General features: G+C 39.1%; 1 non-coding gene and 1 pseudogene across 1 annotated transcript; both read left to right on the plus strand.

Moving 5' to 3' along the window:
• Window positions 1-32,205: 32,205 nt before the first annotated feature.
• On the plus strand, window positions 32,206-32,341 carry LOC127683910 (small nucleolar RNA SNORA17). The gene has a single exon (XR_007977691.1). It is a non-coding gene; the product is annotated as a small nucleolar RNA SNORA17 (small nucleolar RNA).
• Window positions 32,342-32,636: 295 nt separating this feature from the next.
• LOC127683559 (60S ribosomal protein L24-like) lies at window positions 32,637-36,104 on the plus strand (annotated as a pseudogene).
• Window positions 36,105-72,089: the final 35,985 nt, after the last annotated feature.

Below are 72,089 nucleotides of genomic sequence, written 5' to 3' on the forward strand. Positions count from 1 at the left end.
CCTGCCCATGACAAGTTTGTCTGAGTTTTTGTTCTTCTGATGATTTTCCCCTTCAATACTTGATTGTTGAAGCATACGTTGCTAGATATTGAATCCTAGGTTCTTACTCTTAGTTCTCTCTAGGTTTCGTCAGATTATATTTGAGTTTGTGTAATAAATTGAGTTTGAGTTTTCTTTTTTTTTCATCGCTATGACAAAATACTTGACAGGAACAACTTCGGAAGGTAGAGGCTTGTTTTGGCTCACAGCTGGAGGGCACGGACCTTCATGACAGGGACAGCATGGTGGTTGGTGCTCGAGCCAGCTGGTCACACTGCATCCACACCCAGGAAGCAGAAAAGGTGAACACTTTTCCTCTTTCCTTTCTCCCCTTCCTTTCTCCCCTTTACTTATCCCTGCATCCCCTGCTCATGTATTGTTACCTTTACATTGATTGGTCCCACCTGAGTCAATCTAATTTATCTGTTAACACACACACATACCCAGTGACTAACATCAGGCAGGCCCATGCTTGTCTCTTAGGTGATCCTAGATCCGGTGGAGTATGCAGGCAACACAACCATCTCAGTTTGCACCATTTTTTTGGAAGTCTGTGGTCACTTTGTTTGTTCTCTCCTACAGTGTGTCTTCTTTCTTTATCTGCTATAAACACTTGCTTTACCATCACATTTCAGCTATGTAATTGAGAAGCACTTTGTTGAGACTCTTCAGATATTTATCCTGCTAAGTGAGCTTCTCAGTCCTGTAGTTTCATATTTATTATTAAATTTGAAAGATTTGTGTTTCTATTTCTCAAAATTTTCTGACTCTTTCCTTTTGGGACTAAAAGTACCTATGATAGCATAGTTGTGCAATCCCATGTGTTTTGAATGCTTTGTTTTTGAGAATCAAGCTTCTGCCTGCTTGCCTGTCTATCTACATGCACTCTTTCTCTGCCTCTCTCTCTGTCTCTCTCTCCTTCCTCTCTATTTCTCTATTCTGATTATGCATTTAAACTCCTTGACATGTTCTTGTGTATTTAATTTTCTCATAACATCCTTCAATGATATGTATATATATATGTATATATATGTATATTAGGCAGATATATATGAAGTAGAATATATTGTCTTTTCATTATTAGTTTATTTTAGTATATTTTATTTTTTGTAAATCCTAGAGCATGTTTAGAATAGATATTCAACACCACATATTGGTTTCCTGTGGTCTGTCTCCTCCTCCTCCTTCTTCCTCCTCCTCTTCCTCCTCCTTCACTTCTTCCTCCTCCTTCTTTGTCTTTATCTTATTTTTAACATAAGAAAATATTTGTTCTTTGTTTATGGAAAACAGATTGTTTTTCATACAATATATTTTGATCATACCTTCCTCTACCCCAACTCCTCCTAGATCCTTCCTACCTATCCACCCACCACACTTTCTTTCTCTTTTCCATTAGAAAGCAAACAGGCCAATACAGAGCAAAACTCATCGTATTTTTTCAGTTTCTTTTCCTTTCCTTTCCTTTCCTTTCCTTTCCTTTCCTTTCCTTTCTTTTCCTTTCCTTTCCTTTCCTCTCATTTTGTGTGTGTGTGTGTGTCTGTGTGTGTGTGTGTGTATGTGTGTGTGATTGTAAGAGACAATGCTTTATCTGGGCATTTCTTCAACTTTATTTTTGCTTTTTTGCTCATATATTTTGATTTCCAAGTTTGTGTTTTTATGGAATTGGGATTTCTGTGTAAACAAATGTGTCTCTGTATCTGTTTGTGTTTCTTGTGTTACATCTTTAGCTCTTTTGCTGGTGTTGCAGGTTGCGACGACAAGTTTTCTTTCTATAATCGCTCTGGCTATCTTAGAATTTGGTTTGTAGAGCAGGCTAGCCTTGAACTCACAGAGATCCACCTGCCTCTGTCATGTGAATGCCGGCCTTTCTTGCATTCCTTCTTCCTGGTACCATAGCCTGATTCTTCATATTGCCCAATATCAGACAACAATTGTTTCCTATATTTTATTTTGTTTTCTAATGGTTCATAGCAAGGAAACATGGGAAATAAGTCTATAAGAATGGAAATGAAGATTCCAATAGTACCATCAAAAAAGGATGGTTGGTGTTTAAATTCAAATTTTACCATTGAAACTGAGATAAACCACACTCTAAGACTTCATGTTCCTTCTAACACTTTAGTGCAGCTATCACTTTTTCTTTAATTAATGAAATTAATTTGGGAGAGAAATTGTACCTTTACAGAAAAATTGTCTTTCTATGTATGACTGTTAACCCTTTTGAGCTGGTGTTTTTGAAAGGTACATGTTTGGTATCTGTCTTCATATTTTACATGAGAATGATCAATATTCTAGCAGTATTTGTTGGAGGTATTCTCCGTTTTCAATTGGATTGGCATGTTCAAACATCTATTGAATATGGGTCTCCAATTGTTCTACTCCTTCAATATTGTGCTAACAATTCTGGACCCTTTATCATTCCATATACATTTTAGATCATTTTGTCAAGAGAAGAGGTAAATAAAAAAGGGAAGGGAATACATATAGTAGTAAAGTTGAAGGTGGGGCAGACTGGGAGAAAATGGAGCCATGTGTACAAGGGGCGAAAACAGAGGAGGAAATGGCTAAGAGACAGGAAGAACAATAATGAAATGTAACATCAGATGAGAATGACAATACCATGCTGACACCCACCACCTCTCATGCTAACTTAAAGAATAGCGAAGAAAAAGTGATAAAATAATTTATCAGTGCTTTGATGTGTTGAGTGTATAGAACATGTTGGAAAAATTGGTAAGTTTTCCTATCAGTGAGCACAGACTACAATGAGCACAGACTACAGTGAGCATAGACTGCAGTGGGCAGACTGCAGTGAGCACAGACTACAGTGAGCACAGACTGCAGTGAGCACAGACTACAGTGGGCAGACTGCAGTGAGCACAGACTACAGTGAGCACAGACTGCAGTGAGCACAGACTACAGTGAGCACAGACTGCAGTGAGCACAGACTACAGTGAGCACAGACTGCAGTGAGCACAGACTACAGTGAGCACAGACTGCAGTGAGCACAGACTACAGTGAGGACAGACTACAGTGAGCACAGACTGCAGTGAGCACAGACTACAGTGAGCACAGACTGACTACAGTGAGCACAGACACAGTGGTCATCGACTACAGTCAGCATAATCTGCATTATGCACAAACTACCTCTGAGTTTACTCAGGTGGAGATTCACTTTGTTTTGTCATCATCCAAATTTTGAACCACATACTTTGGCAAACAATTGTTTCACTGATTTTTTTTACATTGGTGATGAAATAAAAAACATTGCATTTTTGTTTCAGACTTCTCCTGTCTGTTGTAGGAGCATGAATAAACATTTCTTTTCAAGTTAGTTGTTTAGGATTTGCTATGTAGACAGTTGTTTTATGTGTGTGTAAAGACTGTTTAAGTTCCTTAAATTTATAGATGTTTTACTAGCTTCTCTTATACTACTGCATCAAGTAAGATATTGAAAAGAGTATTTGTGTGTAATTCCTGGTATTGCATGAAAGAATCCATGGCTTTGTCACCAAGTATAAGATTAATTGTGGATTTTGATAGACATTCTTTATTAAGTTAAGGAAGCTTCTCTAGTTTCAGCTTTTTTAACTGTGAAAAGCTGTTATATTTTTCAAACACCACTTTCCCCTCTCTGACACGATCATACAGTCTTTCCTTTCCAGCCCAGTTATGTGATAGATCTTACTAATTGCTTTCACACATGAAGTCTTGACTTTTCTCAAGTTGCATAAAAATTAATCCTTGGCTTATTGTCAACTATCTTTCGTAACTTAAATTTTAAATTGCTTCTCATGTGAAAGATATTCATTTACTGTTTGTTTTCTGGTGATGATGATGTATGCTATAGTTTATTTGCAGATAGTCTCTTATAGTTGGGATTTTAGTGTCAGCATTTGTTGGTTGTAAATTTTGAAATAATGCATCTCTATTTAGCCTAGCCTGGCTTAGAATGAATGCTTGAATTTCCTGGGTGAGTTTCATGAGTGCTGAAATGCAGACATTTGTTACTATCTCCAGTTTGGAATTTTTAGTTATGTTTTGTTATTTGCTAAAATCATTGATCCTGAACTGAACATCTTAAATATTTGTCATGTTCATCACATTTTTGTAGAATTGACTTATAATTTTAGACCAAAAGAAGGGAATTATTTTCAGAACTAAAATGTCAGAAATTGTATTCTGGAGTTGATGAGTGAACTTGAATCATGTGGGTCCATACCTTTTATAAGCAATTAGCTATTACTTATAAAAGTAATAAAATATAGTGTAATATAATAATATAATATTATAATAAAAGGTATTAAAGTAATAAAAATAAGGTAATTAATTATTCTAATTTTTCATTTTAATGAACCTAGACTGAATATATTTTAGATGTTTGAATGTATATTATACTGTGAACATGGTGGGGAAATTAAATCTGAATAAGATACAATGCTTATGTCTCAGTGACTTACCTTTCTTTGGTGCATGTGAGGTAATGTGTTTGTTCATTAGCTAGCCTTAGCAATTCTATTATATATATAGTCAACATCATGGTATATGCAATAAGCATCTAAAATTTTATCAATTTATAAAAGTGCTGAAAAGAAGAAGTTTGTTAATTACTTGAAGGAAATGGCACCCTTTTACAGAGAGGAAAGGGCCTCCAGTGTAGCTATGCAATGTTTTCCAGGTCTTCCGGGACCGACGACTCTTAAAGGAGATGCAGGAGGAGGCTCATAATGGCTGTCTGTGCCTGGTGCAGGGCAGTCAGGTCCACACTCAGTGAATACGCAGTGGGTCGGTTATATGGCAACAACGGAAAGGACAATACCACCTCCATGTTTCAAAACAGAACTTGCTGTCACCTGAGTCCCAGGAGTTAGGAAAGGGTAAAGTCATGGCAATCGTGGTAATATGAGGAACGTAAATTACAAACTGTATTATGGAATTATGAGTTAATATAAAGAACGCCGAAAAATAGAAGCAGTTCCTTGTAAATGACTCTGGCAGCACGGTTTATCAGCTTGTAGTGATAACCAGCTTTACCTGTAAACTGAAATTGCATTGCGGGAATCTCCGACCCATTGAGTTAAATGTACTTCATTTATAACTGCTCAGCGAGGCATGAAAGACCCAGGGGCATTTAGGAGTCAGAAAAGCTGCCTTTCTTCTAGAATGTTGTAATTGTAACCACACTACAAAGAATAAATGATAAATGAACCCATGATAGATGAGCACGGTATGAATTATATTTAGAAACTCAAATATAAACACATCAGATTATTTTGTGCAGGGATTTTTTTCCCACCCCTAGCTCAAGGAAGGGGGTCTATTTTTATAAGGCAAATTGGAGAAGAAAAATGGGAGACACTCACAAATGAATAAAAATGCATGTGGAATTCCAATATGCAAATGATAACGCTTTCTTTTGTACACACTGCAGATGAAGAGCAGAGAGTACATGATCACAGCTGAATTCTCCCTGGGAGCTTAGACAATGTAATACTAGCAGCCACCCTCAGATCAGGCACACCCCAGCTGCTCACTTCACAGAGCCTGCCTCCTCCTTCCCTCCGCGAACCCTTCACAACGGCCTCCTTCATTTTTGTTTCAAAAAAAAAAAAAGGCAGAAATGAAGCCAAAATCTTTTGTGTAAAGAAAAAAAAAATCATTATAAAGAAGAAGGCGAATCATACGCAGTTATTTTTGAAAAAGATTTTGCTTTAAAATTAGAAACTCCCTCCTAACCAGGAACACTTCAAAACACTTACTCTACATCTCAAAGGCCTGGCTGTGGCTGCTGTGTATGGGAGCACTGATGGGACCCTGATGTTTTAGAGGATGAATAACAGGATAATTTTTTGCATTGTTTAATCTCTTTCTCTTGTGCTTGATTTTTGCATTTTGTTCGAATAAATGTCTACCTAATTATACTGTCACGAAGAGCATCAGACTTCAAAAAAATATCCTGAAGAAACTAGTACAGAAAATTCTCCCTGTTCCTCTCAGGTGATTGATATGAATTTATGAGATAAATTTAATTTCTTTCTTGTCCAGTGATATCCAGTACTCTCCAAATGATACATCCACATCCTATGCCTGAGATCCCTGAATACTGTCTTTTAGGGAACATGATGGGATTCAGTTAACTTCCTGGGGAAAAAGACTGGATTGTCTGGATGAATATTAAAAGCCTTCATATATGTCATAGCAGGGAAGATGCAGAGGGATTTAGGAGAGACAGTATGGCCATGTAGACAGAGATTGGAGAAATGAGGCTATAAGCTAAGAAACTCCCGAGGTCAGAATAAGCAAAACCACTTTTCTCTACATCTGAACCAGGAAATGTGACTATGTTGATTGAGTTCTGTGCTCCAGAGTCATGAAAGAACAAATTCCTCTTGTGTATCATCATGACTAGTGGACATTTGTTATAGCAGACTTAAGAGGCTTATATATATTTTTTCTTACAAATAAGTGAAAATGGCTACTTTTTTCTATACTTTACCTTTTTAACATTTATTTTAGTGTTAAAGATTTATTTATTTTATTTATGCATGTTTTTGTGTTTTGTCTGCATGTGTTTTTTCTGCATGTGTGTCTAACATGCACACATCTGATGTCTGCAGAGTTCAAAAGAGGGAGTGACATCTCCTAAAACTGTGGTAAGGGATAGCTGTAAGCTACCATGACGCTGATATGGTCTGAACCTGGGTCTTTAAGAGCAACAAATGTTCTTAACCACTAAGCCAACTCTCCAGTCCTCTTAATATGTCTGTCTAACTGACTGACTGTCTCTCTGTTTCTGTCTCTGTCTCTGTCTCTCTCTCTCTCTCTGTATGTGTATACATGTGCTTGTGACTACAAAGGTCAGAAGATGGTGTCAGATCTCTTGGACTTGGAGTTATAGGCAACTGTGAGCCACATGTTGTTGGTGTTAGGAGCTAAACTCTGCAAGAGCAGCCAACACTCTGAACTGCATTGCCATCTCTCCAGCCCCAAGAGATAAATTTCAGACTATCTAGGAAATATATACTCAGAAGATAGTGGACTTTTTTATAGGAAGTACAAACCTGGTAAGAAAAATTGTGCTGCAGGGAACCTTGAAACACTTTAGTAAGGTTTCTTAATATTTTGGGGTCCAGTTGTTAAAAGACAACTCTCACATTTCAGCCTGATGTATCTCTGTTGTATGTCTGTAGGTCACTGGAATGGGCATGTGTTCTAGAACTTTGTGTGGAAGTCTGAGTAGAGAATGTTTCGAACTCTGTGCCACAAGGCATAAAACTGAGAGGCCACCAGGGGTAGAAATTCAAGGCTGGAACATTCAAGGCTTGTTGGATAGGAAGACGAGGATGGTCCTGGGAAGAGTTGGAGAAGGTGAATATGATCAAAATATGTTCTCAAAGAATTCTCAAAGAATTAATAAAAACTAATAAAACAAATCAAGCATTACAAAGTGAAATAAAAAAAAAAAAACAAGAGAGGGAAAAAATTGATTGTCCTGTCTACCTTCCCTCCTTTTTGCCTGTTGGTTAAGCTCTATTGATAGTAACACACTTTGGATTCAAGCAATTCTTCCCTCATAGATAGCATAGGAAATCACTCCCTTAGCTCTCAGATGGAGGATGTCTCACTAGTGTGAAGTAAAGGGCAATAAACATGTGTAGACTCAAGAGGCAGGGAGTCAGTTCATTCAGGCTCAAGGTTTTAATTTGGAAGGACAATAAATGTGGCTGGGTGTGGGAAGTGGACAAGAACCTTGAGGCACTAAGTTATCTTCTTTCTCTGAGGCCGTGAACAAACTGCTGGACTCCATGAATATCATGGGCAGTGACTGGGACACGGTGTCATACTTCTGTTTCCTAATGTGAGTATGTTTCCAAATGCATTCCAACATGACTGAACATTAAATATTGCTACTGGATGATAGAGAACACCGTCTAATGTGCATTGCTTTGCTCTGTTGACCACAGTATTTTCAGGTTGTAGTATGGTCACTAAAAATAATATGCTCTTTATTCAATTATTATGATGGTCAGATGTGTGTAATATTGTGTGTGTGTCTGGGGGCTGTGTCATGAAACTAGAAAGTGGCTCATGAGAGGAGAGGAAAAAAATCCTTACAGGAGTGTGGCATAGACAATGAAAAACATGCACATTAAAGCAGAACTTGGCACTAACTGGGGGAGAAGAACGAACAGGTAGTGGGAATCAAGGATGGGGAAGGGGATCTGGGAAGAAGAGGAATGAGACAAAGAAGAATGATACATTTGTATGAAGAGTCCACGATTAAGCATATTTATTAACGCTTTACATGCCAACTTATAAATAATTTAAGTATGTGTATGATATGAAATGTAACATCTTAACCACACAAGTCTATAGCATGAAGCCCATTTATAATGTAATATGATCTTTCATCTCTATAACGTTCAACATGTAAAACTGAAACTATTTCTATCAACCAATGACTCCACCTTCCCTGCCACGCCATCCCCCCTCACTCCCCTTCCCCCAGAATCAGACACTATTCATTCTACTTTCTGACTCCATACTATATTATACAGCTGTAATCATGCCACATTTGCCATTTTTGCAGTGGCATAACTTCATGAAACCATTTCTTGCGTTGTTTCAGGTGTGAGACAACTGCATTCGTTTTTAATGTTAAATAATATTTTATTCTGTGCTCATGCCATATTTGTGGTTTAATGTTTATCCAAAAAGAGTTACACTTTATACCTGCTAATGTTTAAACACAAATATGCAGATTTCTTTTTGCGATTTTGCTTTTCAGTTCCATTGGGTGTACACCCAGGCACGGAACTACTCTATCATGTAATGATACATTTTTAGTTTTTTTAGCAACTGTTGAATTTCTTTGAGGAATAACTATATTTTACCTTCTTGCCTCCAGTGATAGGAGTCTACTTTCTCCACATCCTCCTCAAAGTTCTTATATATTTGTTTGTTTGTTCATTTATTTATTTGCTTATTTACTTATTTATTTATTTATTTGATAAGATGTACAATAATGGGTGGAGCTTGTATCTCACTATAGTGCACATTTCCCTGGTGACCGCTCCTGCTGAGCGGCTTTTCAGGTACATACTGGTCATTTTTAGATCTTCGGCAAAATATTTTTTAATACATGTGCTGATTTTTAGATTATAGTATTTTCTTATATGTTGAATTTTACAAATTCTCTAATGTTGTAGATGTTAATCCCCTCACTTTCAAATACTTTCTTCCATTCTATCACTTGCCTCTTACTCTTGGTCAATCTTATGAACCACAATTTGACTGTTTTGTCTTTTGTTTCTTGTACTTTTGCATTAGAGTAAAAAATTATGATTGCATTTATTTTTACTTATTTATTTATTTTTGTGAAGATTTTCTGTAGGCTTTTAAGGGACTTTTCTTTTTTTTGTTAACTATAGGCTTTAAATTTAGGGCTTTGGTTCATTTTGAGCTACTTTTTGTATCTGGATTAGGTCAGGTTAAAAACTCATTCTCTTGCTTATGAATATAATTTTCCCACTATCATTGATCAGAGAAGTAATTCCTTCCCTGAATGGTGTGTGAGTTACTTTTCTTCACTGTTCACAAAACACGGATGTGATAGAAAGGTTTATTTGGGTTCACATCTTCAGGTGTCTATCCATCATGGTAGGGAGGGCACAGTGCAGCTGTTTTTCACAACACAGAAAGACAGGAGACAAATAAGGAACACTGGAGTTCCAGGGGATTTTCCCTTCGATGCCTTAAACCTGCAGAGACACCCCCCCCCCCCAATCCATGAGATAGTATTATCACATGTATGACATGCAGCATAACATCTTAACAATACAGGACTATGACATTAAGTGTATAGACTATGTCTTCCTCCCCAGTTAACACTATCTGTAGAGGTCTTGACAAACATTGTACATTATCAGTTTCCTAAGAGAAACAATACAGTTAAGTTGACAATGAAGTTGCATAATAACAAATGGCCTTGGTGCCACTTTTTAAAAATCACATTTGAAAATATCCATTTCTGGGCTGTTTCCTCTATGCCATTGGTCTTTATCCCCCCGATACCCTCCCCTGCACCAGTCTGTCTTGATTTCTGTACCTTCATCATGAGGTCAGGAACATCATGTGTGTACTTCAGCTTTTCTCTTTTTCAAGGTCATTTTACCTATCTAGGATCCCTTGTGATTCCATATCAATTTTAAGCTTCCATATTCTGTTTCTAGAAAATCATTCAAGGATTGTTGTAGTGATGGTGTTGAATTTGTACATTACTTTGGAAACTATAGACATATCATTGTTGATAAAAAAATACTACACAAATCAATCCACATAGCTCTCACCTTAAAGGGAATAAAATATAGTTTATTCTAGAATCAAATTGGAGTGACAATAATCTGGGAACATAGGTACAGATTACCTCAAAATTCCATGTTCCAATGTGGAAGCAGTTTCATGATGCTTTATAGTTCTACAGAACAAAGAAAATTTAAATCTAATCAAATCAAAACTAGTTTAAAACACATTGTTGGATACATTAGAAGGGTAGTTTCAAGATGAAGGAAGAGTTTTTATCATCCAAAGATGCTACCTGATATCATTCTTAGATTTCAGTTAATATAAGCTGGTGATTTGCTAATTTAACAGATTTCAAAATGTTTTTATGTATTAGTCACAGAGTGTTAGTTTGGGTTTAGAGTTGACTAAGGGCACTCCAGAGGGCTAAAGCCAGCTCAGAAATTATTAGACTCTGGGCATGCAATATTCCAACCCCTCCAAACCACACCAGTTTGAATCAGTCAATCCTTCTTTGTAAACCTACAGCTTCTGTTCAGGAGTTCTTATCCACATTATATTGAATAATAATCCACAAGAAGAAAATATATTTCTAGCAATTTATGTACTTATAAATTTAAACTATTTACTTTTAATGACAGTATGTCTCAGTGTGTGAGTCTTTAAGTGTGTATTAAGGAGAGTTTGTTGAGTTTATTGGCTGTGTATATTCATATTTTATCAGATTTTGAAAGGTAACACCCATTATTTTTGAAATATTCTCTTTGATCCACTCTTTCTTACTCTTCTTGAAATTCCACAGATCAACTCAGTCCTTGCTAGTTTTCCCAAGGTTCCCCAGGTTTTTCACTTTTCTTTAAAATATTTTGTTTGTGTTCCCCAGAACACAGTAAGAATGAAAATATTTACTCTCCTGTTTCCAAGTTGACTGATTATTTCTTCAGTCTATTCAAATATGTCTTTTAGTCCTTCTACCAAAATTCTCATTTCAGTTATATTATTGAGCTGATTTATTTTTTAATATTTTAATTTTTTACATTTTTTATTCATTTAACATCTTGATCACTGTCCTTTCTCCTGTTCTGACCCTCACAGTCCCTCCTCCCACCCCCTACCCCACCTCCTCTGAGCGAGTGAAGGCCCACCCTCAGTATCGCCCAACTTGGCACATCAAGTCTCTCCAGAGCTAGGCTCTTCTTCTACCACTGAGGCCAAACAAGACAGCTGAGTTAGGTGAATGGGTCTCATGGACAGGGAACAGCTTTTGGGATAGCCCCTGCTCCACTTGTTTGGGACCCACATGAAGGCCTAACTGTGCATCTGCTACATATGTGAGGAGGGCCTAGGTCCAGCCCGTGTAGCTCTTTGGTGGGTGGTTCAGTCCCTGAGAGCTCTCAAGGGTCCAGATTAATTGACTCTGTTGGTCTTCCTGTGGAATTCTTATCCCATTTGGGGGCCCACAATCATTCCCCCAACTCTTTCATAAGAGTCCCTGTTACTCTCCTGTTTCCAAGTTGACTGATTATTTCTTCAGTCTATTCAAATATGTCTTTTAGTCCTTCTACCAAAATTCTCATTTCAGTTATATTATTGAGCTGATTTATTTTTTAATATTTTAATTTTTTACATTTTTTATTCATTTAACATCTTGATCACTGTCCTTTCTCCTGTTCTGACCCTCACAGTCCCTCCTCCCACCCCCTACCCCACCTCCTCTGAGCGAGTGAAGGCCCACCCTCAGTATCGCCCAACTTGGCACATCAAGTCTCTCCAGAGCTAGGAGATGTTTGTCTGAGTCAGCTGCTAAGTGGAGTCTCTCAGAGGACAGGATTGCTAGACTCCTGTTTGTAAGCATGACAGGTATCATTAATAGGGTCAAGGTTCTTGACCATGGAATGGATCTCAAGTTGGTTCAGTTATTACATGGCTATCCCCCTAATCTCTGCTCTATCCCCAGTCCCTGCATTTCTTGTAGGAGGATAAATTTTGGGTCAAAAGTTTTGTGGATACATTGGTGTGCCTATCACTCTACTGGAGCTCTTGCCTGGCTATAGGAGGTGGCCTCTTCAGGTTCCATATCCCCACTGCTGTAAGTCTTAGCTAATGTTACTCTGTTGATTCTTGGGAGCCTCCCCTATCTCAGGTCTCTGATGTGTTCTTGATACACCCACCACCCCCACCCTCAGTTGTATTATTGATCAAGAATTTTCATCTGTTTTCATTTTGAGTGTTATTCAATTTTCTTTACTAGGAGTGTTTTCATTTTTATTATATGTGATTTTCTTGACGTTCTCCACAAAGTCCTTTAAAATCTTCTATACATTATACTAAAATCTTTCTATAGATATACTGCCAGAATAAGGAAATTAGCTTAACTATACACATAACAGCTTTATCCATAATAGTGAGAAACTGGAAACAATCTTGATATCATTCAGCTGAAGAATGAAAAAAGAAAATGTGCTATATTGATATGGTGGAGTATTACTCAGTTGTTAAACAAATGATGGCATGAAAATTTCAGGTCAATGGATAAACTTCAAAATAAAAATCATCTTGAGTAAGGCAGCCCAGACCCAGAAACACATATATGGCATGTACTCGCTTATAAATGGATATTAGCTGTTAAGTAAATGACAGCCAAGCTGCAATCCAGAGAAATGGTTACATAAAAAAATGAATATATTTTCAATTACAAAAAAGAAAAGAAAACCTGAGTTGTGTAAGTATTTATGCCAATGCTTATGACAAAATGAAACAATAAAAGTGTATGTTAGGATTACACTTTATCAATAACATGAATGATTTCACAAGTGTAATGGCAGCTTTAAAATTAAAACAGAATATTTTCTTTTCTTTTTGTCATTTACACTGAATGGTTACAAGAACTGATACACATTGGAGTGTCATTATCATTGATAAAAATCTTTCTTGCATCTTTATTCATATACACAGTCAATAGAACAATAAACCAAGTCTTGATTTCTTATGTTTCCTAATTTTAATGGTATAAATACTTTTATCATGGGTGATTTCAAGCTACCAGTGCAATGTCATTAGGCATGTAGTTGTTAGCAAGGTATTACAAAGTTTTTCCACTGTAAAGGCACAGTGGGTATAAAGTCATGAGCATGTATAATAGTAAAATGTAATAAAATAATGAAGAAATGAAGAGTTTCAAGTATTGTGATGACCATTTTAGTATCACTTCATCATGAACCACCTAGCTTATTATATGTAGTGTTTACAAGGTCCTTTTAAATATTGACAATGGTCAACAATCATCTTGTAAAATTTCTAAAACATTTACAGTTTGCTTTAGTTGGCTGGTGTGAGTTAGGTCTAGTACACTGTGTAGGGCACTATTGCCTTGGAGGCAAACTGCTGATATAAGCTAGATCTAGTCAACTGTGTGGGACACCACTGCTTTGTGGGACAGCGGCTTACGGCATGTTCTTGGTAGTTGTGAGAACCAGCTAAGATATTTCATGTGAAAATATTTTGACACATGAGATGATGATAAAAAAGTAGAATATGGCGATCGGCGGCGGCGGCGGCGGCGGCAGCAGCGGCAGCAGTGGCTGCTCCAGCTGAAGGGCCATCAGCAGTGGAACCAAGGCGTCACAGGGACCAGTTAGGCCCTGCGCCCACGACCACTGACCTTCGCTGACCAGCCGGACAGCAAGCAGCTGCAGTTGTGCGGCGCCTTTCCTGCACGGAGGCCACTTCAGAACTCGGCCTCCCACCAGTCAGGAGAGGAGGATCCATCTTGGTTCCGTACTCCAGGAATCGGACAGACTGAGGTACACAAACATAACCCGAGGCCAACACCGCGGTGGTCTGAGCCCGACGGGCGTTGGCCTGCACCCAGGCCCTGGGCGGGTCGGGGGGCCATCGGGGTGCCAACCCAACCAGGAGGTTTTTTGCCCAGGCCTGCGAGCGCGCCGCCGCCATTTTGCCTGCAGGACGACAGAGAGCTCAGGCGGGCAGACCTGTAACAGGCATAGCCTAAGGCTAACAAAGCGGGGGTCCAGGCCCCAAAAGGCACAGGACTGACCCCAAGGACTGGGCGGCTTGGTGGGCCATCTGTGAGTCAACCCGCCCAGGTGATTGTTAGCAAAGCAGACTCTCCCAGCGCTTTCAGGGAGCGCGGGCGCACACGCCCGCCATCCTAGTCACCTGGCAAACCCAATTAACAGTCAAAGCCGTAGGGGAACTTTGCTCGGACCTTGGCCTCCCAGGCTTTTGCCTGGACTCAGGGACTGGGCGGCCAGGCTAACCTTGTGTGCGATAGCCCGGTTGGCAGATCGGCTGCCCAGCGGAGTGAGCGGAACTCAGGGGAGGTCACAGTAGCATACACCGTCGGCACTCCCTGGGAGTGCACACGGGCTCCATCTGCTCCACAGACACAATCTGGGGCAAGGCCTCAGGCAGAAGCCCTTAGCTCTACTCTCTCCGCTTCCGGATCCAGATCAGTCTGGGCGGCAGCATTACATCTCCAAGTCCTGCAAGTGGCTAGCTGGGCTTCCGGGCGGCCAGCTGGGAGAAGTCAGTGTGCTCCAGTGAATCCAGCGGGCCCCAGCGGGAGCCTTCGGGTGCCTGCTTTGGGATCTGAACAGCCTGGGCAGCAGCACACTGTCTACAAGCAGTGCAGGAGGTAAGCTGTGCACCAGAGGCCAACTGGGAAGGGGCAGCTTGCACTGGTGAGTCCAGCACTGACAAGATAAACTAACACCAGTGAGATCTAGATGGCAAAAGGCAAACGCAGGAACGTCACTAACAGAAATCAAGGCAATATGGCAACATCTGAACCCAATTCTCCTCTACCAACATGTCCTGGATACCCCAGCACACCAGTAAAACAAGATTTGGATTTAAAATCACTGGTCATGATGCTGGTACAGGAACACATGAAGGTCATACATAAAGAAATTCAGGAGACAATGGATCAAAAGGTAGAAGCCCTTGCAAGGGAAACACAAAAATCATTGAAAGAAATCCAGGAGAATACAAAAGCCAACAAGGAGGAAATGCAAAAAACACTTAAAGAAATACAGGAGAACTTTGCTCAACAGGCTGAGGTCATGAAAGACGAAACACAAAAATCTCTTAAAGAAATACAGGAGAACTTTGGTCAACAGGCTGAGCTCATGAAAGAGAAAACACAAAAATCTCTTAAAGAATTACAGGAAAACACAAACATGCAAGTGAAGGAGCTAAGCAAAACCATCCAGGATCTAAAATCAGAAGTAGAAACAACTAAGAAAACTCAAAGGGAGACAACTTTGGAGATAGAAAGCCTTGGGAAGAAATCAGGGGACAGAGATACAAATATCAACAACAGAATACAAGAGATAGAAGAAAGAATCTCAGATGCTGAAGATTCCATAGAAACCATGGACTCAACAGTTAAAGAAAATGCAAAATGCAAAAAGCTTGTAACCCAAAATATCCAGGAAATCCAGGACACAATGAGAAGACCAAACCTAAGGATTATAGGCATAGAGGAGAGTGAAGATTTACAACTTAAAGGGCCAGCAAATATCTTCAATAAAATTATGGAAGAAAACTTCCCTAACCTAAAGAGAGAGATGCCCATGAATATACAAGAAGCCTACAGAACTCCAAACAGACTGGACCAGAACAGAAATACTTCCCGTCACATAATAATCAAAACACCAAATGTTCTAAACAAAGAAAGAATACTAAAGGCAGTAAGAGAAAAAGGCCAAGTAACATATAAAGGAAGACCTATCAGAATCACAGCAGACTTTTCACCTGAGACTATGAAGGCTAGAAGGTCCTGGGCAGATCTCATGCAGACTCTAAGAGAACACAAATGCCAACCAAAACTACTATATCCAGCAAAACTCTCAATCACCATAGATGGAGAAACTAAGATATTTCATGACAAAACCAAGTTTACCCAATATCTATCCACAAACCCGGCCCTAAAAAGGATAATAGGAGGACAACACCAATACAAGGAGGGAAACTTCACCCTGGAAAAAGCAAGATAGTAACCTTTCATCAAACCCAAAAGAAGTTAAGCATTCAAATTTAAAAAATAACGTCAAAAATGATAGGAAGTAACAATCACTATTCCTTAATATCTCTTAACATCAATGGACTTAATGCCCCAATAAAAAGACACAGACTAACTGAATGGATACGTAAACAGGACCCTACATTTTGCTGCTTACAGGAAACACACCTCAGGGTCAAAGACAAACACTACCTTAGAGTAAAAGGCTGGAAGACAATTTTACAAGCAAATGGTCTCAGGAAACAAGCTGGAGTAGCCATTTTAATATCAGATAAAATTGACTTTCAACCCAAAGTCATCAAAAGAGACCCTGAGGGACACTTCTTGCTGGTCAAAGGAAAAATACAAAAAGAAGAACTGACAATCCTGAACATCTATGCCCCAAATGTAAGGGCACCCTCTTTTGTAAAAGAAACTTTATTAAAACTAAAAGCACACATTGCACCTAACACAATAATTGTGGGTGACTTCAACACTGCACTTTCCTCAATGGACCGATCAGGAAAACAGAAACTAAACAGGGACACAATGAAACTAATTGAAGCTTTGGACCAATTAGATTTAACAGATATATATAGAACATTCTATCCTAAAACAAAAGAATATACCTTTTTCTCAGCACCTCATGGTACCTTCTCCAAAATCGACCATATAATTGGTCACAAGACAGACCTCAACAAATATAAGAAGATCGAACTAATCCCATGCCTCCTATCTGATCACTATGGAGTAAAAGTGGTCTTCAATAGCAACAGAAACAACAGAAAGCCCACATACACGTGGAAACTGAACAATACTCTACTCAATGATACCTTGGTCAAGGAAGAAATAAAGAAAGAAATTAAAGACTTTTTAGAACACAATGAAAATGAAAACACAACATACCCAAATCTATGGGACACAATGAAAGCAGTGCTAAGAGGAAAACTCATAGCCCTGAGTGCCTCCAAAAAGAAAATGGAGAGAGCATACATTACCAGCTTAATGACACACCTGAAAGCCTTAGAACAAAAAGAAGCTATTTCGCCCAGGAGGAGTAGAAGGCAGGAAATCATCAAACTCAGGGCCGAAATCAATCAAGTAGAAACAAAGAGAACCATACAAAAAATCAACAATACCAGGAGCTGGTTCTTTGAGAAAATCAACAAGATAGATAAACCCTTAGCCAGAATGACCAAAGGGCACAGAGAAAGTATCCAAATTAACAAACTTAGAAATGAAAAGGGAGATATAACAACGGAAACTGAGGAAATCCAAAAAATCATCAGATCCTACTACAAGAGCCTATACTCAACACAACTGGAGAATCTGGAGGAAATGGACAATTTCCTTGACAGATACCAAATACCAAAATTAAATCAGGACCAACTAGACCATCTAAACAGTCCCATAATGCCTAAAGAAATAGAAGGAGTCATAGAAAGTCTTCCAACCAAAAAAAGCACAGGACCAGATGGCTTCAGTGCAGAATTCTACCAGACCTTCAAAGAAGAGTTAACACCAATACTCTTCAAACTATTCCACAAAATAGAAACAGAAGGAACACTACCCAATTCCTTCTACGAAGCCACAATTACGCTGATACCAAAGCCACACAAAGATCCAACAAAGAAAGAGAACTTCAGACCAATTTCCCTTATGAACATCGATGCAAAAATACTCAATAAAATTCTTGCCAACCGAATCCAAGAACACATCAAAACGATCATCCACCATGATCAAGTAGGCTTTATCCCAGGAATGCAGGGTTGGTTCAATATACGGAAATCCATCAATACAATCCACTACATAAACAAACTCAAAGAACAAAACCACATGGTCATTTCATTGGATGCTGAAAAAGCATTTGACAAAATTCAGCATCCCTTCATGCTTAAAGTCTTGGAGAGAACAGGAATTCAAGGCCCATACCTAAACATAGTAAAAGCAATATACAGCAAACCGGTAGCCAGCATCAAACTAAATGGAGAGAAACTTGAAGCAATCCCACTGAAATCAGGGACCAGACAAGGCTGCCCCCTTTCTCCTTATCTTTTCAATATTGTACTTGAGGTACTAGCTCGGGCAATTCGACAACATAAGGAGGTCAAAGGGATACAAATTGGAAAGGAAGAAGTCAAACTATCATTATTTGCAGACGACATGATCGTCTACCTAAGTGACCCAAAGAACTCCACTAGAGAGCTCCTACAGCTGATAAACAACTTCAGCAAAGTGGCAGGTTATAAAGTCAACTCAAGCAAATCAGTGGCCTTCCTATACTCAAAGGATAAGCAGGCTGAGAAAGAAATTAGGGAAATGACCCCCTTCACAATAGCCACAAACAGTATAAAGTATCTTGGGGTGACTCTTACCAAACATGTGAAAGATCTGTATGACAAGAACTTCAAGACTCTGAAGAAGGAAATGGAAGAAGACCTCAAAAAATGGGAAAACCTCCCATGCTCATGGATCGGCAGAATCAATATAGTTAAAATGGCCATTTTGCCTAAAGCACTATACAGATTCAATGCAATACCCATCAAAATCCCAACTCAATTCTTCACAGAGCTAGAAAGAGCAATTATCAAATTCATCTGGAACAACAAAAAACCCAGGATAGCTAAAACTATTCTCAGCAACAAAAGGAAATCTGGGGGAATCAGTATCCCTGACCTCAAGCAATACTACAGAGCAATAGTGTTAAAAACTGCATGGTATTGGTACAGTGACAGACAGGAGGATCAATGGAACAGGATTGAAGATCCAGAAATGAACCCACACAACTATGGCCACTTGATCCTCGACAAAGAGGCTGAAAACATCCAATGGAAAAAAGATAGCCTTTTCAACAAATGGTGCTGGTTCAACTGGAGGTCAGCATGCAGAAGAATGCGAATTGATCCATCCTTGTCTCCTTGTACTAAGCTCAAATCCAAATGGATCAAGGACCTCCACATAAAGCCAGACACTCTGAAGCTAATAGAAAAAAAACTGGGGAAGACCCTTGAGGACATCGGTACAGGGAGAAAGTTTCTGAACAGAACACCAATAGCGTATGCTCTAAGAGCAAGAATTGACAAATGGGACCTCATAAAATTACAAAGTTTCTGTAAGGCAAAGGACACCATCAAGAGGACAAATCGGCAACCAACAAATTGGGAAAAGATCTTCACCAATCCTACATCAGATAGAGGGCTAATATCCAATATATATAAAGAACTCAAGAAGTTAGACTCCAGAAAACCAAACAACCCTATTAAAAAATGGGGTACAGAGTTAAACAAAGAATTCTCACCTGAAGAACTTCGGATGGCGGAGAAGCATCTTAAAAAATGCTCAACTTCATTAGTCATTAGGGAAATGCAAATCAAAACAACCCTAAGATTTCATCTTACACCAGTCAGAATGGCTAAGATTAAAAATTCAGGAGACAGCAGGTGTTGGAGAGGGTGTGGAGAAAGAGGAACACTCCTCCACTGCTGGTGGGGTTGCAAATTGGTACAACCACTCTGGAAATCAGTCTGGCGGTTCCTCCGAAAACTGGGCACCTTACTTCCAGAAGATCCTGCTATACCACTCCTGGGCATATACCCAGAAGACTCCCCACCATGTAATAAGGATACATGTTCTACTATGTTCATAGCAGCCCTATTTGTAATTGCCAGATGCTGGAAAGAACCCAGGTATCCCTCAACAGAAGAGTGGATGCAAAAAATGTGGTATATCTACACAATGGAGTACTATTCAGCCATTAGAAACAATGAATTCATGAAATTCTTAGGCAAATGGATGGATCTAGAGAATATCATACTAAGTGAGGTAACCCAGACTCAAAAGGTGAATCATGGTATGCACTCACTAATAAGTGGATATTAACCTAGAAAACTGGAATACCCAAAACATAATCCACACATCAAATGAGGTACAAGAAGAAAGGAGGAGTGGCCCCTGGTTCTGGAAAGACTCAGTGAAACAGTATTCAGCAAAACCAGAACGGGGAAGTGGGAAGGGGTGGGTGGGAGGACAGGGGAAGAGAAGGGGGCTTGCGGGACTTTCGGGGAGTGGGGGGGCTAGAAAAGGGGAAATCATTTGAAATGTAAATAAACTATATCGAATAATAAAAAAAAAAAAAAAAAAGTAGAATATGTTCTTCCTGAGAATAATAATCAAAGGTCCACTTCAAGGATGTTAAGAAATACATATTTGGCTTTGATGCTTAAGAAGATAAATGTAAATCAAACTGAAGCCTAACTTTGCTATTCTGTTTTGTTACCACACAGAGACAAAATGGAATATCAGAATTGATTATCTACTAAGAACACAGTATTTGGCATGAATGATTTTCCTGAAGGTACCTAAAAGTTTTCCTTCTGTCCTATAGGACATCCTCTGTGAGGTGCCCTCCAGCAACAGTAGTTTACACAATCCAGCTCTAGTCAGAGTGTTAGCAATATGGACTTTATGACAAGTGCCTTGCATCTTCTCTAGTGTTTGTGACAGAATTGCCTGCCTTTACATTATAACATGTCTCTTGATGAATTGTCTGTCCAGGGGCTCAACAGTTTGTCTTAGAACAGGTTATGGTCCATTGATGGAAACTGTCTTAATCATAGATGAAGTTCTAAAAAAATGGTCACCTAATTTAATCAACTAGAATCACCATTATTACATTTGTTACTTGTTTAGCAAGTGTTTATTTTGCCAAGACTATGTACTGGGTTGGCACTGTTTGGGCCACTGGAGGTAGAACTCTGATCATTCAAACCCAATAGATAAATTATACAGAGCAGAGTCCTAGTCCCAAATCAAGATCAGTTCTTCCAAGTCACTAAAGTTTTTTGCACTGTTGGAAAGTAGAGATTTTTGTTAAATTCTGCACTGTGGTTCTCAACATTTCCATGCTGACTGGTGGTTCATGTTCTAGTAGAATATATTGTGTTGAATCTTGAGAATTTTATTGTGATATCATGAATTTGTTGTTAATAACTTTAATGGGATTATTTTTCTGATTAGGAACTCAAGCATGTCTATTGGTAAAATGTTTATAAATGTAGAAGAAAAACATTAGCTACGACAGCAGCAATCAAATTACATCATTTACCCTAACAACTATGTGTTGTTCATTGTAAATATTTTAAAATTTCATTTCCAACATCGCACATATGTTTTATATGATTGTCAGTTTTACACACACATATACACACACACATACTTCTCCCATAGTTACAGGCTATGTTTTCTTATATTCAGCCTGTAGAATTTTAGCATATCCAACCTTTGGTTGGAGTTAAAATTGTACTTGCCCTGAAAACACACATATAGGTAGCATTATATGGAATGAACAGGTTATATTTAAGAGAATAAATTTACATACATAAATGTATACATATACAATTACAATTAGTGAAAAAGCAGCCATGAATTGGAAGGAGAGTGGAGGGGATGCACAGGAAGGAGGGAGGAGAAGGAAGAAGAAAATGTAATTAAATTATAATCTCAGAACTCAAATAAAACCATCTTGATAACAACAAAGTAACTACATTTAAAATGCACAGATGAGGAGTCAGTATGCTCTGGTGAGTCCAGCAGGCCCTGGGCAGTAGCCTTCTGGTATCTGCTTCGAGATCTGAACAGCCTGGGCCACAGCACTAGGTCTCCAGGAAGTACAAGAGGCCTGCTGTGCACCCAGAGGCAGGCTGGGAGGACACAGCTTGCTCTGGTGGGTCCAGCCCCACAGAGCTTAGGTTCCAGTCCTGAGGCCTCTGGCAGGAGCCTTCAGATCTCTGCTTCGGGATCCAAAACAGCCTGGGCTACAACACCACATCTCCAGGCCCTGCAAGAGGCCAGAGGGGCACCCAGGAGGCTGGCTGGGAGGAGTCAGTGTGCTCTGGTGAGTCCAGCAGGCCCAGGGCGGGAGCCTTCAGGTGTCTGCTTCGGGATCTGAACAGCCTGGGCCATAGCACCCTGTGTCCAGGCAGTGCAGGAGGTCAGCTGTACACCAGAGGCCAGCTGGGAAGAGGCAGCTTGCACTGGTGAGTCCAGCATTGACAACAAGACCAACTAACACCAGTGACAACTAGATGGCAAAAGGCAAATGCAGTAACGTCACTAACAGAAATCAAGGCAATATGGCAGCATCTGAACCCAATTCTCCTGGATACCCCATCACACCAGAGAAACAAGATTTGGATTTAAAATCACTGGTCATGATGCTGGTAGAGAAACACATGAAGGACATACTTAAAGAAAAAAAGCTTGTAACCCAAAACATCCAGGAAATCCAGGACACAATGAGAAGTCCAACCTAAGGATTATAGGCATAGATGAGAGTGAAGATTTACAACTTAAAGGGCCAGTAAATATCTTCAATAAAATTATGGAAGAAAACTTTCCTAACCTAAAGAGAGAGATGCCCATGAATGTACAAGAAGCCTACAGAACTCCAAACAGACTGGACCAGAACAGAAATACCTCCTGTCACATAATAATCAAAACCCCAAATATACTAAACAAAGAATATTAAAGGCAGTAAGAGAAAAAGGCCAAGTAACATATAAAGGAAGACCTATCAGAATCACGCCAGATTTCTCACCTGAGACTATCAAAGCTAGAAGATCCTGGGCAGATCTCATGCAGACTCTAAGAGAACACAAATGCCAACCAAAACTACTATATCCAGCAAAACTCTCAATCACCATAGATGAAAATGCACAGATGATTACTGGGCATCATTTTCTAAATTTAACCTTAAGATAATACTATGCATAGCACATGTACTAGATGTAGTCTAGAAATGAGGCAGCAGTTCTCAACCTGTGGGTTGTGACACCTTTGGGGTTTAAAGACCCTTTCACAGGGATTCTATATCAGAAATCCTACATCAGATGTTTACATTATGATTCACAACAGTAGAAAATTTACAGTTATGAAGTAGCAATGAAAATAATTTTATGGTTGGGGGGTCAGCATAACATGAGGAACTGTGGTAAAGGATGGCAACATTAGGAAGGTTGAGAACAACTGATTCAAGGCATGCCAGAAGATGGACATAGATTACATGCAAATACTACATTATTTAAATAAAGACTCTCGAGTATCTGTGGATTTGTATATCCATGCAGTACTACAATCTCTACTTTAAGGATAATGATGGATACTGACTCCCACATCACCTTTTCCATGATAAAATGAGTACAGACATGTGCTTTCATTATATATGCCTCAGTTTCATATATATCATTGCATATATTACCATAAGTTGATGTAGCTCAACGTTACGCTCTTTCTACTATTTTACTATAAGAAATATATCAAAAAATATAGAAAAGCATTATTATAACTTTTTGTTTATTTCTTCCTATTATCTCTGAGAGATAAATTTCGAGTGTATATGAGATGGTATTTTCAAAGGCTCTTCATATCTATTTCCACATCTCAGAGTGAAATAAAATTGCTTTCACTGCAGCACTACATAGGAGTTTGCATCCTTTACACTCCTGCCAGCCCTGAATATTCACTTTTTTAAAAATCCATTTTTAGTAGATGTTCCATGAATTGATTTGCTTTTCTACGACTGTTAATAAGCTTCATTTTATGATTATTTGTTCTTTTGATGACTTTCAAAGCTCTTGTTTCACTCTTTGTATGCATTCCCTTTCTTATGAAGGGATACTCTATTACTTTAAACACTTTCCCTCTTTTGGGACCCAACTAGACACATTTTGAGCAGAGGAGTGATAGATAACCAGATACATTTCCTCTTTTTGCTTAGCAGTGTAAAACATTTTGAACAAAACATATGGGAAGAGACTTAAGCATATTTACACAGTATGCATATCACATGTACTGCCTCTATCCCATTTTAAATAAATTAAATTAAAAGTTTTAGCTGCCAAGTGGCACAGACTGGCAATATATACATACTCCCTAGTTACACAACAGACAAGCAGCTAACGTCACGATTTATGTATGTGTGCTCAATTAGAAACGAGTCTAGTGCCAAGTTAATCACAAATTTGCCATAAACTAAAGTTCATTACTGTTGCATGAGAAGAAATATTGAATAGAACTGTTTACATTTGCTCTAGTGTCTCCCATATAAGGAAGAGAATTGCAGGGAAGCACTTTTTGTTTTGTAGGTAGAACTATCATTTATTGGATGCCGGCCAGGCACTTAACACTTTTAAATACTAGATTTATACTCAGTGATTTTATCTTCACCACGACTTGTAAGGTACTTGATATGTTCAGCCCCATTTTATGTTCAAGAAGTTGAGGCTTGACATGTTCAAATGACTTTCACAAGATAATTTAGTGTGTAAGTGGGTTCCACCATGAGTTCATCCTAGACAGCTGGCCTTAGCCTTTTATAGAGGTACCTTTTTATACTGGTGTCTGGCTAGAAGCAGAGAAATCCTTTGGATAATTCATTTGCTGAATGCCTTCAGTAGGCTAAATGCTGCAATCAACTTACAGAGAGGAAAGATAAAGTAAGGTGCTTTAACTTATAAAATAAACTGAGATAAGTACTTTGGGAAAGGCTGGCGATTCTATGGAAACAGAAAAGAAATATAGTAAGCTCAAGATTTGGGATGTGAAGCCTGGAGGGATGCAATTAGACGGTGGTCTTGGCTATTTCCTCAGAGGTTTTGGAATACTCTGAAGTGCAGCCTTCTGGCCATGCACATCTTTCAGTACCTGTCATTGGAATGGGCCCTCAGACCTTAGCACAACTGATGTCATGATGGAAGTACCATTCAGGCCATAAAACTCATTAATAGATGAGATGGTACCATCAACCAAAATTAAACAAGGACCTAATCCAGAAAGTCCATAATTTGTGAAAGTCTCTGCATCTGCTAACATCGCTTGTTGGCTTACAACGTTCTGCTTCTGACTAATTGTTCTCACTAACTGAAGTATGGCACCCCAAAATGTGTTCGTGCTAAAAAATCTTACCCTAAGAAAGGCTCAGATTCTAAACGCCCAGTATAGTTGCCAGCCAGCTAATAAAGACTTTCTATTATCTTCAACTCATGTCCTCCTAGCAGTCTTCTCTGGTGGATACCCCAAGTGCTGGATAGTTTTATGTCAACTTGCCACATGCTAACTCATCTGAAAGGAGGGGACTTTGATTATGTAAAGGCCTCCATAAGCTTGACAAATGCCTCCAGTGCAGGCAGGCCTGTAGACTTTAGGGGATTTTTTTAATTAGTGATTTATGAAGAAGGGCTCAGCCCATCGCGGGTGATGTCATCCCTGGGCTGGTGGTCCTGGGTTTTGTAATGAAGCAGGCTGAGCAAGCCGTGATGCTTCATTGTAGCAATAGAAACTCTAACTAAGGCATTCCACAACATGGTTAGTTAGTTTTGCATTAACATCTTTATGTGTAACTAAGCAAAGCCCACAGTTTACTGTGTTATGGAGAGAAATACACCAACCAGATTCTAAATGGGAGATCGACAGGATCCAGATCCAGTGTCTTAACCTGTGAGGTACCACTCTGTGATGCATCCTGGAAAAGTCTGGCAGCAGGGGATGCTTTCTAACTACACTACAAAAAATTAGCTTACAGTCAAACAAAAAATGAATCCGAAGCATTTCTGGAAGGGTTTGCCCATGGTATATCTCATTGGGGCTTTGGTTATGAACATACAACATGGTACTGTAAGCACTGCCTGAAATACCTCAGCTCAGATTTTAAATGGTTATATGTTATCAATTTTAGGGCTTATTGTTATACATGCACAGTTTTTACAGAAAGTGAGTAGTATTTATTTGCAGAATACAAAGATACTCAATATTTTCCCACCATCTTTTCTCAGTGTGTTAGGTATTAAGCTATATACCTTTAGGTTGTATTATGTGTGGACATTTGATTGTTACAAATTCTTTAGGAATTGGTCCACATGCCAGTGTTCCCAGTTACTTGGAGGGACACTCACTTTTCCTTTGGGATTCAAATATCTTATCTTTCTTACAATTACTCATTGACATGGTGGTGTGTCTTCTCTTCTACTGTGACACTTTGAGAACAAAGACTCTCCACACATATCAACACTACAAAGGATTGCCTCAGAACCTGTCCACATGATGATTCATCCAAGCTCCACCTTCAGAGGAGTGGTTGGGTTTCATACTGGATATGTTTCTACATGATAGACATAGCACACCCCCAGATATACACATATTCTTCCATATAAACAGAGATTTTGAGGCTCACTTGCCAAATCCAACTATGAGCAATATAGGTTCTTAGAATCACAACCTGACTTCTTTGGTCAATTGAATACAATCTGTTTCTTAGTCTTTGAGCCACCCATATAAAAGTGGCCATTATCACACATTTGTTCTTAAGCATAAGTGAATTCCCTTCTTTTTCTTACCTTTGTTAATATTGTAAAAGAGCTTCAGCAATTGTTTTGGCCACCTCCCAGATTTTCAATCCTTTTTAATAACAATGCAAAAGGAACGGATTTCAGTTTGAGGTTTATGTTGCCAAAGACATTTATTAATAAAGGATCTTGAAATGTGAACTGTTTAAAACTCTTTTCTATGCAAATGAAAGTTGAGATGGAAACTTCAGTCTTCTGTGCCAAGCAATTCTTGCTTTTCAACTTCTGTGTGAAACAATGATGATTTGACACAGTAAGTTAGCTCCTTGCTCCAGGAAATACCTGCTCCTTGAAGATAAGACTTGAATCTGGCAGAGATTACTTATCCAGACTGAGCCTGGGGATCAAGACCTCTTCCAAAGTTCCTTCTCACTGTGCCATCAATCCAAGTTTACTGTTTCATCAGATCTGCAGAATCTCAACTACTCTCTCCCTTGCAAGACCTGCCTAAAGTCATCCCATCCTATAAACCTTATAAATATTATTCCCTCATCGTGTCCTTCTTTGCTTAGATATAACCAAGTCTTTATTGAGGCAATGCTAGTCTTCATTAAGTACTACCTAAGAAATTTAGCTTTCCTGGACCAGTAGTTATAGTGGTGAACTTTTGAGAATAGAACAAGCCAAAAATCCTCTTGAATTTCATAAGATGTGTAGTCTCAGGAGCTGGGGATGATGCTGACCCTGGTATTTCCTGTGTGGATTCTCAGGGAATACTAGAGATGGAGATCCCCGGGGCTTCTTATCTAGAGACTTTCTGGCTTCAATGAACTGAAAAGGTACTTCTATGAGTTAGAGCTCTTATAATTTCTTTTATTTTCAACTACCAAATGTCTTCTAGGAATAAGAAATTCTTGCATAGAATTCTCCTGATAATTGGATCAGAGAAAGCTGTCATATGACTAAAGAAATTGTCTCTGTGTTCTTACATGTTGATGAATTTATTTAAGATCATCAAACAGATAAGTTTGATAAGACTATTCCTTTATGGGTTCAGGAAAACTTTTTGACAGCTTCTTAACAGACAACTTTGCTACTCGTTGAAGTCTTATGATACTTGGTTGTGTGTTTGTTTAACACACTATAGCCAGAGTCAAGGCAAGTTCAAAATAACTTTAGGTTGGATATTTTTATATTAACTCAACTAGGCTAAGGAGAGCTGATATGAACTGTGTCTGTATGTGTCTTAGAGTATTTATGGAAGGAGCTAGCATTTGGATTGGTAGACTAAGCATAGAGGAGACAAAGCTCCCCAATAATGAATGAGCCTCATCTAATTTGTTGAGCCTTAATAGGACAAAGGTGACAGAAATACAAATTGCCTTTCTCTTGATGAGTTTGGACATATATCTTCTGCTTGCAAACTCAGCACAGCTACTTTCAGGCATTTAGACTCAAGGCTGCTCTTATACCATCAGCTCTTCTGGTTTCCAGGGATTTGAATTTGAATTTGAACTACTGCTCATTTTCTAGGGCAGCTGCTTTGTATATCATAAAGTATTGGGTCTCTCAACTTCCATAATCATGTGAATCAATCTTGTATCTTTTTCCTGTCTGTCTGTTCATATGCCTATCTATCTATCATCTATCTACTATCTATCTATCCTCTATCTTCTCTATCCATTCATTATCTATTATCTGTAACCATTCATCTATCATGTTTGTTATTCCTGATATCATCTATCTATCTATCTATCTATCTATCTATCTATCTATCTATCATCTATCTATCTGCTATTTATCTATCTATCTAACTGAACTGTAGTTCATGTCCTTATCCACATCAGTGGCATAATTTCACAAATAACAGTCTAGATGTAGAATACTGGTTTGGTATGCTCTTAATTTAAACAGAATCATTCATTTGAATGGTGTATCTAAAGGGAATGGTCTTCAATTATGAGTGGCATAAAAATAAACAATATGAAACAAAATGAGCCTTCTGAAAGGAGGTGCCTTTTCAAAATTGATGCTTTCAATGTTCCTTAATCAAGGCAAACAGGAAGTGAAACTAAGGGACTGGAGGGGTGTTCCCTTTTTAGATGCATTTCTCTTAGAGTCTCTTGACCTGAAACTTGAATATAACTGCCCTTCTTCCTCTTACTCTTTCTCCTCCTCTTCCTTCTCCTTCTCCTCCTTCTCCTCCTCTTCCTTCACCATCTCTTTCTCCTCCTCCTCCTCCACTACCTTCTCTTACTCATCCTCCTTCTCCTCTTTCTCACCTTACCCCTCCCTTCCTCCATCCTTTTTTCTCCTCCATCACCACCACCTCCTCCTCCTCTCCTCCTCTTCTCCTCCTCCTTCTCCTCCTCCATACGGGACTTTATTCACCTCATTCCCTAGTCTTCCTGACTAATCTACTTTCATTTCTAACTAAATGGATACTGAACCATCTCCAATGTTTTCTAAGATTAAAGTCACTTCAGAAGAGATGAAGTTCTGGCTTTAAACCCTGGTATTTAAGTAAAGGCGCCACTGTGAAGTGCTTTCTAAAGCCTATACACAAAATAGAGAGAGAAATTTAAAAGAAAAGCCAAATCCAGAATTATTCTAAGAAGATTTAATTTGGGAATTTCCACTTCATATGAATTAGATCTTAGGCTAAAAGCCAGAATCTCAGAGGCAAACACTATGAGATAGAAAACTGAGAGTGGGAAGGTTCAGAGAATGACCTAATAGACCCATATTGTAGAAGAGATTAGAAAGTTGAAGAAGCTGAGGTTGGAGAGCAAGCGCTTCGAGGGCCCTCCCTCAAAGACTGTTCTGTGAAGACAGATTGTGCTGTAATCTCTTCCTACAAGCAAAGGAAGGACAGATCTATTGGTGACTTCAAGAACTGCTCTTTAGCCCTTTATACAGCATCAGGAACAGATTCGGAGGCAGATGTGACCCCAAGTCTATCTTCATTCTCTTTGAGCAGCCCTAAGCCAGAGCCAGGGGATTTTCTATGAAAGCAGAGGCAGGAATGAAAACTCTCACTGCTGCTTGGCTTCTATTCATTTGGTATCGTTCAATCACCTAGACACAATCAGAGTAAGGTTCAGTACAAGGTGGTGACCTTCTGGATAAAGCAGTTGGGTGTTTATCATTCATAAACATAAAGAATAATAGAAATATAATTGTGTGGTGACAAGCAAGTAACCCAAGGAATAAAATAAAGCAGGTGGACCATAAAAGGCTACTGAAAGGAATCCTGACATTCATTTCCCATTTTTATCTTCAGATACATAAGGAACAGATTTTACAGATATTAAAGGACAGTGTGACAAATTGTTTATTGAAATCACAAATTCTGACACTGCTGTGAAGTCTTTCTCTTGGGAACTAATATTTTCTACACACCCCCTCTTTTCATCTAGAATTGTCACTTTTAAGCTTTTAACCCAATAATATTTTCTCTCTTTTTTGATATCATAATTTTAAACTAATTAAGAAGGCACAGAATGGGAAAATGAAGTATTTAGATTAAGGAGCATACTTCTTATCTCTCAAAATCCTGAAGACTTTCATAATCACCCTCACATAGCAGTGAATTTGAATACCGATGTGTTATGTATAGTGTCTTTGTTTCTTAAATAAAGCTCACAAGTTCTTTTGAATATATGAATACTACAGCAAAATTCCACTTATCTTGGTCAGAGTGATTTATTATGTTTTTCCCCAAAAGTATATACAAATGAAATACCAGCCAGTATAGCAATAATGTTAGCAGGTGAAGATTTTGGAAAGTGGTAGGATCATTAGTGTTTCTCCTTCCTGGGGGGAGGTTAGTAGCCTTAGGACTGTTGTTCTCAACATTTCTAATGCTGAGACCTCTATAATACAGCTCCTCATGTTGTGATGAACCACAACCATAAAATTATTTTCATTGCTACCCCTTAACTGTAATTTTGCTAATATTATGAAGCATAATGTAAATGTTTGTGTTTTCTGATGATCTTAGACATTCCCTTTGAAAGGATGGCCCTACCCTTCCCCCAAAGAGGCTCTGGGGTGGAGACCCACAGATTGAGAACAACTGTCTTTATAAGGAAATCCCAGAAACTCCTCCAACCACAGGAGGTGCAGCAACAAGGCAACATCTATGACCAGGACATGAGTCTGGGTCTGGTACCAACCCTGAAGAACTTTGTTCTTGGATTCCTATGTGACAAGAACTGTATTCATATTGTTTGCCACTCCATGTATGATGATTGGGCTGTTGTGTGAATAGACTTAAGTCTGAATGGATTAAGACAAATTTGCTTCTGCTCTGCTGCTGTATGGTCACTGCTCTGTTACTGTTAGAAGTGTGAACATAGGGTGGCGGGAGGTATATAGATGCAGAAGGCCCTCCTGGTGAGACTTCATATGGAAATTTAGAAATAGCTTATTAGAACCCAGAGGAAAGACAGTGCTTGTTTTAAAGTGACAACACTTGCCAGAATTTTGGTTGTGTCTTGTTGAAGCTAGATCTTGGAATCAGATGTCAAGCCGAAGAAAGGTCAGACCTAGATATTAAGAAGTAGATTGGCTTTTTCTGAATGCTTAAGATAAAATGTAAGGAAAGGAATTATATAGACATGTCATTATTTATTTTTTACTGGGAATTAAACCCATGGATTCTATATGCTTGGAAATAACTTGACTATGGATCTAGGCTCCAGACTTGTTTTCCTTAAATTTTGAAAAAGGGGCTTCTCGTTACACAGCACTCATTCTATAGACCAGGCACATCTCAGTCCCATCAATAGCTGAGGTTATATAGGTCTGTACCACCAGACCTAGGTTAAAGATACAATTTCTTAAGAATTCATCTGTAACTTAAATAGAATTACATCAATCTCCCTTTTTTTCCCTCCAGCCCCTCCCAGCTATCCTCCTTCAAATTTATCCTGTGCAAGCCCACACAGAAGTTGATAGCTTCTTGATTACCAATGCTATATGTTTTTACAAATATATGTAAGTACAGCTGGCCTAGTCCATTTTTGTCGTATGTATACATCGTTTTAAGGCTGATCACCCTTCATTAGATAGCCAATAAAGGGGCTCATCCATGGTAAAGGCTGGGAATCCTTAATATAGCAGTCATTAGCTGCCTGTAGTTCTTTGTCTAGAAATGATGCCCTGTAGAAATTTCCTCCTTTCTCATTAACATGTACATTGATAGTAGCATTGTTCTGCTCTTGTGTGTATAGCATTTTCTAGAAGAGACCATTACAAAGCAGATATCTTGATTTTCTGACTCTTACAATCTTCTTTTTGCTATCTCCTCTCAATGTTCACTGAGTCATAAACTCAGTAACTGGGATCTAGATTTGTCTATTGAGCCTTGGGCTTGGCTCCCCAAGATGTATTGATCTCTACATTGTTTTCAGTTATGGTCTTCATTTGCTGTGAAGAGAGGCTTCACTGATAAAGGGTGGTAGCTATAGTTATCTACAGGTATAAGAATAAGATTGTCCTGTTCCTAGAGGCATTGCAGGTGTGGCAGCTGTGTCACATATGTGTCAGTAGGTGGCAGAGGGAAGAGAGGACAGGATATGTCTGTGTTTGGTGTTCTAACCTGTGAATACTGAATGATTAGCAGACTAACACTCCTTGAAAAAAGCTAGCCTGAGAGGACTACCAGTCTGGTGCCATGCAGATGGGAGATGGGAGGATTTCAAACTATATCCCAAATCCCTGCCTGGTACCATAATGCAGGAGGGAGTCATAGCACTCTTGAGACCACTCCTAGGACATCCCTAGACATTCAGCAACCCTGGGAGCTACTAAGAGAAGTACATGGTAGAGAAATGGAAGAGAAAGAGAAACAGGATGTGGGCACAAGAAGAGAGGTAGGAATGGAGACTCAAGTACAGTGAGGAACAGCCTGATGTGAAGAGCAGATGATGCCACCTGGGACCACTGTGGGATCTTGTCCTATGCTGCCACCGAGGACCACATCTGGATCCAAGGCCCTGCTGCAGCAAGGGTCTGTTACCATCAAAAGTCAGGCAGATGTCCCTGGTCTGGGGTACTGTCTAGGGACATTTTGATGTCTGAAGGTTGTGAAGAACTGGCCTCATCCATTGCCTGGGCATCCAGGGATAGCTGTCCTTAGGAGACATGAAAGCAGGAGAGCTGACAGCACCCTTTGCCAGGTGCAGTACCATGGAGAGTTGGCCTGAACATTGCATGGTTGAGGAAGAGCAAGCAGGCTCTGAGTAAGAGCGTGGGGAGCTGTCTGGTAACTTGTCTGCTGTGCCACAGAGTGAGCAAGGGAGAGATGCCTTCCCCCACCATCACCCTTTGCACCTACAGCAGTCTAGAGAGCTGGCCCTGGGGTCGTGAGAGGAAGAGAGCTGGTCTTGTCCCTCACTTGCTGCAGCACCTGGGAGAGCAGGCTCTGCACCTTGCCTAAGCAGCAGGGTAGAGCTGGCTCTGGTTGCAGGGGTTGCTTTGAGCTTGAAAGTTGGAGAGCCATCAGGCTGACCAGCACAGATAAATCTCAGACCCAGATAGGGCTTTGAATTGGCCCACTCCCAACATCTATACCATCAGTGAACTGCTGGAGTACATGAACATGCTGGTCCTACAGATCAAAAACTACAGGATCTCCATGACACAGGGCAAAAACAGGATGTCTGAGAGGAGTCCCAGTGAGGTTCTAGTATTGATTGAGTAGAAGAAACCTGTACCGACCAATGACTCATTGCAATGAACATTTGCAAGCAAAAGAGTGTAGACAAAATGGTGTATGTGGACAATGAGATATGTTGTTTTTTTCCTCTTTAGGAGAGGAGGCTGAAAGATTGGAGGGTGGGTATGATGGGAAGAAGAGAGGAGTATGATTGGGGTGCATGATGTGCATGAAATTCACAAAGAACCAATGAAAATTAAAAAAAAATATATTACACTGATCATTCAAAAGGAAGCTTCTAATGCATGGTAGTGAGATTTTTGCTAGCCTAGTTTTTTTTTTTCAAAAAATTGTCAGCTCAAATGGCTTAACTTCCTTTAAAGTGTGTGTGTGTGTGTGTGTAAGAGAGATAGAGAGAGACAGAGATAGAGACAGAAATAGAGACAGAGGGAGAGAAAGTGTGTATACGCAAACATTTATATGTATTTCCTATATTTCTAGGTAGATATAAAATAATATGACAAAGATGAACTTTCTAATCAAAAAGGACAAAGGCTGGAAAATTTCTCAGCAGTCAACACTTAAAAAAATGAGGACGGGCGCTTGAAAGAGAACAAAGGTATCATAAAGAAATTAATATGTATCACACTACACATCAAGGTAAGGAAAGACTGACCCCTAAGTCACTTTGAAGACTGTCAGTCCCACTAAGGACTGAGTGCAAGAATGGGGTGTAGACAACCTCAAAGGAAGGGCCATAGGTACATATAGGAGCTCAGAGTATGCTCAATTCTACCTAAATGCTCAGTTCATCTTACCCTAGAATTGTTCTTTTGGAGCACTCCAGGTTCAGCTCTAGAGGACCTAGGAGCAGTTCAGGTTGCAGCAACTGGCCTTCTGGAGGCCATTGATGTAAACTTTGGTAGCCTTCATCCTCTGCTGTCTCCACCAGCACACAGGATATACAAGCCTCAAAGGATAAAAACAAACAAACAAACAAAACAAAACAAAACCAAACAAAACAAAACAAGACAAACCGGAGCCTCCTGAAGTTATGGGATCATGCTGAGGGGGTTTGATCAGAGCTATATAGATACAAGTGAGCAATTCTAGCTCCAGGCAGGAGACCTCAACTCAAGAAATCTGCAGTGAGGATTAACTACCGAGAACCTGGGATTCCAGTTCTTGCTCAGAAAAACTGACAAGCCAAGGCAAGACCTCCCCAGTCTGATGAGATGAGCTAGGACCTCTGTCACAGTGACCCTCCAAGGAAAACCAAGATTTTGGACTTACTTAGCCCATATTTCCTCTTTTTACTTTGCTTGTTACCTCTTTTACCCCATCAGAATTGAATGGCCTCTCCAGTGGCTATTCCCCCATTAGTTTTTGTACACATCACACATTGGATTTCATATGCTTATGACTAGAGATCAATTGGCCTCTAAGTGTCTCACCTACAAGTGATTTTGATGACATTTAGATGAAACTTTAGACTTTGGATCTTTACAATGATGCTAGAACAAATTTAGGTTTTGACAGGATGTTTTAGGACAGGATAAATATATTATACAATGTTATGGCTTTGGATCAGAAGAACATGTGATAGCCAGTAGTATGCTTGCTCCCAAACCAGAGGATGGATCTTTTGGGCAAGTCATTGAATATTTATAATCATTTCCAGAATAATGCTTCAACTTTTAATCTTATATGAACAGGGTGAGCTGTACCATCTATGGATGAAGAAATACATCCTCATTAAGCACTGAATCTTCTGACACTGCAGTTTTGGAATTTCTAGTCTCCACAGTTATGAGAAAGAATTTACATTTAGAAGTCATTCATCTTGGAGACTTTGATAGAACAGTACAGACAGTGCCCAAAACATTAATGTTCAAATTGACCCACTCAAATCTTTACCCAAACTCCCATGGTAATATTGAAAACCAGAAACTAAACAAAGCCCAAAACACCAGTGCAAAAAAATCCTAGAGAGAAGACTCAGGAGCTACCCTGAGTCCTTATTACTTTATTTTTCTTACACATTCATAAGCCCAACACAAAGGGATATTAGTCATTCTGGATGTTAAGGCTATGCACAAAGTAATCATTGCCTTTCATCCCATTATCTGTTCCTTGTAGTCACAGACCTTTTTATTTTATCTTTGCTATTACTAGGGGCGAGGGCTCACCATTTTGCTTATTTTCATAGTTGTAAATCTGTAGTTTTTCCATGATTCTTTTTTTCTCTTCACCATCTTTCCCCTGGCAGGCCGACAGCTATCACTGGGAACATCAAGCTGTGTAGTTTCAGTGGGTACAAGATCTACCCAGGACACAGGCAGCATTATACCAGGACCAACGGGAAGATTTTCCAGATTCTTAATGCAAAATATGAGTCTGCATTCCTTTCCAAAAGGCATCTTAGGCAGAAAAACTGGACTGTACTCTACAGAAGAAAACATAAGAAAGGACAATTGGAAGATATGAGAAAGAACCCACTGTGTGGTCAAATTCCAGAGAGGTGTTACTGATGCAGCTCTTGGTGATATAATAGCCAAGAGGAATCAGAAATCAGAAGTTAGGAAATCTCAGCAAGAGCGTGCTATAAGGGCTGCCAAGGAAGCAAAAAACGGCTAAGCAGGCATCAAAGAAGACAGCAATGGCTCCTGCCAAGGCCCCCACAAAGGCAGCACCTGACCAAAAGATTGCGAAGCCTGTGAATGTCTCTGCTCCCTGAGCTGGTGAGAAACATTAATTTGGTAGGTCACAGGTTAAAACATAGATCTGTCACTAAAGAAAAAAAAATCTGTGGTTTTCTGATTTTATTGTTTTTAGATTAAGATACTTGATACCTGTTGGCCTCTTCCTGGAAACTCAAACTGTGTCTGGATGCTTCTTGTTCTTCCTAGATGGATCAAGTCTATTCCTTCAAGGTCTTTATAAATGCTGAGAAACCACAACTATATCCACACAAATGCAAGAAGAGGATGAAACTCTGAAATATGAAAGGAAGTTGGACTTTCTGAGGGATTTCCCAACCTGAAAAGTGACATAACAGATGGACATTCATTTTCCTTATTGTTTCCTCCAGGAAGTTCCCAAACCATTAGCCTGGAACCTAAAATGTCATTGATAATAAAGTTCCAACAGAAGCCTGTCACGAACGGTTAAAGCGTGATCTAATGAGAGGGTTATCTAACAACAGGAAGCTGTTCATGCATGCTTGTATCTGGCTCCTCTTTCTTTCTCATTCTTTCTTTCATGAAATGGTTCATATCAGGGTAGGCATTTCAATCTAATCCAGTTAAATAAATCCATCACAGGCACACCCTAGGTCAATCTATTCTAGACAAATCATAACTGAGTCTATGTTCTGCCCAGTTGACACTCAGAGCTTATCACCACGGTATGTATAGTGGTTACTTTTCTCATTGCTGTGACAAAACACTCAATGAAAGCAGCTAAAGAAGGGAAAGGTTTATGTTTGTCTTGTAGCTTGAGGGTACACAGGCCATTATGATGGGAGAGGCATGGTGGTAGGAACTTAAGGCTGCTGTTCATATTGCATTCATAGTCTGGGAACCAAAAAGGCCTGTACTCTATCACATTCTCTTTTTCTATTTAGTCCTAGACCTTAGTTCAAGAAACTGTGCCACCTACAAACAGGGAGGGTCTTTCTCGTTTAACTAAACCTTTCTGGAAATACTCTCAGAGATGCACCCAAAGCTGTGCTTCCATGGTAATTTTAAACCCATCAAATAGCTGATGAAGATAAACCATCACAGCATCTCTGAGACTAAATGGACTGGGATGGATTATGGATACTAGGTAAAGATTCCACTTCACTAAGTCTCTAATGTCACTGAAGCAACACAGATCTGCCAAATTCCACACTTGCTGAACACACTGCGGTTGAACAATATTAGATGAGACAGGACAATCTGACTCTCTGTTTTCCCAACAAACCTGTGTCATCCAGTCTTAGCAGAGAGCTGGACCTCTACCATCAGCCTTTATCAATAAGACTGACTGAACAATGTGGTAAACATAAAATGGGGTATCCAGCACCCTCATTCCCCACAGGCTTGAGCACACATCTCTTCATGGAACTAAAAGCTACAATTAGATGATAAGAGATGGAGATATTTGGCAAAAAATGGTTCTATTTTTTTTAAATAATTCTGTTATAGTTTATTAAGCACAACAGATAGACAAATATTCTTTGTACTGTAGAAGAAATATGTTATCACATTAAATATTGATATTCATGGTACTGATTTTGTTATATAGGTGGTAGACAGAAAAGTGTCAGAACTCAAGGGGGTTGCCATTGAGGGCATGAAATTGCAAGGATGGGAACAATTATTGTCCCCTGGAGAACCATGGAATGGAGGAAGAGTCCTGGAGACATTCAGAGGCTTCTTTCAGCTGATCATAATAAAAATGTGAGAAGAGGATTTACGGAAAACACAGAGCCTCAGGATACTCTTACCAGCTTGTGGGAGGTCTTCAACATCCAAGGTCAGCCAAGATCAAAGACAGAACATTACCTGGAAACCATAGCACTAAGAACACAGCTTGTAAAATCCTTGGTTAAGTCCTCGAAAGCTTTCTACCACCATCTCCAAGACTCTTCACCAAACAAAATGTCTCCTGAGGACTATAAAGTAGATGTCTCTATCGCATCAGGGCTTTAGGGATTCTCAAGGGCGTTGTGCTATAGCTTAAAGGAAGGCTCAAGGAGGGAATGACTTACTCTAAAAAGACTTTCTGGTGTTTTTTTTCCTAGTCCCATGCAGACTATAAATTGACATACAAGGATCCCATAAAGTTATTTAAAAGAATTATAACAGTTTGGTCAGAAAAAGGATGATGGCAATATGAATTTAAAGAGTGGCCTCTGGGTCATTGAACGTCTATGAGTACAAAGAAAATCACTCAACTGCAAACATAAGCTATTTCTGTAAAATGAAAGATGGGCCAGAGGGCAGAGTCAAAAGACTAGATGACAGATTCACTCCGGAGAGAGTTTCTTGTCCCTAATCAAGGAACTGATGAGATGTGCCTTACATATCTCTGAATTGCTAGGGACCAATCACTGTGTCCCTTCTACATATCCCTGAGAGAGGATCTCTATTATGGTTTCCTGATGCTTGTTCCCTCAGTGGACACTGGGTATGCATGTAGGGATAATAACTTGCCTCCTATTCCACTCACAGGTTTTCAAGCCAAAATGAATTGTATCTATGGAACTAAATCCAAGGACTTCGAGTAATATCTGAATTTGATTTAGATGACCTGATCCTGCCCCTCAAGAATGGCATTGATTTCATAACTTGATGATTCTCCAAGGAGCTTATAGGAAAAGTTTAAATGGTTTTTGGCCGAAGATGAACTGGCATGGTTTGAAAAATTATGTGACACTCTTCCCATCTAAAGGTAGATCCTGTCTTCCTTGCCCCTGAATATGGGCTTTAGGAAATGGCAGAAATGTTGCCATTCTGGTTTGAAAGAGAAATGCCCTCTGTAGCTATGTGCAGGAATTTGAACATTTAGTCCTCATTGGTTACTCTGTTTAGGGTACAGACTTGCTGAAGGAAATATATGACCAGGAGACAGCTCTGAATGTATCTACCTTTATCCTGTTTTCAATTTGCTTTCTCTGCTTTGTCCTGGAGAAGGAGTGATCTCTCTGCTCTCTGCTCCTGCCAGTACTCCTGCTGGGTACTACTATACCTCTCTGCCATAATGGATTTTTACCCCTTTTCAACCATCAATTAAAATAAGCCCTTTGTTTTAGAAGTTACCATCGTTGTGGTGTTTTATAACACCAACAAAAAAGTAAGGAATACCGAGAGAATGGGTCCCCAGTGCAGAATGTACAAATATCAAACATCCAAGGCTGATAACTCAACCTGATTTCCTTCCTTTGTTAAGCATTTTTGATTCTAATACTCTATATTAACTAGTAAAATGATGAAGCAAAATTGATTGTTTTGTTGTTTGCATACCTATTCTGAGAAGATAGATACTTATCCATCAAGGCTAATAGCATGCTCACAGACTTCCCCATCTTTCCTGTCAAACAAAAACTATTGTGTTGTAACCTTTCTTCATTCTCAAGTACTTCTCTATTCTTTAATATAAAGGTTTCCCCTCCCATCTGCCCTCATATGGAAAGGCCTGATAACCAATGTGACAGAATTAGGAAATAGAGCCTTTGGGAAGTGATTGTGTTATGTTAGTTCCTCATTTTAGAATGGGATTATTGCTCTTACATGAAAACTCTGATAGCTTTCCTCTTCTACTATGTTACAGTGCACTGAAGTGGGGCCTGTCCTGAGTTCACAGAAGTTCATGGGACCTGACAATGTCATCAGTTTGAATATCCCAGTTTCCAAAATGGTAAAGAATTTGTATCTGTTGTTTATAAGCTCTTCCTTTGTTGTATAATGTCATAGGATCCTGAATGAACTGAGACACTGTTTAAGACACACCTTCACAATGATGAGATCTACCCTGTGTCCTTATTAATTACTCTTTATCTCTCTTCTAATCTGCTGTTTTTCATTGAGGTAAAATGTGCCATTTAGTGCCTGGCAGATCAACGTGTTCAAAGAGGCTTCAGTACTCCCTCCAGCTCCCAGTGTATCCTACCCCACCCTCTGCTTAGTCTCATGGTCAGGATCTCAGGGGATGTGTTGGGCCTCATCCTTCCCAATAAGCTACAGGATTCATGGTTTTGCTAGTTTGGACAAAACAAAACACAGACGATTCCCCCAAGCCACAGACACTATAAGATGAAAAGCCAAAGCCCAATGAATAACCCTTCTTGTTTGTGTGCAGTTCCTCTCATTCACCTTGACTCACTCAATTTATTTAAATCTATTAATTAGATAATGAGTCACCAGCAGTCTCTCGGTTCTGCAGAATCATTATCCTTATTTTCTAATTTAGCACAAGGGAAATGATGTACATAGACATGCTTGCAAATATTAGAGAGGATAACTGTTTCCCCCACACATAAATCATTTCTTTCTTCTTTTGAAAGTCCAACTCAAAATATGAAAAACTTCTAGGAAATGTACATACAAGGTCTTTGCTTTAACTTATTGTCCTTTGACAGCTCTTCTTTCCTAGTCTTTAGCTCTGTTTTTGGAGTATACTTTTTAAGACTCAAATCTGACCCTCTCATTCCCATCTCTGGGCTTTAAAGTCACCCCAGCCTTCCATCCCCTTGCCTACTGTATCCTAAATGTCCTCTCGGCTCTAGATCATACTTGTGTCTCTTCACTTTGAGGCACTCAACCCTCAACTCTGTCCATTTTTTTTTCATCTGCATTGTGTCACCTGACTTATTGGTTTGTGTCTCACGACCTGTTCAATCTTCTTTCAAGTCCAATTTAATTTCCTGTGCCTTGTATTTTGTTTTTGTTAGTGTTGTTTTTGTTTTTCTATAGTTTATGGATCTGCCTTTTTGGGGTCCTCTCCCAGAATTCCTACACAGTATGGCTCCTCTCAGTTTATATTTCTATCTGTCCTCTTTTATGAGAAACTTCTTTGCAGACAAAATCTGCCTTGCATGTACTTATGCTCATGAGCCTCACAAAAGACTTCCTTGGTTAATGAATAGAGTGAGACAAAAACAGTTCCCAAGAAGAAGGTAGATTTTCATAAGTGATGTCCTCCGATAGAGGAGAAAGGTTCCTATCTTAGAATAATTTCTATGTTGCCTAATTCAGAGAAGTCAACACTTCTCAAAGATAGTACTGTATTGGAACCCGGAATTAAAAGTGAAACACTTAAATTCTTGCCAACCAAATCCAAGAACACATCAAAACTATCATCCACCATGATCAAGTAGGCTTCATCACAGGGATGCAGGGATGGTTCAATATAAGGAAATCCATCAATGCTATCCACTACATTAACAAACTCAAAGAAAAAAACCATACGATCATCTCATTAGATGCAAAAAAAGCATTTGACAAAATTCAGGAAATCATCAAAATCAGGGCCGAAATCAATCAAGTAGAAACAAAGAGAACCATACAAAGAATCAACAAAACCAGGAGCTGGTTCTTTGAGAAAATCAACAAACTAGATAAACCCTTAGCCAGACTAACCAAAGGGCACAAAGACAGTATCCAGATTAACAAAGTTAGAAATGAAAAGGGAGATATAACAACAGAAACTGAGGAAATTCAAAAAATCATTAGATTCTACTACAAAAGCCTATACTCAACACAACTGGAGAATCTGGAGGAAATGGACAGTTTCCTAGACAGATATCCAACACCAAAACTAATCAGGATCAAATAGATCATCAGTCCCATAACACCTGAAGAAATAAAAAGGGTCATAGAAAGTCTCCCAACCAAAAAAAGCATGGGACCAGATGGCTTCAGGGCAGAATTCTATGAGACCTTCATAGAAGACCTAACACCAATACTCTTCAAACTATTCCACAAAATAGAAACAGAAGGAACTCTATCCAACTCGTTCTATGACACCACAATTACGCTGATACCAAAACCACACAAAGATCCAAAAAAGAAAGAGAACTTCAAGCCAATTTCTCTTATGAATATTGATGCAAAAATACTTAATAAAATTCTTGCCAACAGAATCCAAGAACACATCAAAATGATCATCCACCATGATCAAGTAGGCTTCATCCCAGGGATGGAGGGATGGTTCAATATAAGGAAATCCATCAATGCAATCCTCTACATAAACAAACTCAAAGAAAAAAAACCATATGATCATCTCATTAGATGCAGAAAAAGCATTTGACAAAATTCAGCATCCTTTCATCCTAAAAGTCTTGGAAAGAACAGGAATTCAAGGCTCATACCTAAACATCATTAAAGCAATATATAGCAAACCGGTAGCCAACATCAAACTAAATGGAGAGAAACTTGAAGCAATCCCACTAAAATCAGGGACTAGACAAGGTTGTCCTCTCTCTCCATATCTCTTCAATATAGTACTTCAAGGTCTAGCTAGAGCAATTAGACAACATAAGGAGATCAAGGGGATACAAATTGGAAAGGAAGAAGTCAAATTATCACTATTTGCAGATGACATGATAGTCTACTTAAGTGACCCGAGAACCTCCACCAGAGAACTCCTACTTCAGCAAAGTGGCTGGTTATAAAATCTCAAGCAAATCAGTTGCCTTCCTATACTTAAAAGATAAGCAGGCTGAGAAAGAAGTTAGGGAAATGACACCCTTCAAAATAGCCACAAACAATATAAAGTATCTTGGAGTGACTCTAACCAAACAAGTGAAAGATCTATATGACAAGAACTTCGGGCCTCTGAAGAAGGAAATCGAAGAAGACCTCAGAAAATGGAAAAATCTGCCACGCTCGTGGATCAGCAGGATTAATATAGTTAAAATGGCCATCTTGCCAAAAGTGATCTACAGATTCAATGCAATCCCCATCAAAATCCCAACTCAGTTCTTCACAGAGTTAGAAAAAGCAATTCTCAAATTCACCTGGAATAACAAAAAACCCAGGATAGCTAAAACTATTCTCAACAACAAAAGAAATTCTGGGGGAATCAGTATCCCTGACTTCAAGCAATACGGCAGAGCAATAGTGTTAAAAACTGCGTGGTATTGGCACAGTGACAGACAAGTGGACCAATGGAATAGAACTGAAGATCCAGAAATGAATCCACACACTTTGATCTTCGACAAAGGAGCCGAAAACATCCAGTGGAAAAAAGATACCCTTTTCAACAAATGATGCTGGTTCAATTGGAGGTCAGCATGCAGAAGAATGTGAATTGATCCATTCTTATCTCCATGTACTAAACTTCACTCCAAGTGGATCAAGGACCTCCATGTAAAACCAGACACACTGAAACTAATAGGAAAGAAACTGGGGAAGACCCTTGAGGACATGGGCATAGGGGAAAAGTTCCTGAACAGATCACCAATAGCTTATGCTCTAAGATCAAGAATTGACAAATGGGACCTCATAAAATTACAAAGTTTCTGTAAGGCAAAGGACACTGTTAAAAGGACAAAATGGCAACCATCAAATTGGGAAAGGATATTCACCAACCCTACATCTGATAGAGGGCTAATATCCAATATATACAAAGAACTCAAGAAGTTAGACCCCAGGGAACCAAATAACCCTATTAAAAATGGGGTACAAATCTAAACAGAATTTTCACCTGAAGAAATTTGGATGGCTGAGAGGCACCTTAAGAAGTGCTCAACATCATTAGTCATTAGGGAAATGCAAATCAAAACAACCCTGAGATTTTACCTTACACCAATCAGAATGGCTAAGGTCAAAAACTCAGGAGACCCCAGGTGTTGGCGAGGATGTGGAGAAAGAGGAACACTCCTCTACTGCTGGTGGGTCTGTAAGATGGTACAACCACTTTGAAAATCAGTCTGGAGGTTCCTCAGAAAACAGGACATGACACTTCTGGAGGATCCTGAGTTCAAATCCCAGCAACCACAACCATCTGTCTTCTGGAGTGTCTGAAGACAGCTACAGTGTGCTTACATATAATAAATAAATAACTCTTCTAAAAAAAGAAAAAAAATAAAAGTGACACACTTATACGTTTTCTTAGTCAGGGTTTCTACTCCTGCGCAAACATCATGATCAAGAAGCAAGTTGGGGAGGAAAGGGTTTATTCAACTTACACTTCCACATTGCTATTCTTCACTAAAGAAAGTCAGGACAGGAACTCAAGCAGGTCAGGAATCAGGAGCTGATGCAGAGGCCATGGAGGGATGTTCCTACTGGCTTGCTTCCCCTGGCTTGCTCAGCTTGTTTTCTTTTAGAACCTAAGACTACCAGCCCAGGGATGGCACCACCTACAATGGGCTCTCCCCCCCCACCCCGTGATCACTAATTGAGAAAATTCGCCACTGTTGGATCTCATGGAGGCATTTCCTCACCTGAAGCTCCTTTCTCCATGATAATTCCAGCTTGTGTCAAGTTGACACGCAAAACCAACCAGTATGTAAATGAGCCATGACATTTTCTACCTAATCATTCTGGCTATCCCACAGCTCCCAGTAAAGGGCCATTAATGACTGATCTTTGATTCTTTTTCAGAAAAAAATAATAATTTAAAAAATAATTCCTTGAGCAATGGACATGTACCTGACAACAAGAAGGTGATTTCTCTAACCAAATTAAATGGACCCAGAGGGTTTCAAGTCAGTAACTACTAAATTTTAATGTATTGGGATGAAAACAATGAAGAGGATAGACAGAATACTCTTAGATATTACAGATTATAGCTTTTGCAATAGCAGAATTCCCCCATTTTGGCTAAAAATCAAGTTATACAACTCAATTTGATGCTCAGGGATACCGTCAAGGTTTCTGTAAGAAAGACAATGTGCAACCCATTGTGTACAGGCACCATGTTTTCTTTAGAGATTCTTCATTTGATGGATACTTTTGCGTTTACCTTGGCTATCGTGAATAATGCTACAATATGTACATGGTTCTAGTTCCTGTTGTTTGAGGAACCTCCATATTGTTCTCCATAGCAGATGTTATATTTCATATTTCCATGATGTATGTAATAAGTCCCCCCTCTCTTTTCAGTCCAGGCCTCCAGTCCACAAATTTGTGCTGCCCACAGTTAAGGTAGCTCTTCTCACTTCAGTTAGCCTAATCTGGATAATCTCACAAGGCACCAAGAGGGTTGTCTGTAGAGTAAATCTAGATCTTGTTAAATTAGTATACCACTCATAAGAGTCTGTTCTGAAAGCTTCTTACCGAACTATCAAAAGTAAGTGAAAGATCTTTTCTTTTCGGTTAACATTTGATGTCATACAATATTTGCATTTGCTTTCTTGTGAGAAAATTAATTTTGTTCTAATGTTTTTAGTCTAGAATTTCTAAGTGTTTTCTTTAGAATTTCTGAATGAACCATCATTGGTTATCACTCTGTCATGTAGACCTGTAAAGAAATTGTCAACAGAAAGGAAGGAATTAATTTCCCCATGCTATTTTATAGCCAAAGGTCACTGTCCCATTTTGACCAGACTTAATGCATTCTGGGTAGCTGTACAGCTCTTGTTCTGGTGTCATATGTCACAAGTCTGAGTTTGTTATCACAGGTGGCTTGTTTCTTTATTTTGATTTTTATTCCCATGGTTTCATCTTTTTTTAAGATTTTTCCCCCCAGAGTCCATCTTCAGATAACATTAGAAATAAGCATTTCATTTTTTGACTAGCTTGAAAAGTTTTATTTTTGTGCTGTCCTTGTACATTTTAAATTGTCAATTGGAATGTGAAAGATTTCTAAATTTAAAACCATTTCATTCCAAAACTTAGGAGGCATTGTTTCATCATTGCTGGTCAGAAATCTGAGAATAAAACCTTCATTTCTCGTAACACAATCTTTTACAACTCCCTTCTTATCCCACATCCTAATATTGTTATCTAATATAATTTTTGTTTTTTATTCTTTTAATTTTTATTTCTTCTATTATCATGCATGCATAGAGTCTATTTCGATCACACCACTTCCTTTTTTAGTGTTCCTCTGTCCCCATCCATTCCCAATGATTTCTTCATCTTCCTAACTAATCTTCCTTTGCTTCCTTTGGTGGGGACACAGTGAGTTTAATGAGAGTATTATAGTTTCTTACAGCAAAATTGATGAAAGGTTTTACTAAAGTATAGGCAACTGAACATTGGCTATACCACTGAAGAAAATGTCTCCCCCAACCCCAGCCACCATTATCGGTCAATAATTAGATGGGGGGGTCCATCTTGCCTGTTCTTTAAGTATATTTGTATTCATAGTTTGGAAAACCATTTTCTATATGGGATTTGAATAGGGTAAATATATATATATATATACACTTATAAATATATATATTTATAAGTGTATATAAATATATATAAGTATATATATATATATAAATATATATATATACACTTCAGTGTGTGAAAGTATACACACACATACACACACACACACACACACACACACACACACACACACACACACACTGCCTTTTCTACTAGCACAATGTGTTCAATAAAGTTTTCTCTTCCTGTGATTCAAATTCAGCTCTGGGAGTCTATTCCCACTCTTGGTTTCAGATTCTCTGTAATTTGCACATGTGCCTTAACTGTCTTTACATTTCTTTACTTTCTTATACACTCATATATCAGCATGTATTTCATGACTATTTCACTACAACTGGCAAGCTACTCTACTTTCCCCATCTTTATGCACTACACTTTTCCAAATCATTTGTCCAACTTGGTATGACATTTTTGATGAGTGATATGATCTAAGTAGGAGATGGTCTTTTCAACAGAGGGGTATGAGCTACTTTCTTTTTCCTTGCGTACGAATGTTTTAATAAGATTTCTACATGCCTTCTCGGATTTTCACAAATTTTTTTTTGAGTAATGACATGGATATAAAGGCTTTCCTAGATGCAGCAATTTTAAGAGAGTCCTTACATTGTGAGATTGGAATGGCCTGAAGCAACGCCTTTATTTCCTTGTCAAATCTCATAAACTGAAAAGGTATTAAAGAAATAGTGTTAGGGAATTTGAGAGAAGGGAGTCTTCTGTTGTTTCTCTTTCTTCCACTTCCCCCACATGTCCTGGCGGGTCTGAGATAGCCACAGGGCTCAGTCTCTGAACAGGCAGGCAAATGATTGTCATGTTTCAAAGATAGGCTCAAAGTAGCTTTCTCAGAGCCAGGAGAGTTGGCCATTGTGCCTTATTGGGTGGAACTTGGAACTGCCAGCTGCTAGTACTAAACTAGGAACATTTCTCATTGAAAATGGCATGGGCAATGGGTATCTTAGTGCCCTCATGGGATGAGGGCCAATCCAGTGCATTGAATTATAATGGTAATAATTATAATGGTAATAATAATGAATAGTTATGATATTAATATAGCAGTATTAATACCTAACCAAATTAAATATTTCCTCTGTGTCAACACGTTGCAAGGCAGTTTTCTCGGAATTCAATCATTCTTTTCTCAAGGAAGGAAGAGGCTCCTGATCCTCCAGTGGTAAACAAAGGGTGCTATCCTGGGAAGCAGAAAGGGATGTTCTCAGGTCCAGACTGCTGCTCCCCAGCAGTATGTAAAGTGGTAAAGGACTATAGTGCCAGGGAAATGTTAGTGACCCCCCAAAACAGACAGGAGCCAATCTGATGCAACTCGCAGCAGGGTCTATATTCTATTCAAGCTAGTTTGACCCACCCCACTCCCAATGCACCACTGTCACGTAGGACAGTTTTGATGGTGGGGGAGCCCCGAATGTCTGTCAGGGTAAGGGTTTATAGTAAGCTGCAAGCAGGGAGTAAGTGTGCAAGCATCTAATTGGAAAGCTACTATGGCCTTTAACATAATTGGCTAGCACTGAGAGATATATCGTAACTACTGCATTGATGGTTATTAAGCAAGGGGTGGGCTTATACCCTGGGGTTGCAGGTTTGTGGGCGAAATAACCTGGAGATGCTGGTCTTGTTGGGGATTAGCCTAGAGCCTGGATCTAGGTTCAGGTTTTGTTGGGGGGCAACTTGGAAACTAATGCGAGGTAACAGCTTGTTAGTTTATCTGAGTTCAAACTTAGGTAAGGTTCTCTAAAATGGAGTCTTAATTTAAAAGCTTTGGCATCTCAGGATGAGAGTGCTGAAGGAGGAGACGGGCCAGATGAACAGCAGAACTACAGTGGAGCTGCCTGAACACAGGTACAGAGAGCTTCAGAGTTACAGCTCTCATGAGTTATCCCATGTCAGGATGCAGTTTTCTGCGATGCGATGCTTCTGGGTCATTCTTGCTCCTTGTAAGTAATCCCTCGCCTACACTTCTAGAAACTCCAATAAAAACTCATTGATTCACCAAACTAGACAGTGGCCCAGTTGTTATTTTGGTCTACAATGGCTTCCTTTTTTGGGGGGGGAGTAGATGTGTATGTGTTAAGTCTCTCTAGGAAGAGTCAGACATACAACATAGTAATGTTTCAGATTTTGCATATATGATTTTATATAACTTTTACAACAGTGGTGTAAAGTCAGTGTCTATTGTAGTTGTGTGTGTGTGTGTGTGTGTGTGTGTGTGTGTGTGAGTGTATAAAATGAAGTTTTGAGACATTGAAATGCTTTCTATTGCCACAATTAATAAGCTGTGTAGCTGTCATTCAATCTAAAGTGAGAATACAGATTTAGCCCCAGAAGTACAACTGGTGCCACATGCAAATGGGATTATCATTTACTAATTAGTTCACAAAGAGATTCTTTTAGGAATTCTTCCTAAGAAGAGATTAAAATATAAACATGAAATAGCACCACTATTTTTCCTCAGAAACAGAAAGGAAGAGGGACAGAAAGGAACTATAAATATTTCCTCAGAGATTCAAGCAATAGTTTTGATCATTTCCAGTTCAGATTTCTTAATAAAGAAGATTGAAGCTTTTAAATTTCTTTTTGAGATCTACTAACTTGAAATTATTTCAAATGTATTTTAGTAGACTTATAGCCTACATTTAATTTAATATCTAGCTAACAATGTAAGATTTGAGATGAGGAACAGATGAATGATGTAGTTTACAGGGTTCCTTCTATAGACATTAAATCATTGAATTTGATTAGTTCTCATTTTGTGCATGTGTGCTTATTTTTTTTCAAAAAGTCGTTTAGACATCTATGAATAGTCCACAGGATTAAACATCAGGAAGAAGAGATTAAAAAGCAGGCATTTTGGGCACAGTGGTTCTGGCTCTGGAGGTGTGGGTGCCGGTGAGCTACCCGGAGGGCATGAGAGCAGGAGAGCTGTCCCTGCCTCCTGTAGATTGAGGCATGGAGCGGACTAGCCTGGAGCAATGCTGGAGAACTCATCCTAGTGGTGCAGATAAGGGAGACCCATTGGGCTATCCAGCTCAGCTACCACTCAGACCCAGACTTTGAGTTTTGAATTGGCCTACTCTAAAATCTCTATCATTTGCTAATGGTTGGGATGTGTGAAAGGGCCAATCCAGCTGTTCCAAGGCTGCACAATCTCCATGACCCAGGGCAACAACAGGATAACCCTCCTGGTGAAGATCTAATATTGATGGTGTCATTGAAGCCAGAGATCGCAAACCAGAGCAATGACTCTGCAATGAACATCTGCAAGTGAAGATATGTGGACAGAGGGTTCTGCTGTGGGACACACTGTGACTTACCAGTGGCTATGGCCATAGTTAATAAGCTGTGTAACTGTTATTCAATCTAAAGTGAAGACATAGAATTTGCTGTTATTGTTCTTGTTGCTGCTTGTTTTTGTTTATTTGGGGGTGGGGTTTACAAGGGCGAAGGGTGGATTTGAAGGGATGCAGAGATGAGTGGGACTGGGGTGCATGATATGAAACTCACAAAGAATCAATACTTTTATAAAGCAGGCACTCTGAGGAGGAGTAACTTGAGTGGTGTGGAGTTGTCTTTCTGTAGCTGAAAGAGCACCAGGTTCAAAAGGAGGTAGCAGACCACTCAAGTACAGTTTCGTGATATCTCAGTAGAAGCTCCTGGAAGGCCATGCAATATCTGTCAGTAAAAGAAGCATAAAGGCTGCTAACTTAGCTACATTTGAAACTTAAAAACTATTTTTTAACAAAATTATCATTAAGCTGTGTTGCTGTTGTGACAAGATCAGTGTACACTTTGTGAGAACCCTCACAAAAGTTTTGTGCTGTTGGGGGTTTAGAAGTATTCAACTCAGTCATAGGTGGAACTAGTTAGGCGAGTGGAGTTGAGAGAGAAGCAAGCCTTGTCTCTGATGTCTGGTCTTAGAATCCTCTTTGAATGGTAGAGTTAGGCACAGACATTCAGTCAAGCCATCAATGTCTGACACTCTCTAGAGTGGAGGAAAATTACAGAGACCAAAGGAAAGTAGTAAAAGGATATAACAGTAGTGTGACACAGATGTTTCTAGAAGCTCATGTCATTCTCTTGACTCCTCTAAGTGGTTTTATTCTAAGAGTTCAAAAACTAAAGTACTATAACATTCCAATTCATATCCATATTTTCCTTAAATATGTTAGAAAATTATGATCAACTAAAATGCCAACTTATGTTTGCAGTAAATTATCGTACAGTGTATAAAGCAACCCAAAGATCGGTTTTCCAGAAGCTGCCTAGAGGATCACGGGAATAATGACTGCCACTGTATGGTTTATGGTCGGAACTATGCTGGTATCTGATCATCTTCGAACCTACAACTTCTTGATTAATTAAAACATTCTTGGCAAATGAATAAAAAAGACTTTAAAAAAAATACTACAGTATATTTGCTTGTGTGAGCACTGCAGCATCATCTCCACATGGAATCTAACAGGCGAAAAGGCAATAATTCTCAGTTAGCAAGGAAGAGGAAAGTGTAACAGTAAAAAAAAAAATCACACATGAATACTAGGCAGAGGATACTTCTCTTCTGTTATCACTAAGGGAAACTTGGCATGGGACTTTTGAAGTTTTGTGTACTTGTAGGTCTCTATTATGGGACTAATGTGAGAACAAAGGAAGAATTCAGAAGGTTTGCATCGGGAAAGAAGAGAAATAGAATAATTTGAGGACCATTTTAAAAAAAATCATTTAAACTTTCTGATCTATATCACAAAGTTTAAAAATATTTTTTATTAAAGTGATTTATTATTAAACAAATTATTAAATTTAATATTAAAAATTTTATTAACTAATATTAAATTAAATGTTAAATATATTGAAATTATTAAAATTATATTATTAAAATGATTATATATTATATAAATCATGGTTAAATATGTTATATTTGGTCAAATTTTGGTGATTCAAAGAATATTCACCCTATGAACTTCTGAACATATGTATGAATACAGTTAGAGTAGCCATTTCAATGGAAACTACGGAGCTTCACTTTGGATCTTATTCTTTTACTTTAGAGTGTATTTTTATGTACCTTCCCACCACCAAAAATGAAAAATCCACCTCAGAGTCAGAACTAGAAAAACAATGAGCTTGACTCTTGGATCTTAACCATGGCTGGGCATCAGAATCACCCAGGGAATGCGGAAAATTTCTCAGTTGGCAAGCAGAAGTCAGATGAGTATCTTCTAATGGGGTGGAGGGGGTCAGTTTCGTGTCTGTTTTGTGACATTCATACTCATCAGTGTAAAGTGGCAATGATAGCTCAAGGACACAAATGGTGCCTTGCCATGAACCTTGCCTCTAAGAGAGATGGGACTGAATGGGTGAAATGAAAAAACTTGGAGGTTTAACCTTAGGAAATGTGGATGGTTTGTAAGAACACAATCATATGCTGAAAAGATTTAGGGCAGCAACTGCCTTCCAGAGAAATGTGAGTCAGAATGGCAGAACTCAAGACAAAGATATTTTGCGGTGTTTTGTTTCTCATCAGTAATATACTCCTTATTAAGTCAAGTGACCCAGTGGCTTTTAAGAATCTAAGAAAAGCCAACTATATTTTCAAGCCACATCCCTCTAAATGATTACATTCTTTTTATTCATAGCACTTAGAGCATACCTATTTTTGGTTGCAGAACTTTGACAGGGTGAAGAGAAATTAAATAGTTATATTCAAAACTATTTGCTTCTCCTGATTAAACTGAGAAATCATGATTAGGAACTAATGTTGATTAGTTATTAGTTAGTGATTAGGCATGAGAAGGAACTAATATTAATAATGATAATTATTGAACAATGAGTTACACGAGAACTCTTCTACGGACTTCTGTCATCGTTGTCAATCACGATAGGTAGGTACCGTCATTGCTATTTTCAAGTGAGACACCAAAGCAAAGACAGGATTCATTGGCCATATAGAAGTATGAGAATAGATTGAAATCCAGACACTTTCATTTTTAAGACTTTCTTTTACACAACAAACTAACCGCAGTAAAGAAAGAGAACTAAGATAACTCAGCAGAAGAGCATTATGTGGGAGTGGATAGAAGCCACTCAAAAATCGATGCTTAGAATAAATACAGGGGATATTGTAAGGAGGTGAAGACCCAAGCACCCAGAGGTACCTCTGACGGGAGGAACAGAGGTGAGCTGGAAGAAACTGGAATGTCTCTGGTCATGGATGTATTTGAGTATTTTGTAAACGAGGACAAATCTGAAAAAAGCACAGAATCTGAAACTTGATTTTGCCTCTTGTATGAATGAACAACTTCATCGATTTCAAGAGATGAAAAGAATGATAGTGGATACCAGGAATTTAAGAATTTAAAAGCAGAACGCAAACATCACACATTAAGTAAACAATAGAAAAAATCTGAAGGATGATATTTAGTCTTTTAAAATAAGCAAGAATAAACATCACTCTCCTGTAACCGTGGACCAAGCTGGTATGTTACAATGGTTGATTGTTCTTCCTTCCAACATCCTCAGGATCTGGGAATCTGCAAATGTATCTCTTGTTACTCAGAAACTCATTTGATATTGAAAAAAGAACTAAAGGCTTTGAATGACCATCAGTACCTTGTTTATTATGAAAACAATACCCTTAATTGAATTAAAAGAATGCATCATGTTGGGGCTTTTTTGAAATTGAGTTAGACATCATAATTACAAGTGGGCTAAGTTTTTAAATTACTGAGAAAAAATACATTCATGTATTAAAATAAACAATGATGAAGTACATCCACAATTAACAAAATTCTTTATAATCACTTGTGATCTCAATTATTTCATTTCTTATTAAATAACTGGTAGCTCCATGCTGCTATTATTTTTGTCAGATCCCTCACCTTATCATATGCAACTCAAAACACCAGAAGCTACAGTTGAGCATAAAGTACAAAAATAACTGTTAATTGCTATTTACTTAAGAGAGGCAAACTTTGACTTGTTCACGTTTGTTTCAGGTGCTTTGCTATTTTCTGCATGTTAAATCTTATTTCTGTTTTAACATATGCTATCTCATAACATGCTTGAATAATTTGATCAGGTTCTCCTGAACTAGTTGCCTTCCTGGGTACATAGCCCCCCCCCCCCCATTCAGTAATGACCGAAGAAGAGTGCTAGACCATGCTGTGTTCTCACTTTACAGTTCACATATAAGGACTCAATCATTTTGCTCCCCTGCTGTCACCTCTCCTGTGTATGCAAGTCAGGAAGCATGGAGCCTCATCACAAAATGCATATGCACTGTGAGTTTCAGAATCAATCTCCATTAAGAGTATTGCTTACGGATGGAATGTTATTAAACGTGGAGGTTGTAAAGGAGGAAAAGTTTTTTTTTTCCCTTCTGTGTGTCTAACATCTCCAGCTAGGGCTTTGATAGTGACTCAAAGAGGGGACAGAGTGAGAGGGGACAGAAGGACAGTGACACACACATTCACACACATGGCATACTCGGTGGTCTCAGAGAGGTGGTTAGAACATAGGCTTGTATAGCATCTTAGCAATGAAACATAACCTGTAGTGATGTTGCGACATCATACGGCAAAGGCAGAGGATGGTCGGCATCACATAATGAAGAAAAGGATGCAGCAGGATCCTTGTGACTAAGCAGCTTGAATGAGGGGTCAGCAAACTGCGAGAAAGTCAACCCAACAGGTAACTCTGATAGAAAGGAGGCAACAGTTAGATTCCAGGCTTCTCTGGGTAGCTTTCTTGGTCACCATCTGTGGGCTAATGAGAATTCTGTGTTTTGGAGAGTGATGGGAAATCATACTGACCTTGCTGATATAACGGGGAGCAAAGCACAGTTCTGTGTCTGCTCTGTCTCAGCTGCCTTTGGTTCAAAAATACTCCTTATTCTAGTGCAGCATAGGTTGGTATGGTGTACATAGAACTCCTTCAGCATTGATACATACAGAGTATTTGTGGTGCCCATGGGCTTTAGAACCATTATACCTAGCATTAAACTCCCCTTTCTTACTGTGACCCCAGAGAGGCTCACTCTTCTTATAACAGTGAAAATAGATACCTTTTCTATTTCAAGAAGCAGTACAGTACCTAGTGCCTAGGACAGGGCTTGCACTGTGTAGGCAATAAGAAACGCTGTGTTTGAGCAATAAATGTATCCTATTACATTGTCACTATTACTGGGGAGCTTAAATAAAGGAAAGAGATTGTACAGTCCCTGTCATCCTGTGACTGAGTGTGGGTGGTAATGTGTTGGACAACAGAGAAGTGAGTTTCCTTACATTTTCCTACCTAGAAAAGAGCAGCCCAGAGGAACTTGCTTTGTGATCAGCATTCACCAGGCTTTTATGGGTGTGCAGGGTCCAATTTGGGTCCCTTTGTTTGAAGCAAGATGTGGGAAATTTGGAGAGAGCTCAAAAGAGAATGACTGAAAATGATTAGTTTAGAAAATGGGTCCTTTGAGGCAAAGCTCAAGAGATTTGGGTTATTTAGCATGAAGGAAAGTATCCCAGGCACTGGAGAAAGGGATTTTTATTTAAATGTTGACTTAAATCACTGGGCACAAACTCTGCACTGTTTTGCACTGTGGTTCTTCGGAGAAGGGCTTCATGTTGCCTACAGTGTATACAGATAGGTTCCATTTTTCTCTCTCAGGAGTTGTTCACTATATATCTTAAAGTTGAAATTTATTTTTACCACATGACTGTGGCAATAATAAAAGAAAATGGAGTTATACTTTAAGAATACCTTAAAATCAAAGCAGAGACTGTTTTATTCTTTAGAAGGAATGAAGGTTCTTGTGAGTCAGGGTGGGGGGAGGTTGTTTGGTATGTGTATATTCATGAGCATGTGCATGTGTGTTTGTGTGCCTGAGTGCACTCCTGTGTGTGTGTGTGTGTGTATGTGTGTGTGTGGCTGGTTAATTAAACAAAAACTACAACCCCCTGAAACACCACATACAACATTCACTTAACTCCAAATAATTAGGTTTATATATTAGGCACATACTGGTTTTTGTTAGCAAATAATATCTTAATTACTTCTTAACAAAATAAGTATGGGTATTTATTATTTTAGGCACATTTGAAGATTTTTACTTTTGAAAACCAAAATAAAATAGACATCCTTATGCAGTTCAATGAAAAAAACAAAAACATAAGTTGAAATGTTAAGCTGTAGGTTGTAGTTCTACTTTGTTTTTTTATTTTTGTACTGGGGAAATTGGAGCCTTGTTGTTTCACAATTCCTAAATATGTTTTCAATTTATAACAAATTAATTAAATGCAAGTAAAAATTCTCCCGACACCTGTGTAATAGCTACTTTGGTTAAAAATTGGATTACTGCTTTAAAGATCTGAGGTGAATTCAGCTGTTTAGACCCCTTCCCTCCATGCTTCTAAGTCTCTCACAGATCTGGAATTAAGTTGCTGGTTCAGGGCCCTGAAATATTGCCTGGATGGCTTTGCACCAGTGTGTTCTGTGTTTCTGCCCCAACCATCCCACACAGAAGGGAGTTTAATATGCAAAATGTTAGCAAAGAAAGTGCCAGAATGGAAATGAGGATAAAGTTTACTTTGTAGTTCCGCTTCCATGATAATCTAAGTTTAGGCTCAACTAGAAACCTGTATGTGCATTGGTGGTAATTTAGGTTTTAAAGACTCATAAGACAGTCCAATAAAATCTCCGATCATTAAATAATTTTAAATCAACCTTTTCATTCACCCTCTGCTTCGCCCAAGTCAATGAATAAAATATCTGATAAATGTGGTAATAAATTTTTGGTTCCCTGAATGCTAATGAGAGCAAATAAATGGAAAATTACACCCAAAAGCTTAGTTCCATCTTGGACTAAAGCTATGCGTCATCTTGCCACAGTGTTGGACAGAGGAAGTACCATCCAAGTGACTATCCATCCAAACTTCAAGTGGGCCAGCCAAGGTAAAAGAACACCCTTCTCTGCTTTGCATCTGCTTAGGGCCAGAGCCAGCTAGAGCAAGAACTCAAGGTGGTGGCAATTCAGCAGGCATTAGCATCTCAGCCACTCAACAGCACTGCAGCAAGTTCATGGCTGCTTAAGACTGAGCCTGTTGACATTTCATCATGGATGAGGGAGGACTACGAGGGTCCTCCCAGTCCTGGGGACTATGAGCAATTCATACTTGTTTGGGGGTGGTGGACTGTCCATGTCTTCAGTCCGGCAGCAGATAAATTACCTTTGCTCCACTGGATAATGTCCTACCCTTACTTGGGTAAGTAACTGTAATTAGTCTCTATGGGCCACACACATAAGACACAAACATAGGAGGGGCTAGAGAAAGGATTCTAGTGATAGAAGGGGTAACGGAGGAGAATCAATACTGACCATGTGCAACATTCATTATTAATGCATGGCAATGTCAAAAAGTCAAACCTAGAAAAGAATTTTCCTGGAGAACCATGCTCTATACCTGAGACTCTAGAACAAGTGTTAAAACTGGAGTGCTTGACCAATATATTCCCTATTCCCTGACACTGGCCCTGATAACCATTCTGCTTTCCAACTAAAGCTGCTTTTTGAAGAATGCACGTTAATTTTCAGTTAACACTACAGTAAGGAGCAGCAGACGCAGCAACAATACGCAGGGCTGTCGCAATCAAATTAGGTATATACAAAGGACAACCAAACCAGTAACTTCTAGTATCCACCCATATTATGGGAGCTGCTGTTCATTTCCTAGAAAGAATAAAAACCATCTCCATGAAGTAAATGTAGCAATTAAGGGGTGGGGGAAGGCTATGACTCAAAAGCTGCCAAACCATGTCCTGGGCATAATTTTCAAATTAATAAATTATGTGACTTGGGTGAATCATACAAAACAAGTGAGAACCAGGTTTTCAATGAGTTTGAGTTGTAGGCACAGAACTAACGTTAAGGATAAAATTCTTTCAGTAAGTAGAAAAGGTTTTCTGTCTTGAATTTTGCAAATGATTGGTGATGACAGATGTTCTGTAAGAAGGTGAACTTGAACAAGTGTGAGGAACTTCCTTGTATATTGCCCTGGTGTTATAGTAAAATAAGCAGATGTCTCATTCTCTTAATTGACTCCTGAAAAATCACCATTAAATCATTAACCCTGCATTTACTTAAAACTCAAACCATCAGAAATCAAGAATATGCTAGTTTAAGTACTTTACTCTAAAATCTCTGAGAAGATCATTGACAGTTTTCTCATTTGTGGTCCATTCGTGAGGTCTGAACTCTCAGACAAATTTACCTTACTACATGGTTTTCCCTAATCTCTTAGGAATTGAGTAATCATATCCACATGAGAAAAAAAAGATTCTAAACTGTACTGTCTTAGAAACTTTAATCTCTGGCAGACAGGACAGGGCTCAGCTGGTAAGAGCACTTGCTAGCAGGCCTGACAACTAGAATTTGATTCCTGGGCCCCACATGGTAGAAAGGCAGAATCTATTCCCACAGATTATTCACTGACCTCTACACTAGAGTGTACTTGAGAGTATGCATGGGTGTGCGTGTATGACACATGCACATTAATAATAAATATAACATAAATACAATAATGCATATAAAGAAAGTATTTCTCTTTCCCAAGTGATATAAAGAGTATTTGCTAATATATAATCAACATGCAACCAGATGCCATTCAGATTTCTATCTCAATGAGCTTGATAGCTTTTATTCCACTCAAATATTTAAAAATATTCCCCTTTGAGAACTTTGTTTCTTTATTAGAGAGGAAAGACTTTTCTACCACTGATGCTATTGTTTTAAGCCTGGAGCCATTCAAATTAATTTTTATATACTGTACTCAGTTTAGTAAAATATTTAGTGCTTTTATAATGGTGTAAACCATTAGTCTGTAATTACATAAGCCTGATACAGAGACTAATAATTCCATTGGAGTACAACAGTGATCCATGATGGCCTTATTAATATAATAGTCTTGAAACACTAAGAATATTAAAAAAATTAATCATTACTACAGTTTGTATTTACTTACAGGTTATAAAAGAAAAACTACTTATAATTTTACTACTCTTCTTTCAGCCTTTCTGAGAAGTCCTACATAATTTCAACAAGGGTCTAGAAATTTCAAGCCATGGTGTCAATGCACCTCAGTGATCTGGCTTTGGCTGAGTGAGTTTTAAAGCATCATTAATGCTACAAAGCAGAACCAGGCTGACTTTAGAAATTATCCAAGGTTGATGTATTGGTTCAAGTATATAACCTCCTGCCTATAATGTGGCATTAAAATAGGCAGATAGATATATGGGGGAGGTGAATTCTATTCCTTGAATTGACCCGTCCGGCAGGTCCAGTTATTCCAGGGTCCCAAAGGGGTACTACCTGAGGGTCAAAAGAGGCGGGGGGGGAGAGAAAGGAGACCAGGCAGTGGGGGTTCAAATGTCGAGGTCTCGTTTAATGTTCAGGGGACACAGGTTTTAAGCTCTCAGAGGAAGAGAACAAGAACAAAGGAGGGAAGGGCAATCTTGGCAGTTTCAGCAGGGAGAGATAAGGGTCCTCCAGTGGAGACAACAGGTGTTTGCACAGGCTGGAGCCTGCCGAAGTTATCTCAGGACTTCCTTCCACTGGCAATCACGGGAGAGGTTCTTCTTTGTTTTACTCAGGACCTTTGCCCTGTCAGCCCTCTGGGCCTAAGTGAGGATCACTAATGGCTTCCCACATTGAATCATTCATTATCCCCAGTAGACAATAAGCTTGATGAAGTCAAGGGACGTCTGTGAGGCTTGGTTAACAGGGCGCACCTGATGCATGGAAGGGGATTCATAAGACATGCACATTACAGCTGATGGACAAATGACAAATCAAAAGCTACGAACCAGATGCATCAGTTGGACCACAATCCCAGTGAGTATGACCAGGGTAGGCTGTTTGTTTTTCAGAACGTTTTCTCATTTGACATCTTTCTAGATAGGGAATTAAAGAAGTAAAACTCTAACACTTACATATTGGACTATAAAGACCATGTGTGTGTGTGTGTGTGTGTGTGTGTGTGTGTGTGTGTGTGTGTGTCAGCACTCACTGGAACATCTTGGCAGAGTCACAGCTGCTCTGTAGTTGAAGTTGGATTCTGGCTGTTCCCTTTGTGTCCCTTTAACCATTAGTACATGATCTGCTACCTCGCTAAACCATCTTGCCTTTAGTATATTTTGGGGGGTGGCATGTTAGTACCTGTTTTCAATGATCCTCTTATTTATCTAATGGATTCATTTTTAATCCAATCTCTTTTTATGTACCATTTCATTTTAATTGATTCCTCAGGTTTGAAGCTTATCAATTTAACCTACATTATTAAGAAATATTTTGTAAAGAAGAGCCAGTGCTTATTTATCTCTTTTTTCATCATTATATATAGTAACTCATGGATTTTTTTAAATTGATTTCCCTTCTTAGCATTCTATAATGTTGACTGACTGCCCCTCTAATATTTGATTAGAGTTGTAAATGAGAAAATTAAACCTTGAGAATTTGAAGCTTAACTAGCCCGGGCTCACCTGTGAGGGATCTATCTTTTTGAATTAACATCCCTAGAATCACTCTGTAAAATTCATTGACTATTAGCAACTCATAAACATAAGAATTAAGTGGCATTAGATGCGAGCCTCATGGCTCCCTTGGGGGCATGCGGCATGTGGGCCTCACTGGCAAGGGCAGGTAGGCAGAATAATTCTCTGAAAAATTTCAACCCACCTGAAAACCCAACCTGCCTGTGGGTGCAAAACCAAATGTTCAATTACTTAAAACACACACCCTCAAGCCCCTGCTGACTATGAGGTGCTAAGTTGATGAAAATTAAAAGACAAATACTGATGAACCTGATAATAGGCTTCTTGTCAAAGATCTGCAGTCTACAAGAGGAAGAAGCTGTGATCTTTAGCATATGAAATATGTACATGAAGATCAGTAAAGTCTATTATACCATGGAGTACCCTTGAGGAAGAACACACACATTTCACTGTAGGAAAGAATTTCAAACTTAGCTCACACTCACTCTTTTATTCCCACCATGAGAAATCTGAGTCATGATTTAAGATCTGCACGGAACTGAGAGCACACTATATCCTGCAAGGCATCCATTCCAATTGTATGTCTTACAGCTTAAGTCTGCCTTCCTGAAATTTCCATGGTGAGTTCTAATTTTTTTATTTTTTTATTTTTTATTTTCTATATTCTTTGTTTACATTCTAAAAGCTTTCCCCTTTCCCAATTGCCCCCCCCCCCCACCATATGTCCCATAACTCCTCTTCTCTCCATCCATTCTCCTATCTTTCACCCTCCCTTTTCTCTGTCCTGGTAATCTCCTACAATGCTGGATCAAGCCTTTCCAGGATTAGGGCCCACTTTTTCCTTCTTCATGGGAGTCATTTGATATGCTAATTGTATCTTCAGTATTCAGAGCTTCAGGGCTAATTAATATCCACGTATCAATGATTGCATTCCACGTGTATTCTTTTGTGATTGCGCTACCTTGCTTAGGATGGTATTTTCCAGTTCCAACCATTTGCCTAAAAAATTCATGAATTCATTGTTTGTAATTGCTGAATAGTACTCCATTGTGTATATATACCACATTTTCTGTATTCATTCCTCCATTGAGGGATATCTGGGTTCTTTCCAGCTTCTGGCTATTATAAATAGGGCTGCTATGAACATAATGGAGCATGTGTCCTTATTGCATGCTGGGGAATTCTCTGGGTATATGCCCAGGAGAGGTATGGCAGGGTCCTCCGGAAGTGTCATGTCCAGTTTTCTTAGGAACCGCCAGACTGATTTCCAGAGTGGTTGTACCATCTTACAATCCCACCAGCAGTGAAGGAGTGTTCCTCTTTCTCCACATCCTCACCAACACCTGCTGTCTCCTGAGTTTTTAACCTTAGCCATTCTGACTGGTGTGAAGTGAAATCTCAGGGTCGTTTTGATCTGCATTTCCCTAATGGCTAATGATGTTGAGCATTTCTTAAACTGCTTCTCGGCCATCTGAATTCTTCAGGTGAAAATTCTTTGTTTAGCTCTGTACCCCATTTTTAATAGGGTTATATGGTTCCCTGGGGTCTAACTCCTTGAGTTCTTTGTATATATTGGATATTAGCCCTCTGTCAGATGTAGGGTTGGTGGAGATCCTTTCCCAATTTGTTGGTTGCCCTTTTGTCCTTTTGACAGTGTCCTTTGCCTTACAGAAACTTTGTAATTTTATGAGGTCCCATTTGTCAATTCTTGATCTTAGAGCATAAGCTATTGGTGTTCTGTTCAGGAACTTTTCCCCTGTGCCCATGTCCACAAGGGTTTTCCCCAGTTTCTTTTCTATTACTTTCAGTGTGTCTGGTTTTACATGGAGGTCCTTGATCCACTTGGAGCTGAGCCTAGTGCAGGAGATAAGAATGGATCAGTGGCCCCTTGTTCTGGAAAGACTCAGTGAAGCAGTATTCTGCAAAACCAGAATGGGGAAGTGGGAAGGGGTGGGTGGGAGGACAGGGGAAGAGAAAGGGGCTTATGAGACTTTCGGGGAGTGGGGGGCTAGAAAAGGGGAAATCATTTGAAATGTAAATAAAAAATTATACCGAATTTAAAAAAAAAAAGAAAAGGTAAAAAAAAAAAAAAAAAAAGAATGGATCAAATCGCATTCTCCTGCATTCTGACCTCCAATTGAACCAGTACCATTTGTTGAAAAGGCTATCTTTTTTCCACTGGATGTTTTCTGCTCCTTTGTCGAAGATCAAGGGACCATAGGTGTGTGGATTCATTTCTGGATCTTCATTCTATTTCACTGGTCCACTTGCCTGTCCCTGTGCCAATACCATGCAGTTTTTGACACTATTGCTCTGTAGTATTGCTTGAGGTCTGGGATACTAATTCCCCCAGAAGTTCTTTTACTGTTGAGAATAGTTTTAGCTATCCTGGGTTTTTTGTTATTCCAGATGAATTTGAGAATTGCTATTTCTAACTCTGTGAAGAACTGAGTTGGGATTTTGATGGGGATTGTATTGAATCTGTAGATTGATTTTGGCAAGATGGCCATTTTAACTATATTAATCCTGCCAATCAATGAGCATGGCAGATTTTTCCATTTTCTGAGGTCTTCTTTGATTTCCTTCTTCAGAGACCTGAAGTTCTTGTCATATAGATCTTTCACATGTTTGGTTAGAGTCACACCAAGATACTTTATATTGTTTGTGGCTATTGTGAAGGGTGTCATTTCCCTAACTTCTTTCTCAGCCTGCTTATCCTTTGAGTATAGGAAGGCAACTGATTTGCTTGAGTTGATTTTATAACCTACCACTTTGCTGAAGTTGTTTATCAGCTGTAGGAGTTCTTTGGTGGAGTCTTTTGGGTCACTTAAGTATACGATCATGTCATCTGCAAACAGTGATAATTTTACTTCTTCCTTTCTAATTTGTATCCCTTTGACCTCCTTATGTTGTCTAATTGCTCTAGCTAAAATTTCAAGTACTATATTGAATAGATAAGGAGAGAGAGGGCAGCCTTGTCTAGTCCCTGATTTTAGTGGGATTACTTCAAGTTTCTTTCCATTTAGTTTGATATTGGCTACCGGTTTGCTATATATTACTTTAACTATGTTTAAGTATGGGCCTTGAATTCCTGTTCTTTCCAAGATTTTTAGCATGAAAGGATGCTGAATTTTGTCAAATGCTTTTTCAGCATCTAATGAAATGATAATATGTTTTTTTTGAGTTTGTTTATGTAGTAGATTGCATTGATGGATTTCCTTATATTGAACCATCCCTGCATCCCTGGGATGCCACTTGATCGTGATGGATGATCATTTTGATGTGTTTTGGATTTGGTTGGCAAGAATTTAATTTAGTATTTTTGCATCGATATTCATAAGGGAAATTGGCCTGAAGTTCTCTTTCTTTGTTGGATCTTGGTGTGGTTTTGGTATCAGTGTAATTGTGGCTTCGTAGAACAAGTTGGGTAGTGTTCCTTCTGTTTCTATTTGGTAGTTTGAAGAGTATTGGTGTTAGGTCTTCTTTGAAGGTCTGATAGAATTCTGCACTAAAGCCATCTGGTCCCGTGCTTTTTTTGGTTGGGAGACTTTCTATGACCCCTTTTATTTTTTTAGGGGTTATGGTACTGTTTAGATGATCTATTTGATCTTGATTTAATTTTGGTGTTTGGTATCTGTCTAAGAATTTGTCCATTTCCTCCAGATTCTCCAGTTGTGTTGAGTATAGGCTTTGGTAGTAAGATCTGATGATTTTTTGAATTTCCTCAGTTTCTGTTGTTTTATCTCCCTTTTCATTTCTAATTTTGTTAATTTGGATACTGTCTCTGTGCCCTTTGGTTAGTCTGGCTAAGAGTTTATCTATCTTGTTGATTTTCTCAAAGAACCAGCTCCTGGTTTTGTTGATCCTTTGTATGGTTCTCTCAGTTTCTACTTGATTGATTTCAGCCCTCAGTTTGATGATTTCCTGCCTTCTACTCCTCCTGGGTGAATTCGCTTCTTTTTGCTCCAGGGCTTTCAGGTGTGTCATTAAGCTGCTAATGTATGCTCTCTCCATTTTCTTTTTGGAGGCACTCAGGGCTATGAATTTTTTCCTCTTAGCACTGCTTTCATTGTGTCCCATAGATTTGTGTATGTTGTGTCTTCATTTTCATTAAATTCTAAAAAGTCTTTGATTTCTTTCTTTATTTCTTCCTTGACCAAGGTATCATTGAGTAGAGTATTGTTCAGTTTCCATGGGTATGCGGGCTTTCTGGTTTTTTTTTTTTTTTTTTTTTTGCTATTAAAGATCACTTTTACTCCATAGTGATCTAATAGGAGGCATGGGATTATTTCGATCTTTTTATATTTGTTGAGGTCTGTCTTGTGACCAATTAATTATATGATCGATTTTGGAGAAGGTACCTTCTTTTGGGTTTGATGAAAGAAGTTTACTCTCTTGCATTTTCCAGGGTGAAGTTTCCCTCCTTGTATTGGTGTTTTCCTCCTATTATCCGTTGTAGGGCTGGGTTTGTGGTAAGATATTGTGTAAACTTGGTTTTGTCATGGAATATCTTGGTTTTTCCATCTATGGTGATTGAGAGTTTTGCTGGGTATAGTAGTTTTGGCTGGCATTTTTTTCTCTTATAGTCTGCATGAGATCTGCCAAGAATCTTCTAGCTTTCATAGTCTCTGGTGAGAAGTCTGGTGTGATTCTGATAGGTCTTCCTTTATATGTTACTTGGCCTCTTTCTCTTACTGCCTTTAATATTCTTTGTTTAGAACATTTGGTCTTTTGATTATTATGTGACAGGATGTATTTCTGTTCTGGTCCAGTCTGCTTGGAGTTCTGTAGGCTTCTTCTTTATTCATGGGCATCTCTCTCTTTAGATTAGGGAAATTTTCTTCCATAATTTTATTGAAAATATTTGCTGGCCCTTTAAGTTGTAAATCTTCACTCTCATCTATGCCTATAATCTTTAGGTTTGGCCTTCTCAATGTATCCTGGATTTCCTCGATGTTTTGTGTTACAATTTTTTTGCATTTTGCATTTTCTTTGACCGTTGAGTCCATGGTTTCTATGGTATTTTCAGCATCTGAGATTCTTCTATCTCTTGTATTCTGTTGTTGATATTTGCATCTATGGTCCCCGATTTCTTCCCAAGGTTTTCTATCTCCAAAGTTGTCTCCCTTTGTGATTTCTTTGTTGTTTCTACTTCTATTTTTAGATCCTGGATCTATTTTAGATCCTGGAAGGATCCTCAGTTCCTTCTCTTAAATTTTTGTGTTTTCCTATAATTCTTTAAGAGATTTTTGTGTTTCCTCTTTCATGACTTCTGCCTATTGATCAAAGTTCTCCTGTATTTCTTTAATTGATTTTTGCATTTCCTCCTTATTGGCTACTATCTTTTTACCTATATTCTCCTGAATTTCTTTAAGTGACTTTTGTGCTTCCCTTGTAAGGGCTTCTTGCTTTTGATCATTTTCCTCCTGAATTTCTTTAAGAGATTTGTTTATGCCCTTCATGTGTTCTTGTAACAGTATCATGACCAGTGATTTTTAAATCCAAATCTTGTTTTTCTGGTGTGTTGGAGTACCCAGGACTTGCTGTTAAGGGAGAATTGGGTTCAGATGCTGCTATATTGCCTTGATTTCTGTTAGTAACATTCCTACGTTTGCCTTTTGCCATCTAGATCTCACTGGTTCTAGTTGGTCTTGTCGATGCAAGCTGCCTCCCTGCAGTCGGCCTCCGGATGCACCGCTGGCCCTCTACACTGCTTGGGGGCGGGGCGTGTGGCCAGGCTGCTCCCAATCCAGAGGTGGAAGGCTCCCACCAGAGGCTTCCGGAATGGATCCTCCACTCTGCTGGATCAGATGGACTCACCAGTGCAAGCTGGCTCCCTGCAGTCGGCCTCCGGATGCACTGCTGGCCCTCTGCACTGCTTGGGGATGGGGTGCGTGGCCCAGGCTGCTCCTGATCCAGAGGTGGCCATTGCGTTCTAATTTCATTTAGAGGATACATCCAAAATTAAATCTTTCTATGCCTCTTCCTCATAGCATCTTTAAAGCCCTTTCCTTCCTTTTTTTCTTCTCATGAGTCCCTTTCTAGCTTTCTGACCTCCATAGCCATCTACTTCCACATATATATGCATATAAAAATTAGGAGAGTTGGCTCAGTTGTTAAAAGCACTTGTTCTTACGAAGGACCTGGGTTTGGTTCTTAGCAACCACATAGCTATTTACAATGGCCTGCAACTCAAGTTTCTTTTTCTTTTTCTTTTTTTAATTTGATGTATTCTTTATTTACATTTCAAATGATTTCCCATTTTCTGGGTCCCCGCTCCCCGCAAGTCCCATAAGCCCTCTTCCCTCCCCCTGTTCCTCCATCAACTCTTTCTCACTTCCCTGTTCTGCTATTCCGCTATTCTGTTGCACTGAGTCTTTCCAGAACCAGGGGCCACTCCTATGTTCTTTTTGGACATCATTTAATATGTGGATTATTTCTTGGGTATTCCAAGTTTCTAGGTTATTATCCACTTATCAGTGAGTGCATACCATGACTGATCTTTTGCGACTGGGTTACCTCACTTAGTATGATGTTCTCCAGCTCCATCCATTTGTCTACGAATTTCATGAGTTCATTGTTTCTAATGGCTGAATAGTACTTCATTGTGTAAATATACCACATTTTTTGTATCCATTCCTCTGTTGAGGGACACCTGGGTTGTTTCCAGCTTCTGGCTACTACAAATAGGGCTGCTATGAACATAGTGGAGCATGTGTCCTAATTACATGCTGGGGAATCCTCTGGGTATATGCCCATGAGTGGTGTAGCAGGGTCCTCCGGAAGTGCCATGCCCAGTTTTCTGAGGAGCCGCCAGACTGATTTCCAAAGTGGTTGCACCATCTTACAATCCCACCAGCAGTGGAGAAGTGTTCCTCTTTCTCCACATCCTCGCCAGCACCTGCTGTCTCCTGAGTTTTTGACCTTAGCCATTCTGACTGGTGTGAGGTGAAATCTCAGGGTTGTTTTGATTTGCATTTCCCTAATGATTAATGATGTCGAACATTTCTTAAGGTGTTTCTCAGCCCTCCGAAGTTCTTCATGTGAAAAATCTTTGTTTAGTTCGGTACCCCACTTTTTAATGGTCTTATTTGTTTCTCTAGGTTCTACCTTCTTGAGTTCTCTGTATATATTAGATATTAGCCCTCTGTCAGATTTAGGGTTGGTGAAGATCCTTTCCCAATCTGTTGGTTGACGTTTTGTCCTTTTGACAGTGTCCTTTGCCTTACAGAAACTTTATAGTTTTATGAGGTCCCATTTGTCAATTCTTGATCTTAGAGCATAAGCTATTGGTGTTCTATTCAGGAACTTTTCTCCTGTGCCCATGTCCTCAAGGGTCTTCCCCAGTTTCTTTTCTATTAGTTTCAGTATGTCAGGTTTTATGTGGAGGTCCTTGATCCATTTGAAGTTGAGCTTAGTACAAGGAGATAAGAATGGATCGGTTTGCATTCTTCTGCATGCTGACCTCCAATTGAACCAGCACCATTTGTTGAAAAGACTATCTTTTTTCCACTGGATGCTTTCAGCTCCTTTGTTGAAGATCGAGTGACCATAGGTGTGGGTTCATTTCTGGGTCTTCAATCCTATTCCATTGATTGGCTTGCCTGACATTGTACCAATACCATGTAGTTTTTATCACTATTGCTCTGTAGTAAAGTTTGAGGTCTGAGATACTGAATCCCCCTGAAGTTCATGCTAAAAGTCTTAGGAAAGGACAGTAATTCAAGGCCCATATCTAAACATACTAAAAGCAATATACAGCAAACCGGTAGCTAACATCAAACTAAATGGAGAGAAACTTGAAGCAATCCCACTAAAATCAGGGACTAGACAAGGTTGCCCCCTCTCTCCATATCTTTTTAATGTAGTTCTTGAAGTCCTAGCTAGAGCAATTAGACAATATCAGGAGGTCAAAGGGATACAAATTGGAAAGGAAGAAGTCAAACTATCACTATTTGCTGATGATATGATCGTATACTTAAGTGACCCAAAAAACTGTACTAGAGAACTTCTACAGCTGATAAACAACTTCAGCAAAGTGGCTGGCTACAAAATCAACTCAAGCAAATCAGTAGCCTTTATATACTCAAAGGATAAGCAGGCTGAGAAAGAAATTAGGGAAATGACACCATTCCCAATAGCCACAAACAGCATAAAGTATCTTGGGGTGACTCTAACCAAACAAGTGAAAGATCTCTATGACAAGAACTTCAGGTCTCTGAAGAAGGAAATCGAAGAAGATCTCAGAAAATGGAAAAATCTTCCATGCTCATGGATTGGCAGGATTAATATAGTTAAAATGGCCATATTCCCAAAGGCAATCTCCAATTCAATGCAATCCCCATCAAAATCCCAACCCAGTTCTTCATAGAGCTAGAAAGAACAATGCTCAAATTCATCTGGAATTACAAACAAACCAGGATAGCTAAAGCAACTCAAGTCTCTAATGATCTGGGTCCTTCTTTTTTTTTTTTTTTTTTTTTTTTTTTTTTTTTTTTTTTTTTTTTTTTTTTTTTTTTTTTTGTCTTTTTTTTTATTTGATATAATTTATTTACATTTCAAATGATTTCCCCTTTTCTAGCCCCCCCCCCCCACTCCCCGAAAGTCCCGTAAGCCCCCTTCTCTTCCCCTGTCCTCCCTCCCACCCCTTCCCAGTTCCCCGTTCTGGTTTTGCCAAATACTGTTTCACTGAGTCTTTCCAGAACCAGGGACCACTCCTGCTTTCTTCTTGTATCTCATTTGATGTGTGGATTATGTTTTGGGTATTCCAGTTTTCTAGGTTAATAACCACTTATTAGTGAGTGCATACCATGATTCACCTTTTGAGTCTGGGTTACCTCACTTAGTATGATGTTCTCTAGCTCCATCCATTTGCCTAAGAATTTCATGAATTCATTGTTTCTAATGGCTGAATAGTACTCCATTGTGTAGATATACCACATTTTTTGTATCCACTCTTCTGTTGAGGGATACCTGGGTTCTTTCCAGCATCTGGCAATTATAAATAGGGCTGCTATGAACATAGTAGAGCATGTATCCTTATTACATGGTGGGGAATCCTCTGGGTATATGCCCAGGAGTGGTATAGCAGGATCTTCTGGAAGTGAGGTGCCCAGTTTTCGGAGGAACCGCCAGACTGCTTTCCAGAGTGGTTGTACCAATTTGCAACCCCACCAGCAGTGGAGGAGTGTTCCTCTTTCTCCGCACCCTCTCCAACACCTGCTGTCTCCTGAATTTTTAATCTTAGCCATTCTGACTGGTGTAAGATGAAATCTTAGGGTTGTTTTGATTTGCATTTCCCTAATGACTAATGAAGTGGAGCATTTTTTAAGATGCTTCTCCGCCATCCGAAGTTCTTCAGGTGAGAATTCTTTGTTTAACTCTGTACCCCATTTTTTAATAGGGTTGTTCGGTTTTCTGGAGTCTAACTTCTTGAGTTCTTTATATATATTGGATATTAGCCCTCTATCTGATGTAGGATTGGTGAAGATCTTTTCCCAATTTGTTGGTTGCCGATCTGTCCTCTTGACGGTGTCCTTTGCCTTACAGAAACTCTGTAACCTTATGAGGTCCCATTTGTCAATTCTTGCTCTTAGAGCATACGCTATTGGTGTTCTGTTCAGAAACTTTCTCCCTGTACCGATGTCCTCAAGGGTCTTCGATCTGGGTCCTTCTTCTGGACCCCAGGAGCACTGGACAGTCATGAGGTACACATACATATACACAGACACTCACACATACTCATAAAATAACAGTTAAAAATATTAAAAAATGAGAAGTTCCTGTATGTAGAAATACAAGAATATGCAGTATTTGTCTTTCTATGCTGTTTTAGCCCTGTTTTTATGCTGTTTTATATAACATTTTCTGTCTTAATTGCCTTCTTAAAGATTTCTTATTTTTCTTTATAGCTGATTAAAATTTTGATGTACACATGTCTCAGATTTTCTTTATCCATCCATTCATCTGTTGATGGATGGTTCCATTTCCATGCTATTGTGAATTAAGAAGCAATGAGCACAGATGAGCAATTTTATCTGGTAGTGTAGGATCTGATGTAGGACCTAGTGTAGAACCCAGTGTAGGATATAGAGTAGGACCTAGTGTGGAATCTAGTGTAAGACCTAGTGTAGGATCTAGTGTAGGATCTAGTGTAGGACCTAGTATAGAATCTAGTGTAGGATCTAGTGTAGGACCTAGTGTGGGGCCTAGTGTATGTAGGATCTACTGTAGGACCTAGTGTAGGATCTAGTGTAGAACCTAGTGTATGACCTAGTGTAGGACCTAGTGTGGGACACAATATATGTAGGACCTAGTGTAGGACATAGTGTAGGATCTAGTGTAGGATCTAGTGTAGAACTTAGTATAGGATCTAGTGTAGGATCTAGTGTAGAACCTAGTGTAGGATCTAGTGTAGAACCTAGTGTAGGACCTAGTGTGGGACCTAGTGTATGTAGAACCTAGTGTAGGATCTAGTGTAGGGCCTAGTGTAGGATCTAGATAAATGCCTGAGAGTGATATAGTTGGGTCATAAAAAAGTTCTACATTGTTGAAATTATTGTATATATTTATTCATGTAATTTCTACAATGATACATTAAATAAACTTTTATTATTGCTTGCATTTGACACAAGAGTTTATGGATCCTTTAGGAAGTCAAGTGAATTGACAATTTGTCCAATCCATGAGGGGTCGGATTGAGGTTTGAGGATAGACATGTGGTTTCAAAACCCAGGCTTGCTTCCTTCCTTCCTTCCTTCCTTCCTTCCTTCCTTCCTTCCTTCCTTCCTTCCTTCCTTCCTTCCTTCCTTCTTTTCTTTCTTTCTTCTTTCTTTCTTAAAAGACAGGTTTTCCACATGTCCCCACTGGGCTTGGTCTATGCATCTGCTGCCGCAGTCTCTGTGAAGTGGTGAGATTATGGTCAAATGCTATCATGCCTGGCTCTGCAGTATGTTTTCGAATCTCTCATTATCATGTTCTTATAATAGGAGCTTTTCCCTCTCGTGTAATTTGAGTGCATTCATGAAGAGGAGAATCTTCCAGTTGTTGTCTGACCCACATGGCGTTGAGTAGATTCTCATGTCCTTGCAACCATTATTGCAATTTCTGATCCTTCATGACCTCATCTCCTCACATTTGTCCACTCTCTCAGATCTTCACACACATTTTCTACCATGATCCACATTTCTGAAAATAGATTCTCCTCATGTTCCTCTGAAGCCTCTTTTAAGCTTAGTTCCAGGATTCAGACTCATATGTTCGGCTTTGTATCATTTAGTCTTTCAGCTAAACCGGTTTAACAATAATCCTCACTTTTAATATCTGCTTGGTCCTGTTGTCTGATGAAATTCCTTTCACAAGGACCTATATATATTTCTGTGGATATGGTCATCAATAAAATCTTGTCAAGATGCTACACCCATTATATGAGTCTCCCTCACATGTGATGCTCCCTTCCAGCAAATTTCTCCCCCCCTCCTCCCACCTTTTTTTGGCCATAAATCCTTCCTGATGCATTCTGTATTTGGGACTAATATGAGCTCTCCACTGGGTCCAATTTACTCTTCCAGAGTGTTTTATTTTTGTTCTTTGTTCAGTTCATGACTATTATTTTGGGTATTGTTTCAGGTATCCCTGGCTGGCCTCAAACCCCAAAAGTTAAGGATAACTTGAGTTTCTTTCAAACCTCCTACTCCTTGAGTGCATGGACTATAGATATGTACCTGTTTTATGTGGTGTTTCAGAATTGAGCCTTTATGTACTGGACAACCGAGCTATATGCCTGGTCCTAAAGCCCTTAATCTGCTGTTCCCTGTAGACATGTATAGGAGGTAGTAGGAGCTGAAATCAAGAAACAAATTCTTCATTGGAGAGATCATATAAAAGCAGTGATTTGAGAAGACAAATGTAAGACATCTTGGGCAGACAATTATATATGAGAAGAAAGAACTTTTCAAACAGATGGGCATTTCAGCAACAGCAATAGCTGTGAATCTAAACAAGGGCTTAAAGTAAAGGTACATGGTTAAGGATCACTTGAGTAAAAGCTAGTGCTAAAGATAAGTACACAGTAGAGGGTAGAACTTGGATTCTGAATGTCTGTTACTGTGAGACTCCAGCCCATGGTCTTAAGCAAGGTAAAGGAATGTCGAGATCTGCTGTAAGAGTATCAAATGGTTCCTGGTGCCACCCCCAATTCTGACTCTGAAGCACGTATGAAAAGGTCTTGAAAGAGGTCTGAAGAACAGAGACCTATATGGGCAAAAAAACCAAAAAACAAAAAACAAAAAAACCCCCCAAAAACAACA

This window comes from Apodemus sylvaticus, chromosome 4, assembly GCF_947179515.1.
Source record: "Apodemus sylvaticus chromosome 4, mApoSyl1.1, whole genome shotgun sequence".
Lineage (NCBI taxonomy): Eukaryota > Metazoa > Chordata > Mammalia > Rodentia > Muridae > Apodemus > Apodemus sylvaticus.